This window comes from Elaeis guineensis, chromosome 1 (genome assembly GCF_000442705.2).
Source record: "Elaeis guineensis isolate ETL-2024a chromosome 1, EG11, whole genome shotgun sequence".
Lineage (NCBI taxonomy): Eukaryota > Viridiplantae > Streptophyta > Magnoliopsida > Arecales > Arecaceae > Elaeis > Elaeis guineensis.
Window position 1 is genome coordinate 149,809,901 of NC_025993.2, and position 55,432 is coordinate 149,865,332.

At 42.6% G+C, this 55,432-nt stretch overlaps 2 protein-coding genes across 6 annotated transcripts; one reads left to right on the forward strand and one right to left on the reverse strand.

Moving 5' to 3' along the window:
- The first annotated feature begins 9,314 nt into the window (after positions 1 to 9,314).
- Positions 9,315 to 11,912, forward strand: LOC105061031 (uncharacterized). Its single transcript, XM_073243621.1, has 2 exons — positions 9,315 to 11,355; positions 11,454 to 11,912. The coding sequence occupies exon 1, from the start codon at positions 9,390 to 9,392 to the stop codon at positions 11,307 to 11,309; it is 1,920 nt and encodes a 639-aa protein (XP_073099722.1). The 5' UTR covers positions 9,315 to 9,389; the 3' UTR covers positions 11,310 to 11,355; positions 11,454 to 11,912.
- A 20,783-nt stretch (positions 11,913 to 32,695) lies between these two features.
- On the reverse strand, positions 32,696 to 34,290 carry LOC105061030 (uncharacterized). Of its 5 annotated transcripts, none has more exons than XM_073250860.1 (2): positions 33,690 to 33,741; positions 32,696 to 33,599 (listed from the first exon to the last, which is right to left on the reverse strand). In XM_073250860.1, the coding sequence occupies exon 2, from the start codon at positions 33,568 to 33,570 to the stop codon at positions 32,908 to 32,910; it is 663 nt and encodes a 220-aa protein (XP_073106961.1). In that variant the 5' UTR covers positions 33,571 to 33,599; positions 33,690 to 33,741; the 3' UTR covers positions 32,696 to 32,907. The 5 variants fall into 5 exon arrangements, with proteins under 5 accessions (XP_073106961.1, XP_010943248.1, XP_010943251.1 ...); XM_010944946.4 differs by lacking the exon at positions 33,690 to 33,741 and adding an exon at positions 33,789 to 34,290 and having other exon boundaries at positions 32,697 to 33,610; XM_010944949.4 differs by lacking the exon at positions 33,690 to 33,741 and adding an exon at positions 33,789 to 34,289 and having other exon boundaries at positions 32,697 to 33,599.
- Positions 34,291 to 55,432: the final 21,142 nt, after the last annotated feature.

A 55,432-nucleotide genomic window follows, 5' to 3' on the forward strand; every position in this document is an offset into this window, starting at 1 on the left:
GACATGTCTGACCTGGAGGCCGACTACACGAAGTTCGTCGACAACCATAGTGCGTGGAAGAATAAGATGGCAGCTGCCGATGCTGAGAAAGTGGCTGCACTTGAACAACTTAAGTCGGTGGCAGAGCGGGAAGCCAAACTTCAGGTGGAGGTTTTCTGACTAACTGACGACTTGGCATCTTCGGGGGCCGAACTTAAGTCACTCACATGGCTATTTCGGCTCTTGAGTCACAGGTCAAGAGCAAGAAACATTCTATCCACTAGCTTCGATGAGAGTGAGATGGATGCATCAAAAAACTCAAAGCCAAACATAGACGTCATCAAAAAACTCGAAGCCGAACATGCCAGCCTGAAAAGGTTAGCACTGGCCAAAGAAGAATTATCCTCTGCTCTAGTCGATGCTGATTTGGCCAAGGCGGAAGCGGAGTCGGCAAGAGAAGCACTGGGTCGGGCAGTCAAGGATTTTCGAGGTTCAGAAGAATTCAAGGAAGGGATCCTTGAAAATGGCTTCGCTTCGTACTGCGTCAGGTATGAAGACGGTCGAGATGCGATCGAAAAATTATACCCAAGCCTCGACTTGAGCAGCATCGTCCCTCCAAGATCGAAAGATAGAGTTGCTGAAAAAGAAGCTGCTCCGACTCAAGAAGAAGCACCGATTGGATCCGAAATCATTTAAGTCAACGATGCTACACCCGAGCAAAAGAACAGAAATGATGACAAAGCTTAGTCAGTGTATTTTTTTTTGTTTCTATAATCTGATACTTGTAGTCAAACTTCGGTCTAATTTTGTAACTCTTTTTTTGATAGTGAATGAAAGTATTCTCCTTCTAAGTTTAGGCTCTTGTTTTACTTGTTCACAATGTTTGCAATATAGAATTATCACCGAACAATAATCGGTGACCCGATCATTCGATAGGACTTATAGAATGTCCATTAGTCGCGTAGTTATTTTAACGACTTAATAGAAATTAGGATAATGATTGTAGGTCGAATATCCCATGCCCGATATTTGGTCGGGCTTGTACATTGAATTATCTAATAATCGATGGTAGGCTGAATATCTCTCAACTGGCCATAGTCTAGTCGGTATAATTTCAATCCATCATTTTGGCATTTTTCATTTCTCTTAGTTGGGACAAAGTTGGCATATTAATCTTTCGACAATAGTCAGCTTTTACAAAAGAGAGCCAACATTGAGAACCGAAGTATAATCGGCGATTCGACTTTTGCGGTGAAAGCCTGTATAGTCGATATCGGTTAAGATTGCAGTCGGTATGTCAATTTTTGTATGAGAATCAAAATATAGTCATCACCAAAGTAGTTGATTCTTTGATTTTTATAGTGGAGGCTGAGATAAACTTCATGTCAAAGTACAGTAGATAGCTAGGCTTTGGCAATGGGAGCCGACATATAGCCAGTAATTGATAAAACTTGTTAAAGGCTTGTGATTCTAAAATTCTGATTGTATTTTAAATAATGTACATATCGATAATTTTATTGATAATACATCTTCAGATTGTCGATATTCCATGTTCGGAGAATCGTCGATCCTTCAAGAGTTTCTAACTGATATGCGCCCGATCTAAGAGTTTCGGATATTTTGTGAGGTCCTTCTCAGTTTTGAGATAATTTTCTTTGATTCAAGAGTTTTGAGACTTCTGCTTTTCTTAAGACCAAATCTTTTGATCGAAAGACCTTCGATTTGACTCTTGCATTGTAATATCAGGCTATCCTTTGTCGATATACAGCCATCCAAACTTAAGCTTGCTGTCGGAGTTTTGGAAGGAGATCTAAGTCGGCTCTCCAATGTTTGAAATTGCTCGGTTCACTATATTGCTCCACTCTGGTTGATGGCAATCAGATCTCAAGAGGTATCATTGCCTCTGTCTCATAAGCTAAGTTGAAGGAGGATTCTCCATTCGGTATGCGGGGAGTCGTTCGATACGTCCATAAGATCGGATATAATTCTTCTACCTAGAGATCTTTAACTTCATTCAGTCAGATTTTTAGCCTGTGTAGGATTGTCCGGTTGGTTACTTTCACCTCGTCATTTGACTGTGGATGGCCGACCGACATGAGTTTGTGCATAATATGAAATTTCGCATAAAATTCTCTAAAATTTTGATTGTCAAATTGTCTACCATTATCGGTGATGATGGTGCGTGACAAATCAAATCTGTAAATGATGAATTTCTGAATGAAGTCTTCTATTTTACTTTTAGTGATTTGCGCCAGAGGTTCAGTTTCTATCCATTTGGTAAAGTAGTCGATGGCGATCACTATGAATTTTCTTTGATCGGATGCTAGGAAAAAATGATCAAGTATGTCAATCCTCCATTGTACAAAGGGCCATGGTGCTACAATCGATGTCAACTGACAAGCCAGTTGATGTTGTATATTTGTATACTTTTGACATGGTTCACACTTTTGGACGAGTTCAGCTGTATCTTTTTTCATAGTAGGCCAATAATATTCTTATCGCAGAACTTTATAAGTCAGAGACTTGCCCCCCCAAGTAATTTTCGTAAATCCCTTCGTGTACTTCTCTGAGTGCATAGTCAACATCTGTAGGTCCCAAACACTTCATTATTACATATTGAGATGCCATCCATCGGAGTCGTTTAGCCTCCGAGGAATCTGCAGAAAGGGTTCCATCGGTCAGGTATTGAATGATCGGATCCATCCAGCTTGGTTCGATAGTGAGCTGTAATATCTCCTCGACTTTATCGATACTCGATCGATCGAGGAATTCAACAAATATCCGACCCAGCGAGTTGAAAGCGGTAGTAGCCAGTCGTGAAAGTATGTTGGCCCGAGCATTTTTGATTCTTAGAATATAAAAGATCTTGAAATACTTCAGGCTTGCCGTAAAATCTTTCACCTTCTAAAGGTACTTCATCATAATGGAATCGCGAGCCTCAAATTCATCCTTGATCAGTCCAGCGATCAGTTGTGAATCGGTGAAGACCTTTAAACTATAAATCTCAAGCTCCTTGGCTATTTTCAAGCCAGTCAAAAGTGCTTCATATTCGGCTTGATTATTTGATGCTTTAAAGTTGAACCAAAGGGCGTACTCAGTAACTATCCCTTCGAAATTTATGAGTATGAGGCCAGCTCCACTACCTTGTGCATTAGATGCTCCATCGATGTACAGCACCTAGGTCGACATTAAGTCGGATTTGGGAGTCGTAGCCTCTTTTATTATGTTGTTATCTGTATCTTTTGGCTTATTGTCGAATATCGTACATTCGGTGACAAAATCGGCTAGAACTTGCACCTTTGTGGATGGTCGTGGACGATATTAAATGTTGAACTCGTCAAACTTCACTGCCCACTTTGCCATCCGACCTGACGTGTCAGGTCGATGTAAGATTGCCTTCAGTGGCTGATCTGTCAGAACTACAATCAAATAGGTTTGGAAGTACGGACGAAGTCGTTGTGTCGATATGATTAGGGCGTAGATCATTTTCTCCATCTTTGAGTATCGAACTTTGGCATTATGAAGTACTTTACTGGTATAGTAGATTAGTCAATGGATTCGATTTTTATCCTCCTGGACGAGCATCGAACTAACTGCTTCTGCTGAAGTTATCAAGTAAAGATACAATGTCTCTCTGACCCTTGGTTTTGTGAGCAAAGATGGAGAAGCCAAGTATTATTTCAAGTCTTAGAAGGATTCTCGGCATTCATCTGACCATAAGAAATCCTTTGTCTGCCGCAAAGTTTTGAAGAATGGCAAGCATCTCTCGATCGACCTTGAGATAAATTGGCTGAGCGCGGCAATCTTTCCATTGGTTACTGTATCTCTTTCTTTGAACTCGGATAATTCATGTTGATAATGGCCTTGATTTTTTTTGGATTAGCCTCGATTCCTCATTGTGAAACAAGAAATTCGAAGAATTTTTTGGAGGTTATCTCAAACGCACACTTAGTTGGGTTTAATTTCATTTGATACCGTCGGAGTGTGTCGAAAGCTTCCTTCAGGTCCCAAACATGATCTGAAGTTTGGAGACTCTTCACCAGCATGTCATCCATATATACTTTCATGTTTCGTCCGATCTGTATTTTGAAGATTTTATTGATGAGCTGTTGATATGTAGCACCGATATTTTTTAGACCGAAAAGTATTACTTTGTAGCAGTATATGCCTTTGTCGGTCACAAAAGCTGTGTGCTCTTCATCTTTTGGTGCCATGCGGATTTAATTATATCCAGTGAAGACATCCATGAAACTCAGAAGTCGGTGGCCAAAAGTCTCATCAACCAATTGGTCAATCTTTGGCAACGAAAAGCTATCCTTCGGACAAGCTACATTCAGATCGGTATAGTTGATAAAGATCCTCCACTTTCCATTGACTTTTTTTACCATTACCATATTGGCAAGCCAGTCGGGATATATAGCTTCTCCAATGAAATTTGCTGCGAGGAGTTTGTCGACTTCTTCATCAATAACCTTTTGTCTTTCAAGAGCAAAAAATCGCTTCTTCTATCTCACCGGTTGAACATTTTGGTTGATGTTAAGTCGGTGAGTTATTATTTCTAAAGAAATCCTGGGCATATCGGTGGCCGACCAAGCAAAAATATCAGCATTGGTTCTCAGCAATTTTATTAGTTGTTTTGCTCTGAGTCAGATAATTGTAATCCAATTCGGACCGTTTTCTCGAGATCTTCTTCTTTTAATGGGATGAAAATTAGTTGTTCAGTGAGTTCACCCCTCTCTTAATTTTTTTTTTGGTCCAATTTGTCAACAGACAAAGAGTCTTCAGGTTTATTATTTTGGATGGAGATAAGGAAGCATCGTCGGACGAGTTGTTGATCTCCATGCATCTCTCCGACTCTATATCTTGTCAGAAATCAGACTAACAAATGATATGTCAAAATCACTGCTCTCAGAGCGTTAAGCTCAGATCATCCGAGTATGGCATTATAAGTCGAAGGTACTCGAACCATCGTGAACATTATGAAAATAATGCTCTGTTGTGGTTCGATCCCAGTAGTTAAAGGAAGAGAAATTTCTCCCTCCACTGTGACAGTATCTCCTGTGAAGTCGACTAGTGGTATCGAGACTCTTCTAAGTCAGTCAATCGACAGTTGTATTCGAGAGAAAGTCGAATAAAATAAAACTTCGATTGAACTTTCATTATCTACAAAGATTCTTTTTATATCATAGTTTACTATTGTTGCCAAAACAACAACAGCATCATCATGGTGAGTCTGAATTCTTCAAATATCTTCTTTCGAAAAAGTTATTATATTGTCGAATCATCATCGCTTTGCCGACTCATCTTCAGAAGTTGTCCTCCTGTCTAGTCGTTCGGAGATCATGTTGATCACCCCTGCAGTCTGTTGATTATTTACAGCTTCCTCAGTTTACAGTTGAGGTCGTCGATCAGCAGGAGGTTGAGTCAGTAGATCTCTCTGATATTTTTCGAGATAGCCTCATCGAATCAGGACTTCTATCTCTCCCTAAGCTGGATGCATTATTTGGTATCATGACCGTGATCACGATGGAACCGACAATACTTCCTCCGGTCGTGGTTCCTCGATAACACTTTCATCGGTGGGGGATTTCGTAGATACTCCGCTTCTTTTATCTTCATAAGGATCTGCGCATGAGAAGCCAAAAGAGGAGTATAGGAGTCATACCTGCCGTAACCCGACCTTGAACTCCATCGTCGGGGTGAAGCTCGCTTATTGGACGGTGGCTGACTTGATTCGATCGGAGCTCCTCCCTTTTCCTGTTTCTTTTTCTTCTGACTTTTGCCTTCTATCTGGCGCCGGTCAGAAGCTCCTTCGTCTGCATGCATATATATGTATGTATTTTTCAAAAATTCGGCATAAGTACGAGAGAAAGTTTTATTCAAAGAATATGTGAATTGAGATCCTCTCAGATCTCTTTTCATGATCGAGATAGCCATGTTTAATTAAAGTCTTTGACCTCAAGCGTGGCCGCATTAAAACGAGCCACGAAATTCTGAAGTGTTTCAGTCTCTCCTTGCTTAATCAAGAAGAAACTATCAGAAGTTTGTGGCGGCCTTTGACTGATGCTGAAGTAAGCCACGAAAGCTGCCCAAAAGAATATATGCTTCCTGACTGAAGCTCGGAGTACTAGGCTCGGGCAACCTTCCGAAGAGTTGTCGGAAAGCCGATGCATAAGAGGATGTCGGTCGGCCCCTGAATCGTCATGAAAGCCATATAGCTCTCAAGGTGGTCGATCGGATTGGTGGATCTGTCGTATGGCTCTATCTGAGGCATCTTGAACCGAGATGGGATCGGTTGGCTCAAGACATGCCGAGAAAATGGTTGGACAGTGTAGAAGTCGTAGTCGTTGGAGGACTTCCGACCTTCCACTTGAAGCCGAGCGAGTTGGCGATTGATCTCCTGGAATTTATGTTCATAATCATCGAAATGCCATTAGGAAACTCCGAAGGTAGAACCACCCGACGAGTTTGAAGGAGACACGACGGGCGTTCGCAGTCATTTCCCCTTTTTAATACTATTGAGATGGAAAGGAGAGGGGAAACACCGAGAACGATGAGTGGCACACCGAGAGTGCTGAAAATGTCGTTGTTCGTCTCGACAGGAAAGCCAAGATGGTCACTCCGGAGAAGGAGACGGTGATCGTCGTGGATGACAGTAGCTATGCTTGGATGGCACCGGTTGTGCCATCGGTTGCTCCGTCGGTGGCTGTTGCTGTTGGGTTTATTGTTGTTGGAGACTTTTGACTGCCTCTGTGAGGACATTCATCTGCTGGACGTTCATAGTGATCACAGGATGTGAAAAATTATGCTTTGCTACTGAAAGAGGGGGAGGAACGTCTTTCCGACAGGAAGAGTGTCTCGCCGACCCGGTTGCAGTAGAATGCTGAGCCTTGGTTTTCGCCATAATGAATACGATTGCTACCCTCCTACCTGGCGCGCCAATCTGTTGCGGCCAACTCCTCGTCGCCTGTCGTCGAAAACGAACACTTACAAAACAGCATCCACGCAGGCCGGATTTGTATCCGGCGGAGACCCTCCAATGCCTAAGTCAGAGAGGAAAGTCGGTGAACAAGAGTTGAATGTAAGCAGTAGCAGAGTTTTGGCTCAGAGTTGGCTTACCAGCCCTATTTCTCTTATCCTCTTTTATAGATGAGGTTTTCGTAACCGTCGGATGTGGTCCCATATTTTATGGTGCTAAATCATCGGGCCATAATCGCGTAGTGAATCGTTAATTTTCACTTATTGCATCGTGATATGCGGCCGGTAACCGTTCGTGACGATTATGATATATCTCAGTTGATTGGCCGACCATATATCGATAGAATCGATGAGCGACTGCCGGCTATTAGTTCTGTTATGCTGACGATCATGTCGTCTGTCGTTGATCGATAATTGCTAGTCAAATATCAGTTGGTCGGCTGATCTTAATTGGTCAGCCGACAGTAGATCGACGCAATCAGTTCGATCGATCAATGAAGAATCGAAACTATCTGTTCGATCGATGCATTGTCGGAGTCATGAAAATCAAAGTCAGAGTCGGTCGGTTTACCCCAATAATAAGTTATTTTCTCATGATCAACCAAACATGTCAGAATTCTATTTTCAAAAAATAACTTTTCAAAAATTAATTTTTTAAGAAGTTACTTTCTGAAAGAAAAAATCTTTTCCATAAATTAAACGAGTCTTATTTATTTTTTAATATCCCACCACAATCTCATAGTCCCCATCCATCCTTTATATTTAAACCCCATATTAATTTATTTTTTGTATCCTAATTAATTCAAATTTAATAAAAAATTATATATTTTTTTTATTTTTTTAATCTGAATTAGATATTTTTTTAGCTATTTTTTTATAATATTTTTTTTAATTTTTTATATCTTATTTTTTTTTTCACACATACCAAATATATATAACCACGATAATTTTTGATTAGCTATTATACCTTTAATATTTAATAATATCTAAAATTTTACTATAATATTTTATTATAATATTTTATTATAAATAATATTTAAAATATTATATATTATTTTTTATATATTTTATTATTTTTAAAAAATAATATTTTATTAATTTTTTTTACTATAATTTTTTATTTTTTATTATATTAAATTTATAAAGTAAAATTTTTGAATTAATCATGGCACATGGTCACTGTCTTGATAGCCAATTGTGGTCATAACATCTGCAGATCTGTTTTGTCCGGGAACTATTGGCTCAGAGAAAATTTTTGAGCATTTTTTTTGGATGCCCGGTCACCTGGTGCACGACCATGACGTAGACACGATCATGGTCTCAATGGTTTTTTTTTGGTACTTTTTTTTTTTGGGTACATATATTCAGTTGCCAAAAAAGACCGGAATACACTGGCATTGGTCATAGCGTTCAATTTATAGCATAACAAGTTAACCACATGCTCTGGGATCCGTCATACGTCCAAGCCCCAGTCCACATAATAATATAAAGATTAAGCATTTTTATTCTTACCTTTAAAGATATTTCCATTTGGCATAATGGAATTGGTTTGATAAGGATTTGTTGCTATACACGAGCGGATGGTAGATTATGACCTAGCCGATGGGTCTGGTAAGTTTTTCATGTACCCATAACAAATTTTTCAAAAACTTTTTTAAATTTTCTGTGTAAGAAATATATCGGAGAATATTTTTTAAGGGGAGAATGTAAAAACCATATCTCATTCCATTTTTTTTTTTTTTAAGAGATTTGGTTTGCAGTCTCCGATGGCTTAATAATTGGAGACTGTAATTGTAATCCGTAAAAAGGCAGGACTTGATTAGCACGATCAACAACTTCCAAGCGGCTACTGATGAGATGCGTGATAGGTTGTTTCTGTCAGTTTCCTGCAAGGAGCAGCTGGTCGCACAACATTCTCAGCGAAACGACGTCCGTAAAATTATGCAATTTTTAGGCCACAGAACACATTTATCTTTCCGATAGCATGCATATAAAGTTGCCCACTTTGCCTGTCTTCAAAAATGCTTTCCTAGGTTTATTTTATTCTTTCACATATGGCATCAATCCTAATCATCCTCTTCATTGGACGTGGGGTAGAATAAGTTGGTTTTATAAGATAAACTTAGGAAAGATATATCCTACTCCAGCTTGGAAAACTAGAAAAATTTCGTTGCTGTCTTCCACCTTGAACATGCCGCTACGCTGTAGAATATATGATCTTATCATTCATCCATCCTGATTCCATGGAATTTATCCAATCCCTGTTCGCCGGGCCGCGTTCGGTATAACGCACGGGCACTCCCAACTATTTTACGTTCCTTGCATAAATCCGCCATCCTTCTAGTCCTCCCCAACAACCATCCATATCCCTCCACTGTTCCACCCGCCTTCCTCAACAACTTTTATGTTCAACCCGAGGCGCCCCCACCGCTATGCTATCCCTTTCCTTTCCTTTCCTTACAAGCAATCCTGTCCGTCTATTCCATTTCATCAACCCTACTGCCCCCTCATTTTCCTCGCCCTTTTTTTTTTTTTTCTGGGTCCTCTATTCCACTCCATGCTCCTCCGCTTGCTTTCCCCTCCTCCTGGAGCTCCTTGGCCTTGAACCCATGACTCCCCTCTCTCCTCCGCCGCCGTCCTCCGCCCCTCCCGCCACCCCCGCTGAGATCCTGGACCTCATCCTCCAGCACCTCCTCCCTGTCCTCCTCGTCGCCGCCCTCTCCGTCAAGTCCTTCGTCGGCCGGTGGCGGCTCCTCCACTCCAAGCTCTCCCTCCTCCAGTCATCCCTCGCCGACGCCGCCAGCTCCCCCCATTGGCCGGCCAACCCCCTATTCGTCGATCTCCTCCCACCCCTACTATCCACTCTCCGCTCCCTCCAATCCCTCTCCGCCCGCTGCCTCGACCCCTCTCTCCCCGCCGGCAAGCTCCTCCTTCAGAGCGACCTCGACATCGCCGCCTCCGCCCTCTCGCTCCACCTCCACGACCTCGACCTCCTCCTCCGCTCCGGCCTCCTCCACCACCTCCCCAGCGCCGGCGCCATCGTCCTCCATCTCCCCGGCCCCTCTGCCTCCCGCGCCGACCTAGTCCTCTTCGTCCGCGACCTCTTCGCCCGCCTCCAGATCGGTTCCATCGACCTCAAGAACAAGGCCCTCGACTCCCTCCTCCAGCTCCTCGCTTCCGATCCGCCCAAACTCGCCCCCATCGTCGCCGCCGAGGGCGACCTCCCCTCCCTCGTCCGCCTCCTCGACCCGTCCGCCCACTCCCTCATCCGTGACCAGGCTGCCGCGGCCGTCTCCCTCCTCGCCACCGCCTCCGACGTCTCCCGCCGCGCCGTCTTCGAGGAGGGCGCACTCGGCCCCCTCCTCCGCCTCCTCGACTCCGGTTCCCTTAGCGTCCGCGAGCGCGCCGCCGCCGCGATTGAGGCCATCACCGCCGATCCGACCAACGCCTGGGCCGTCTCCGCCTACGGTGGCGTCCAGATCCTGATCGCCGCCTGCCGGTCGGGATCCGGATCCCCCGCCATCCAGGCCCTCGCCGCCGGGTCCCTCAAAAACATCTCCACCATCGATGACATCCGGAGCGCCATGGCTGAGGAGGGCGCTGTCCCGGTCTTGATCGATCTCCTCCTCTCCGGCACCCTCGACGCCCAGAAGAACGCGGCCCTCTGCGTCTGGTCCCTCGCCTCCACCGGTGGCGAGGAGATCCGGGCCTCCATCGTCCGGGAAGGGGCCCTACAGCGGCTCATCGAGCTGCTCCGCGAGGCATCGGATCCGGAAGCGATGGAGCACGCCCTGAGAGCGATCCACGCCCTCTCCACCTCCCCCGCCGCCGCCAAAGCCCTTTCCTCTTCGCCGGGATTCTTTGCCCAACTCACCGATCTGATCCGCCGCGGCAGCGCTGCCACCCAGCAGACGGCGGCGGCTGTTTTCTGCAACCTCTCTCCCGGCGACGACGTCAAGCGGTCCATGGCAGGGTGCATGGCGTCGCTCATCAAGATGCTGGAGTCCTCGAAGCCGGCGAGCGCTCAGGAGGTGGCCGCCCGGGTGTTGGTTTCGCTGCTGGCCGTCCGATCGAACCGGAAGGAGCTATCAAGGGACGAGAAGAGCGTGACGAGGTTGGTCCAGATGCTGGACCCAAGAAACGTAGAGGTCGGCAAGAAGTTCCCGGTGTCAGTGGTGCTGGCGCTCGCCGCCGGTGGCGGCGTAGGCTGCCGGCGAAGGATCACGGAGGCCGGCGCCTGCCAGCATCTCCAGAAGCTTGCAGACGCCGAGGTCGCCGGGGCTAAGAAGGCGTTGCAAAAGATCGCCGGGAGCCGGCTAAAGAGCTTCTTCTCCATGGCTTGGTGGGAGTGAACAGTAAGCACTATGTCCACAGTAACTAACCCGATCCGCCATTAAGGTAAGACTTGCTTCAGTTAAAGCTTGGGTTAATTTACTTATCTAATTTTAATAAGATGTTTGAATTAATTTAGTTTATTTATTGGGGATTGGACTCAGGCATTGATGGCGGGAAGGCTAACTGTTGGGGAGGTGAAGAAAAAATGATTAAATTAATAGAGAACAAAAGGAATATGAGAATGATAGGAGTTATGGTAAAGCAAAAGAGAAAGGAGTTTCCGTTGCAAATAGACTGTAATTTGGTATTGTTAGGTACAGTGACAAAAGAGAAGCCTGGATGCGGCGTTTTAGGAAGTATCCTTGTGCTATTTATTATTTTAATTTTTTGGCTGTGTTTTTTTGTCTTGATTTGTCATAAACCAGTGTTTATTTTGGGTTTCAGTTTCAACTGTGTCGTTTCCGTTGTAAACGAGTCTGTTGAAGGGATGGCAGGAGCCATGTAGGTTTTGTTTACTATTTCGCTTGTATGGCCGGTGCTGCAGAGTTTGGCCAAAGACTCGGTTTGTATTTATCTGCTTGTTTTCGTAACAAGACATCGTTGTGTTTGATCGACTCCAATCCTTGAATTGGTTTTTGTCCATGTAGTCTAATCTTTGTATATGATACTATAGTGTTATTTGTGTATGCTGCTTTTTCTATTGTCAACAATGCGGTTGGACCTAACCTTGCAATGAACTTTGAAAGGTACGACTGTGCAAGCCCCTTTCTCAAGTCTTCCTTTTCTGTGGAAGCCAATTTTAATTCTCCTAATGAAAGCACCATTTACATCAGTAGTGTTAGCGCTGGAAATATATGAACCTATTTCTAAGCTTGCATCCTACCAGTCATGCAACAAGGACACGCTGGATTCTTGGTCATCATTGGATCTAAGATTGGCCATATCTTTGTTAGACAAGTATCCGTTTCATGGACTGGAAATTCCGAGGCAGAACCTCTAGTCCCAGTCTCCCAGAGGCGGTTGAAGCATTTCCGAGTGGAAGAGAGGGTGAAGTGTGGGGTACGCAGATGCAGAGTGGCGGATGCCGAGGGGGCCCCAAAGGGGCGACAGCAGGCTAACATCACATGGCCAAGAAAGGGGGATTGGCTGCTGTGGGAGCTGGAGCTGGGGCCTTTGGAGATGAGTTAGAGGGGTGGTTGGTAGGGCATGTGGTCCCCACTTTTTTAGTTCCTATTCCTCCACTCCCACCGGCCTATCTCCTGGAATCGCCTTCTCTGTTTTTTTTTTTTTTTTAATGCTGAACTCTTAGATAGAAAAAGGTACCTTTCCCCACCAAATGTCCCGTGAAAGCAACTGCAGCGGCGAGCTGTAAAGCCACCTCCCAATTTACCTCTCGCATTATTGCTTTCGTCTCATCGCAACCTCTCCTCCTTCCCTCCATTTTTTCTAATCTCCCGCCATAGCTTGCCGGATTTACGAACGACAGTTACAGTGAACTAATTCTCAGGACAAGTTGGTTGGCAACCACCACTCGACTTTTTTTAAAGGATTCTTAGCTTTTCCGATGCCTCGTCAAAATAGTTTGGTTACGTTCGGAGGATGATAGTGACAGTGATAGAGATAGAGGGGGGCCATCGCCGTATAGACTTTGTGCCTGACTCGTGTTAGGTGAGGCATGTAGCTCCGCGGTTGTCCCATGTTGGAGACGAGTGACTATGCTGCAGCCCCCGTGATGCACGTCACATGCGCGGCGGAGAAGGATCGGATGGCCCATGAGTACTAATGCCTCGTTCTACGTTGTGACGTGCGTCGCATTTGACCCCAATTCCATGTGACATGCATCACGGCTGCCAAAGTTTGCAAGCAGTTGAAATCCATGCTGCATTCCTGCTAAAGTCATAGCAATAAGAGCAAAGATCAAAACATAGATATAGACAGAGATAAATACCATAACAAGTTTAAGACAGATTCCAAGACACTCCATCTTTGCCCTTTTTCCTGACTTATGATTTGCAAATAAATCCAGGGGATATTTCCTTTTCCCGTAATATGCCTAACTAATCTTCTACCATTTCTTGTCAAAAAAAATACGGAAGCTAGAAAGTTTTCCGATTTCAAATTTTTCAATGAGAGTTGCTTGTTTTGCCAGTATATCTCTTATTACTGGATCTTTTGGCATGCCTAAAAATAAATTTTGAAAAGATTTGCTCATCCTCTTCATATCCTTCAAAATCAACTCCGTATTGGAGAAATATTGGTTTTGGATGTTCATGACTTTTTTACTTAATATGAAGAACTATTATTAAGTAGATCTTAGAAAACTCAATTAAGTATCGATTTTCTTTTTTTCTGAAAAAGGAAGTTTCTATGTTTGACACTACATCATAAATTGAGCATAAAGCAACCTGGCTTTTTTCTTTCAACATATCGCTACTTGAATGGCTTGTATTATATTATTTTTTTATGTTTGTTTTACCTTTTCACTTATTTGGCATGATACATATTGCAGTTCTCAAGGGAGGTAAGTGCATGTATGGATACAATATTCTCGATATCAGAATACTTTGGGGTCATTTGGATGCCAAAAGATTTTAACCAGATCTTGTCGACAAGATTTTAAGTTCACGAATGCATTGAGCAATGTATTGGGCGAGGACGAGTGTTTTAGTGGAGTCCCGGCAACATCGTCTGTCCCAGTCTCCCAGATAAGGTATGTCACCCTATGTTACTCTAAAAATCAGGTTAACAAAGAATAATCCAGCGAATTGCTGACTGCTTTTCTCCGCCTATTTCGACTGAAAGTTTCGACCCATCATATTTCATCACCGGATAAGGTCTTCTGACATCCAAAATGTAAAAGATAATATTTAACGAGAATTAAAAGTGTGTATTTGACGATCGATGAGATGGCCTTTATCAAAGAAAATCAAATCTTGAAACGAAAAAAAAAAAATCTCAAATGTGCCGTTCTCTGTTAGTTTTCCTCATTAACACAACGTGTCAAAAATTCCTGAGTTAAATTGGATCGTTCAAAAACATATCTACAAATTGCTATAGATTATGCCTTATATAAACCAGCTGATCTTAAACCGAGTTGGCCAAGCTTTCCGTGCAATGTTACATCAGCCAACTTTACATGGATTGGCCCATCGGCATATTACAAGATCAATTTTCTTAATATATCATGTTCAAAGTTCATGTTCATCAACATAAAATAACAGAGATAAGTCCGTATTTATGCTCCATTTTCCCCTTAAGCATAGTGACAAAATGGTCGACGTAGAAATTTCTCCATATATCCGTGTCCCGTTAATTTAAGTTTTGGGGATCAGTTAAAGCCTTAAATGTGCATGGTCCAGGGCACAAACAGGCAGGATGAGTTGGAAAGTGGAATCATATCCATTCAAGCATTATATAGCTAAATTGAAGTCTAGTTAGCTAGATGGTGCGTTCATATTCAATGAATTGATGTGTTCAAAAATCTATGAGAAATGCCCAAGTAACTCAATGAAAAAGTCTGTCAAAAAGACACTCTGGTACAGCGGATTGTCTTTACGCTATTTAAATTGGCATGAAGAAGTGTGCCATTAAATCAAACAAAGTGATTCCTGCAAGGCACCTGAGTGACTTTTCTGGGCGATTTTCCTCAGTTATGGTACCATCGCTCCAAACCTACAGATGAACCTTGTATTCTTTGCTTAACTCAATAAAAGCTGGATGATTATTACCTCCCTTTCCATCATAAATAAATAAATAAAAATAAAAATAAAAACAAAACAAAACAAAATCTGTACATAAACTCGCATGGCCCAAACAAAAGACGACTGCTTTCAAGCACAACTCCAATGATTTTTTTTAAATATTATTTTTTAAAAATTAATGTCAAACCTACCTCTCATCCTAACTTATTTTCGAAAATATGACACTTTGGACTGATTCCGTCCGGATGTGAAAAAATTACATGTTGAATATATAATTTTGAATTTAAAATTACATACGATTTCAACTGGTGTGGCGTGTCATAATGTAAAAATTAAAATTTAATTTTAAATTTAAAATTGAACATGCAATTTCAACTTAAAATCACATGTTCAAATATAATTTCAAATAGGATCGACTCTCACAATATGCTTTTTCGGACTTGATGTCTGGCTGCTTCCTATGGTCCCCCACGATCGGTCTCCTCCCACCTATGGTTTCTTTGCCTGCGATCAGTCTCCTCCCCATCTGACAGCCATCAGTCCTCCCTCCTCGCAACCGGCCTCTGCCTCCTCGACCAGCCTTCTCCTCATCCCACGACTGGCTTCCATCTCCTCGATCTGTCTCTACTCCATCCCCTGACTGGCCTGCACCCCTCTCCGATCGGCCTTCTCCTCCTCCCATGACCAGTTCCGTTCCCCTCCCTTTTGTCGTAGCCACCTCCTCCCCACTCCTCCCACCCAACCCCTTCCCCCTTGAGCAGTGGCCCCCCACCTCCGACCGGCCACCTTGTTTCTCTCTTCCGATGTATTAACTACGGATAAGTTAATTAATTTTTTATTTATACTTTAATACTTAATGTATGAAAATATTTTTTTAAAAATTATATATTATTTATTGATTTAAATTATAATATAGCTTAAACTCAAATTACACTTTTAGCACTCAGATATTATCAAGTTAAATAGATGGTCTACGTTTATATTTTATGTGTCCTGATATTTTCTATTATATTTTGGAAAACATAGCTTGCCATGTGAAGTATGAGTCCTTGATAATGTTAGCTAAATGCCTAACATAGATGTCAAACACCAGGGCATTGAAAAGCATCTAATATGGCAACTATTTTAAGTACATGTTTCGTTATGCTTGTGTGTAAAAATACATATAGTTGGATTAATATTCATATAGGAGTTCCTAAAAAAAAAAATCCGATATTATGTTTCCATTTATGCACTATTTATGTCCTTTTTAGTCAAAATTTTTTTTTGATAGTCAACACTACAATAATTCATGCAATGCTCATAATTAAAATATATTAGTAAGTTGTTTAAATTATTATTGGATATACCACATTTCACTAGAAGTTAGATTTTTATTTTAGCACATTGAAGTAAGTAATTTTTTTAGTTTTAACAGATTAAGAATGGATATACGTATGCAGGTATGTATATATATATGTTTGCATGTATGTACATATATATGCAACTCTATTTATGTAAGTATATGTATGTATGTATGTATATATGTATGCAAGTGTGAATGTATGCATGCATGTATATATGCATGTAAACCCTCTAGAATGGGCATATAAGTTTATTTGCAATTTATATATATATTTTTTGATAGTGGAGCTAAGTTTATACTTTTTATTGTATATGCAGTGAAACTGTCATATCCTTATATTATATTAATGGTTCGATAATTAATAGACCTTATAATATTGAGTACAATGGACGGCCATAAAAGATCATTAGAATTAAATATAGAATAAAATATGAGGAGTTGGAGGATAAGTTTTATAAAATCTTTTGTATTGATAGAAGATGAAATAAAATAATAATAATATATGGATATCTGCAGTTGTGCACCCATCAATAATCAAGTATGAAGTAGTTCCGATTACCAATGATGATAATATGGAGATAATCTTTTCAATAGTAAATTTTCAGATATGTTTATCCGATATAGAGTTGTACCTAAATGTGCAACCCATAGAAAATATCGGAGATGTTCATGACCAGGATAATTTTGAAGTAGGTGACCGGGATTTAGGAATGACAATGTAGGTCAGGGAACAGATTTTTGCTTTAGTCCATACATTGTAGATAATGTTTCAGTGAATACAGATTCAAGACATACGGAGAAATAGTTTGGTACAGTAGACGGTGATGTGACATAGAATATCATCAAACAAGCATTAGTATATACAATTGCTGTTGATACGGTTCATACAGATAATAGGCTTTTTCAGAAAGATGATGTACCAAGTAAAGATGATATGGAAGAGGATACTCAGCAAGCTGGCACATCACATGATGTTGGAACCTCACATGATATTGGAAGCTCACATGATGTAGGAAATTTAAATGACATAGGAGTACTAATTTTTTTATGTTTAAAGCTCTTTTTGGAACATTTAATCAGTTTGATTGGACAGCTGCTAATATATTAATGTGTTCTTCATTGCAAGCACAGTGTAATACTTGAAAAAGAGGTGAAGAGGTATGTAAGGAGCTCTATGTTGCAGATAAGAAAGTATTGCAAACTACGGTAAAAACAATATTCAATCGATACGCATCGTGAATTCAAGATTGTTGAGTCAGAGCCAAAATTGTGGGTTGTTAAGTATAAAAATAGAGAGTTGGGATGTCAATGGATCTTTCGAGCAATTAAGTGGTATGATAATTTTGAAATAACACGATATGCTGATATACATATATATTTATCTGCTATGCTTTCTCAGAATTATTATGGGCTGACTCTAATTTTATTGCCAATGAAATACAAGATCTGGTGAAAGAAATACCTACAATTTTTATTGCTAGCATTGGTGTAGTATTAAAGAATAGATTCAACTATATACCTGGTTATATAAAGTTATGGGAAGCCAAGCACAAAGCAATGGCTATGGTATTTGGTGATTGGGATAAGTCATATGAATTGCTGTCGAAGTAATTGCATGTTGCAGAGGAATTCAATCCTGACTCTTAGATTAAATTCATCAGCACTCCTATAGGTCACCTAGCATGCACTACATTCGATCGTATTTTTTAGGCATTTGCACCTTTCATAGAAGGATTCAAACATGGCCGACCAGTGATTAGTATTGATGCTACATTCTTATATGCAAAGTATCGAGAGAAGATGATTATAATCGTTGTGGATGAAAATAATCAAATTTTTCTACTCACATTTGCCATAGTAGATGAGGAGTCTATGGATATCTGGGGTTGGTTCTTAGCTTGCATAAGAACTTATGTTACTACACATCAGAATATATGTCTGACCTCAGATCAGCATCCTAGTATTTTCTCTGTAGTAGAAAACCAACATCTTGGTTGGCAACCATCACATGCATTTCATGTATATTGCTTGCGTCATCTAGCAAATAATTTTAATACGTGATTTTGGAATTCAAAACTAAGGGATATGGTGAAGAAAATAGGTATGTAGATACAGATTAGAAAGTTTGAAAAATATATGAGAAAGATCGAAAAACTTAAACCGAAAGTGGTTTAGTGGTTAAATAAAATTTTTTTAGATAAATGGACTTAAGCACATAATGATGATCGACGATATGGAACAATGACTACTAATTTGTTGGAGTGTTTCAATGGAGTGCTTAAAAATGCTCGTTTTCTATCAATAATTGCATTGGCACAATTGACATTCTTTCATCTTATATCATATTTTGATGGTCGCCGTGCTCTGATAGTTGATGCATTAGAAAGAGGTGAAAGATTTACTCCATTTGTTACGGGAGTTACGGGTCGCGTAATCGCCAACCAATCCAAAGTTATGTCACACAGTATTATAAGCTTTGATAGGGCTAGCGGCGTATTCCAAGTGCAGACGGTGTCGCGTGGGACTTATATGAACAAAAACAACAATATGCAGGTGATCAGTATTGCTCATATTTATTAAATTTTGATTTAGTTATATCTAACAATTACATAGTTAATATTTTTATGATATATGGTGCAGATAGTGAGACTTTCGGAGCGTACATACACATGTCAGAAATGACAATGCTACCATTTATCTTGTTCATATGTTATGGCTACCTAGGCTTATATTGCAATAGATTTTTGACAATATGTTGACCGATGGTACACCCTAAATGATTACCATCATAGTTACACTCATCCATTTCATCCCATACCACATCATGAATATTGGTCACAAAGCCACAATGAGTGTATCATCATATCACTGCAAGAACAGTTACGATAGAAGGATAGACTATACTTCTCGAGACTACGAAATGAAATAAATTGAAGGGAATCCGGCAACCAACTTGCATGTCAAGTCTGTGGAGAGACAGACCATGACAGATGGACATGTCCAAGAATAAGAAATTGAGAATGATACCTATCCCGAAACAATATAATTTTAATATTATATCAAGTAAAACTGTACTAAAACTATTTCTTTAAGATAGGCACTTAAATACCAGACATAGATATGTTATATTATGTTGAGTTGTAATGAAAGTATTTCTTGTTTGATAAGCACTACATTGCAATGCAACCAATTAAAATTATTAAAATAAATTTATTTATAAAACATTTGTACTAATTATTGTTCAATTCTTGTAGTAGATCATATACATGGATCCAGGGCCAGTAGATGATTCTGTATTATATGACCAGACTACTCATCGATCATCGACAATATGGGATGGTAAGGTACGTATTTATATCATTAATATTTTCTTAAAAAAGTTTATTATATTCCATTAATTTTCATACATCATTTTTTACTTATTATTGTGAGGAGCTGAGGTTTCTCAACTGTCGTTGGAGGGAGCTAGCATTGTGTAGGTCGATGTAATTGGATGGATGCATTGTGCTATATCTACGCCAGATTGGATTTTATGGATTAAATCGAATCGGTTCATACAACTTGATTGGCACTGGATCACAGCATTGGTAAAAAGGTGGCGGCCAGAGACTCATGCATTTCATCTATCTCAGAGGGATGCATCATCACATCGCAGGATGTCTTTATCCAGCTCGGATTGTCTATGGATGGACTACCGTTGATACGCAATATATGACAAGATTGGCACCAGGTTTGTTTAGATTTATTAGGTGTTGTCCCACCTCCGGGTAGACTCTAGGGGTCGCGGCTTAGTATGATCTTGTTAGGAGAACAGTTTACTGAGTTATCCTTCAATGTCGATGAGTTTGCGATACAGTGTTATGCTAGGACATATATTCTGCAGCTCATAGATGGGTGTCTGTTCGGAGATAAATTTAATAATTTGGTACATATTATGTTTTTATCTTTACTTAAGAACTTTGAGACTGCGAGACACTATAGTTGGGGCAGTGCCGGCCTTGCATGGTTGTATAGAAAGATATGTAGGGCCAGTCGAAAAGATGCACATGAAATAGCCAGACCCCTGATATTATTGCAGTTATGGGCATGGGATAGGTTTTCTTTTATAGCATCACAGAGATTAGGTCGGTCTATTGTAGATCTTATTATGGATCTAGCTGATGGTGGTGTACTACCAACTAGCCCATTAGGTATGAGGTAAGCAGTAAAATTCTTTATGAACCGCGAGTGGTGCAGAACCACGTGCATCATCTGTGGTGATTGGTTCACGTGCGGAGTCGGAAGAAATTTTTTTTTTTTTTCATGCGCCGTGCCCCAGTCCCGTGCGTGTGCCAATCACTATGGGTGGTGTCCATGTTCTGCACTGCCCATGATGTACAAAAAAAATTCTCGATATAAGTAATAAGATTAAACAATCTTCATGAGTATATATAAATCGTGTCCAACGGACGTATATTATTATATTTACACATGAAGAGAATTTTTTTTTTAGATCTGGGATGTGTAGCTCAACCCATTGTGGCCCAACTAGTGTTAGGCTGAGAACCACCCAACCCCAAGGGAGCAAGTACAAGGTGGACCAAAAGTGATTCTGAAACTGGTCCCGCCGCGTGGTAGCGCTAAGTTAAATCTACGCAATTACGAGCAAAACCTAGATTCTCAATCCCTCATACGTGATTTGCCAAGCATACATGCATCACGCAACCAAGCCTGATTGGGCTCAAGAAAAGGTGGCCAAATTCCATTTCACTCGTATCATTCTGAACCAGCTAACTGGAGAAAGACATGCAATATCTAAATGAGAACGTAAACTTGGACTTTATCATGGCAGCATGTGATCATGCAAGGGACCACATGGGGCATTCATGCTTGCATCCAATCATAATCTGCTTGCTACGAGCATGTAGTGTTACAAAGGCTCCTAGGCTTCTAAAACAGTTGACATTGAAGACGATCAGTATGCCTGCATGTCACATAACCTTGTAAATGTTCATGGCAGCATGTGACCGGCCATGCTAGGATTTTTTTTTTGAAATAATGTATTTTAAAAAAAAAATTGAAAATACGGCGGCCAAAAAATTATTTACCAAACTACCGTGAATGAGCCGCGTCAGATAAATTCATAAGTTCAACCCACGAATTCACAGTCCATATGAAAAATTTATGAGTTGAACCCCCGAATTCATTGGCTACATGGCCTACATGCACATACCTTGATGCTCCACATGGCATTGGAGCACGAAATTAAAGTTTGAGTTTGTGTGTTGAAGATACGAAATCAGCCTAATTCTCATGCTTTCAACGCACGAATTCATTTTTTTTTTTTTTAAATCATGATCTGGGGTCACGTTCCCATCCTCCCTGGCCCCAACGCCAGTCCCCACCTCCCTGCCCTCTGACCGTATTGCTCCCCTCCCTCCGATAGAGGTGTCGGCTCGGATCGTGGCCGTCGGATCCCTCCCTTACCCTCCAGTGCTCCCCTCCCCTCTGACAAGTGTGGGCTTCTCTGGGCCCCTCCCCCTTCCACGGTCCCCCTGCCCGCCACCTCACTCCACCATTCCCCCCGGTCGCTGCCCCCCTCCATGGTCCTCCCCGCCTGCCACCCCCCTCCATGGTCCTCCCCGACTGCCAACCCCCTCCAACCGCCACCCCCCTCTAAGGTCCTCCCCACCCGCCACCCCCCTCCACGGTTCCCTCCTTCCCCTCCGGCTGTCGTTCATCCAGTGGTTGTGCCACCAAGACCCCCTCTCCCCTCGCCGGCTATACAGGTTTTTTTTTTATGTTATTGTTTAATTTTTTGAATTGTAAAAAAATAAAATAAATAATTATAAAATTTTTTTAAGTATGTAAAATTTTATAATATCATAATCTTTTGAATTATTATAAGTGAAAAAATAAAATTAATAATTATAAAATTTTTATAAGTATGTAAAATTTTATAATATTATAATTTTTTGAATTATCATAAGTAAAAAATAAAATTATTAATTATAATATTTTTAAAGTATGTAAAATTTTATAATATTATATTTTTTTGAATTGTTATAAGTGAAAAAAATAAAATTAGTAATTATAAATTTTTTTAAGTATTTAAAATTTTATAATATTGTAAAAAATTTGAATTGTTATAAGTGAAAATAAAATTAATAATTATAATTTTTTTAAGTATGTAAAATTTTATAATATTATAAAAAAATTATTGAGTTATATAATTTATTTAAGTGAATTATTATTAAATATTTTATTTTAATTACTGACTTTGAGCTATGTAGTTTACTTTATTTTGTATTTAATTGATAATTTTATGTAGAGTATGCTAAAATTATTGTATTTGTTATATATGTAGTGATGGAAGAAAATATCACGACCTTATGCTATATAAATGGTTCTATAATTTATGGACTAAATGGCATTGAATACGTTGGTCATCCTCATAAGGCAATTAGAATTAAACCTGGAATTAGATTTGAAGAGTTGGAGAATAAATTATGTAGAGTCTTTCATGTAGACAAAAATAAGAATAGACTCACGATAATATATAGATATCCACAGGTTGTACAGTCAATATTATTAAAATATGAACCTATTTCGATTATTGAAAATGAAGATATTAAAATAATTTTTTCAATGGCTAGTTTACACCCATGTTTATCGGGTGCAGAGTTGTATCTAGAAGTATAGCCTATTGAAGCTGAACAGAATGATTATGAAGTGGCCGATAGAGATATAAGAACAACTCAGGGTATTCAATAGATCGGTCCATCTAGAATAACTCGGGATACTGAACAGATCAGTCCATCTATAATAGTTCAGGGCACTGACCATGTACCAGGGACTCAAAGTTCCAGACATGCAGAGGATCAATTTTCTGTAGTAGATCCTGATGTGGTAAGTGTCACTATCAGAAAATCATCAATTTATATACCTGTCGATGATATAGTGCATATAGATAATCGGCTATTTGAGGAAGATGACATACGAAGTAGAGATGAGATGGACTTCTATCCTCAGAAAGCTGGTATTTCTACTAATATAGAGTGCGGACCTGTGGAAGAGCACTCAAGTTTAGGGATATTTGAAGCTCCTTCTGGAATATTTAGATCAATTGATTGGATGGCAGCTAATGTATCAAAATCTTCTGGATTGGAGGCACGGTGCATCAGCTGAAAAAAAGGTGCCGAGTTGTCAAAAGAACTTCATTTTGCAGATAAGACGGAACTGCAAACTACAGTAAAACAGTATCATATTGAGAGGCATTATGAATTTAGAGTTGTTGAGTCGGAGCCAAAGCTTTGAATGGTAAAATGCAAAAATAGATAATCAGAATGCAATTGGATTCTTCGAGCTGTTAAGCGATATGATTACTTTGAAATCACAACGTATATCGGTCCATATATATGTGTTTCGACTATGCTTTCTCAGAATCATTCTGGTCTTGATTTAAATTTTATTGTCAATAAAATTCGAGATGTTGTAAAAGAAATGCCCACAATTTCTATTGCTGGCATCGATGCAATTATTAAAAATAGAATCAACTATACGGTTAGTTATAGAAAATTATGGGAGGCAAAGCAAAAAGCAATGGCATTGATATATGGAGACTGGGATAAATGACCTATTGCCAAAATGGTTACGTGCTATACAGAAATTTAATCCCGGCTCTTGGGTGAAGTTCATCAGCACTTCCACCGGTTATCCTCCATTGGCTATATTTGATCATGCTTTTTGGGCATTTGCACCATCAATTGAAGACTTCAAACACTGTAAATCGATTATCAGTATCGATGCTACATTTATGTATGAAAAATATCGAGAGAAGCTGATGATTGCAGCAGTTGTTGATGGAAACAATCAAAATTTTCCACTTGCCTTTGCTATAGTGGACGAAGAGTCTACTGATACATGGGGCTGGTTCTTGGCTTGTCTTAGATGTTGTATTACATCATGTCGTGGTATATTATTTCAGATCAATATTCCGGTATATTGTCGGCTTTACAGAATGAACGTCTTGGCTAGCACCCTCCAGATGCACATCATGTTTATTGTTTGCGCCGCATAGCGAGTAACTTCAATACTCGATTCTGAGACTCCAGAGATTTAGTAAAAATAATCAGAATGCAAATATAACTTTGAAAGTTCAATAAATATTTGATGAAGATTGAAAAGGTGAATTCGGAAGCTATTCAATGGTTGAATGAAATTCTCGTAGAGAAATAGCCTTGTGCACATGATGGTGGTCGAAGATTTGGAATGATGACCACTAACTTATCTGAATGTTTTAATGGTGTACTGAAAAATACACACTTTCTATCAGTAACTTCATTGGTCCAACTAACATTTTTTCGACTTGCATCATATTTTGATGATCGACATGTCTGGACATATAGAGCATTAACTAGAGGTGAAAGATTTGTTCCATTTGCTAGAACTTGTGTGATTACCAACCAATCAAAAGCAACTTCTCATAATGTCACAAAGTTCGATGGAGCAAGTGGAGTATTTCAAGTCCAAACAGCATTCCGTGGACCGTATAACAATAAAGACAACAATACTCAGGTGATAGTAGATTTTAGTAGAATCAATATATTTAAGTTGTTATGTATTACAAATAAAAATTAATTTTTTGATCTAATAAGCTAATATGCTTGCAGATAGTATGATTACTGAGCGTATATGTATGTGTCAGAAATTACAGTGTTATCATTTATCATGTTCTCATGTGATGGCTGTCTGTGCACATGTGTCAATTAATTTTTGACGATATGTTGATCGGTGTTACATACTAGAGGAGTATTATCGTGGTTACAGCTATCAATTTCAACCCATTTCTCATGCAGATTATTGAGCACAACAAACAACTGATATCACCATTATACCACAGAAAAAACAATTGCGACCAAAGGGAAGACCACGATCTTCTAGACTAAGGAATAAAATGGATTGGACAGAAATCAGAAACAGAACTAGGTGCCGAAATTATAGCAAAGTTGGACATAGCAGATGGACATGTCCGAGAACCAGACAATGAACTTTTGTATTCTAACTTGTATTATTACCAAAAAAAAATTATGTTATTATCAATTGTAATGTGGTACTACTTTTATTCCGACTTGTTTCAAATATGTGTTTCTTTGATAGAATATCAAATATGTATTTATTTGATTCAATAATAAATTTTTTTTTTACAAATGTCTTCTATAGTATTGTGCACATGGAGCCAAGGTCAGTAGATCAGACGGTCTTATATGCTCAAACATCTCATCAGTCTTCCACCATTTGGGATGGACAGGTATGTATTTCGATCTTTCGCGTTCGTAAAGCGGTGGCGTCCAGAATCTTATACATTTCATCTGCCACCTGGTGAGTGCACTATCACACTGGAGGATGTCAATATTCAATTGGGTTTACCAATTGATGGTCTTCCAGTGATAGGTAGCACACGACAGGACTGGCGTCAGGTATGCTTTGATTTGCTAGGTGTTGTCCCATCTGCTGATAAACTCAAGGGTTACCAATTGAATCTTGCATGGTTGGGATAGCAGTTTTTCGAGCTACCACTAAATGCAAACATTTAGCCATACAGCGTTATGCTAGGGCATATATTCTGCAGCTAATTGGGAGTGTTTGTATGTAGATAAATCAAATAACATGATGCATATAATATTTTTGCCACAAATTGTCGATTTGAGGCTGCAGGACACTACAACTGGGGTAGTGCGGGCTTAGCATGGTTGTATAGAGAGCTTTATAGGGCAAGTAGGATAGACGCACATGATATTGCGAGACTTTTGATTTTACTCCAGGTATGAACCTGGGATAGGTTTCCATTTATAGCTCCTCATCGGTTACTTCAGCCTCCTATAGATCCTATTATGGATTTGGAAGGTGGAGATGCATTACCAGCTGGTCCTCTAGCCATGAGGTATATAATTGTATGTGCCATTATAATCTTCAAACTTTAAATTTTTATATTTGAAATACACTTATATGTACCATTATAATTTCATTATGTAGGTGAAGAGATACTTTTGAGGTGACGGAGGTTTCTACCCATATTTTACTGAGTTATCAGCTTCATCTTGATCGTCTCGGATTTGAGCAGGTATAAACATAACCGATTTATATTATTTAGATAATCTCTTGGAACGACAATGTTCATACTACTTATACTTAATTCTGTGGATGAAAAGATCATATGGCGGCCATATACTCCTCTGGTCCTAGCTGGTCTACCAAATTTTTGTTTTAGTGGACAGCATATATGGTGGTGTCGGATGACACTTCTATGCTTTTTTATTGTCAAGTGGCACTATCCGAATAGAGTGATGTGCCAGTTCAGATTACGACAGAGTATTCTGGAGGTTTGTTATATGGATTCCAAACTTCATCATATCGACCTTCGAGGGCGCACCGATCATGATTGGAGAAGAATTCATCAGCAGTGGGTTGCAATATGGCAGAGTCGGCAGGATTATATTATAGACGGTCCAATGACCGACAGTATGATGGACTATTATGATGACTATATGGAGTGGTATCATCACATTACGCATCGATTCATTTATCGTGGTGGAGCGATGATTGACTATCTGGTCAAGTTTCATATTTTATCTGTAATTTTCTATGACTAACACATGCTTATTTGCCTACTGCTGAGTATGTTGTTTGTGTCAGAGTGACAGTCTGACAAGGATTCATCGTTCGGCTCATCCAGACTCGTTAGCCACATCCAGACAGCTCATCCAGGATATTTGTACTTCAGGCCTCCATGCCGTCTGACAGCATGCTCGTATCTCCACCGATATCCACGATCATGACCATGGCACTATAGAGTCCACTCCTTCACCTTTCATCATCCCTCATCATCAGGAGCACTTGCATTGCATAGAGGAGGTACCAGACGATATTGTTCATCATCATTTTTTATTCCAGATCTTTCATCATTCAGTTCATATATGCCTTCGTCCGTGTATATGCATGATGATATGACCCAGTTTCAGTCCACAGAGTAGACTATAGTACATTTTAAGTATGCAGCGATCGAGTATGAGGGATCGAGTGAGGGTTCGATGGAGTATCGTACGGAGTCGCATGAGAGACCGACTCAGGGTTCGAGCGAGCATCATACCGAGGAGCACGACGGTCCGATCGAAGATCCAGACGAGCATTGTACTGAAAGATCGAGTGAGACTCCACATATGGATCGTCTAGTGCAACTTGCAAGGAAGAAGTGAAGACCATCTTGTGGAATATGATGTATATATTTTTATTTTTTCATGTTTGTAGGACATATGGATATGAAAGTCATGGGATATTTTATTATATTACATCGAAGTAATGAAAATCTTTCATTACATTAAAATTCTGCATCAATGAGTGTATTAGATTTTTAAAGTGCATGTCATTTTAATCAGACCATCAACTTACAACTAAAAAAATTATGCTCTTAATAATTTAATAAAAAAATTAAAAAAATATCAAATATTGAACTGTGACACGCAAGCCGTGCCGAACCAATCGATCACCTAAGAAATCCGATCGACTGCTGCAAACCAAGTCGATCGATCAAGTCCGGAACCACAAGTCGGTCAACGACGTGGCATGCAAGCCGTGCCAAACCGGTCGACCATTTGAAAAATTTGATCGACCGCTGCAAACTAGGTGATGGTCGAGTTCGGAACCGTAGGCCGATCGATGACATGGAATGCAAGCCGTGCTGAATCAAGCCGATCGATCGAGTCCGAAACCTCAGGCCGGTCGACCACGTGGCATGCAAGTCATGCCGAACCGATCGATTGTCGGAGAATTTCGATTGATCGTTGCAAATCGAGCCGACCGATCGAGTCTGGATCCTCAGGCCGGTCGACCATGTGGCACCAAGCCATGTCGAACTGATCGACCAGCTAAGAATTTCGATCGATCGCTGCAAATCAAGCCGATCGATCGAGTTCAGATTCTCAGGCCGATCAACCACGTGGCACCAAGTCGTGCCGAACCGATCAATCGATCACTACAAATCAAGTACGGATCCTCAAGCCGATCGCCCACATGGCACGCAAGCCGTGCCGAACCGATCAACCGACTGAGAATTTCAGTCGACCACTACAAACCGAGCCGACCGGTTGACTTCGGATCCTCAAGCCGATCGACCACGTGGCACGCAAGCCATGCTGAACTGATCGACCGTCTGAGAATTTTGATCGATCGCTGCTCATCGAGCCAACCGATCGACCCCAAAATGTTAGGCCGGTCGACCAAGAGACCACTTCCCTTTGCTTGCAGTCGACCGGCCTAACATCCCAGGGTCGATCGATTGACTCGATGGGCCGCAATCGATTGAAATTCTCAGGCGATCGATCGGTTCGGCATGGCTTGCGTGCCACATGGTCGACCGGCCTGAGATTTCGAACTCGATCGATCGGCTCGATTTGCAGCTGTTGACCAAATTTCTCAGTCGGTCGACCAATTTGGCACAGCTTGCGTGCCATGTGATCGACCGACTTGAGGTTCCAAACTCGATCAGTCAGCTCGATTTGTAGCGGTGGATCAGATTTCTCAATGATCAACCAGTTCAGCACGGCTTGCATGCCATGTGGTTGACTATCCTGAGATTCCGAACTCGATCGGTCAGTTCAGTTTGTAGTGATTGACCGAAATTCTCAGATGGCTTGCGTGCCACAATTCAATTTTTTCTAATTTGTTAATTTTTTGTTAAAATTGTAAATTTTTAACCAATTTTCAATATATTTCTTAAATTATAAATTTTTTTCTTAATTTTTTTATAATTATTCATTAGACACTAATTATTGATTAATCACTTTGCTGATAAAATCATATCTTAAATTTTGCATAATTTTGGCCAGGTTACAAGATTTGTCATCTAAAATGATAGCAACAAAAGAAAAGTATATATGCTTACATCAAATCGAAGTACATTTATTTAAACATAAATAAAGAAGATGACAGATCTTCGGGTCAAGCCTCACGTACTGCTGCTAATCGTTGAAGTTTAATCATCCGAAGTAGGATCTTGTGGTGGTGGAGAAAATTGACGATAAAAATGCTATACGAACTAATCAAACCATTCAAAACCCTCATCCAATTGGACACCCATCTGTGCAAATCCCTCATCCAGCCGAGAATCCATATATGCAAATCTCTCGCTAACAGATATCTCCAATGCATCTATGCGAGCAGATAATGCATGCTGATCGGATGACTGCTGATCGGACTGTGTAGCATTTGTGGGCTGTTCTCTGTCGGTAGGCTGATCACCTCCTTCACCGCCATGTTCTTCTTCATCTACTGTAGACGTATGCATCCAAACCCCATCATGAAATGTATACCCCATACGTCTCAGAGATACATGATTGTAAATATCACTATGTTTAACCTTGACAACTTCATCATCAGCCATGATGTAGACATCAAATGCCTCGAGTATAGCAATCAGAACAGCTCCATATGGCAAGATGGTTTTTGAACTTTGAAAATATTCATTCATATAAAACATCATTAAATAGGGCAAATTAACCCTATCACCTGAAAGAACCATTTTAAGGAGATAAACATCTAAATATGATACATATTCTCTATGACCTCCTCTAGACAGAAAATTAAACGTAAAAATATGATAGATTAATCTAGTTTCAAGTGGTAATAGATTTGCATCAGGTTTAGCGGTCGCACTTATATGGTCGTCAAAAATAGTTCTAACACTGGAAGTATAGTCTAATACTGGATGATTCTAAATAGTACTACTATTGAAAAATCTATCGCTATCTGATGGAATATCTAAAATTTGACCTAAAACTTCACAGTCAAATTCGATCAATTGTCCTTTAACATACGATGAAATGGAACAAGACTTACTATTAAAACTAAAATTATTATAAAAATAGTGAACCAGAGTAGGATACGTTAGCTTGTTGAGCGTAATCATAGATAGCCAATCCATCATTTCAAATAAAAATTTAATACGAAAATTACTAAAACTATTTAAATCAACTATTCTACCTCCTACAATTTTTCTTTCAGAAAAGTTTGATTGAAATTTTTTACTACACTCACTATCTAGAAACAAGGACTCTTCATACCTATGAGATAGTTGCTTTCCTTTCTCTACTCGAGCCCTCTTTCTTTTTGATAAAACTTTTTTTTTTTTGAAAGCCATAATTGATTTTAAAAAGGGGATCAGAATTTATTGACAAATGCAAGAAAATTTCTAAAAATCTCAATAAGGAGTAGGAAGGATGAGGAGTGGATTTTAAGATAGGAGGGTGGGGTGTGGATTTAAAGGGTATGAATTTGTGGGTTAAACCCACGAATTCAAGAGTACTTCATACAACGGGCAAAAAATTTGAATGAATTTATGGGTTCTCACGAATTCATGTAACGGATGAAAATTTTGAATGAATTTGTGGGTTGAACCCATGAATTCTTGAATTCGTGGGTTCAACCTACGAATTGATTGGAAATTCGAAACCAATTCGTGGGTTGAACCCACGAAAGCTTGAATTCATGGGTTCAACCCATGAATTTTACTTAAATTTTTTTTAAAAAAAATTATTGATAATGAATTCGTCGGTTCAAGCCACGAATTCATTTGGTTAATTCGTGCAATGCTGGATCACAGAATTCATGGGTTCAACCTATAAATTATCTATGTTGAACCCATGAATTTATCCTACGTGCCCCATCAATGGTAGTTTGGTTAATAATTTTTGAATCACGATATTTTTAAAATTTTTTATTAAAAATATATTATTCAAAAAAAAAATCCGCCGCGCTAGGTACACGTAGACCATGCATGTAGCGCTTGCAGCTGATCATCTGAAGGTTGTCAGGCTACGAACACTAAGGGCACGGTCTACCGGATTAAATGCGTTATGCTTTTAAGCCACCGCTTTGTCTAGTCTCATGGATGAGACCTCTAATTACAAATTTGTAGAGATTGTCGTTCAACAAAATTGAGACATTTGTAGGTCTAATAATGATAGGAAGCCAAACCTTTAGCCAGCACATTACATCCAATCCTAGAATTCGTATAGGTACAGAGTGGCTTGAAGCTAGAGTGCTATGCAGTAGTTTATTCAAATCTATCTAGGAAAATTAAATGGATCCCCAAAAAAAAATAAAAGTTGCAACATATCATGAAAATGGAGAATAGTTGAGGATCAGGCAACATAACATGCCCGCAATTGCTGCAATTCCAAGACATTGGTGGTATAAAAACTGCTCCCTCTCTCTCTCTCTCTCTCTAGCACACCCGTGACTTTGAGACTAAAATGACAGCAGCAACACCCATCATCATTTTTGGACAATGTATATATCGATGTACCTTACCTTTATTTCTGACTTGGAGTTTCTAAGTTTTCTGGAGAACTATGGAGTCAATGATGCATTCTATTGATTGTAAATAGTATACTTTTGTTCTCAAAAAAATCTCTGGATTTTCCTTATTTATTATTGATTTTGCTTGCATCTTGTCCCTCTTCATTCTTCTTTGCTCCCACTAGAGATTTTAAGTACTTAATTGTAAGATATTTAACTAAATCCATCTGATCAATCTGACCATTCGATTTTGTTAGAAAAGAATATTTTTTTATCAAGTAGCTATTGTAAAAAATGGGGCCTAAGCAATGTATCTCTAGGCTTCTCTTGATCTCATTTTAGATTTGAAATATACACTGGCTACTTCATAAATCGGGCTACATTCAGTAAAATGAGAGCACTTTTTTTCTTTCTAATGAAATAGCGGGAAAGCCATCTCTCTTTACGTTACGATGATGATATCTTTACAAGGCCATTGGAAGAAATCCTCAAACGTCTACTTCTTGTAAGCAATATTTGACAATATCTTGTGAGTAATACTTAATTATTATTACAGAGCATTTGATTCTACCCCTTATAAGCAGTTTTTAATTAAGAACACCTTGTGGGTAATCTTATTCTTTTGGGTAAAGCATGCAGGTAATATTTTAAAAAGACAAAATTACATAAGACAGGTTCGGATTGTATCATCCACGCGAAAGAATGATTTACTACTGGATAGTCTAATATCCGCTTTTGATCTATGATGGAAAACCTACGGTCTAATATCCGCTTTTGATCTATGATGGAAAACCTACAATCCGATCCCTGTATGTTATACATCCATATACTAATAATCTATTAATAATTAAACTGGATGTTGTGGACTCCGTTAAATTGTAGATCCTCCTCGTACACATGAAAACCGTAAGCATCCATAAATATAGCAGAGTTCCCGATGGTAGAACGGCCAGCAAAGACGTAAATGAGCCCTCGGAATACCCCTACCCCTCATTGAAAACGAAGTAAAGAGCAAGAAAACAAAGGAGAACACTTCGCACCGTTCGATGAATCATAAATAGCTTCGACTTTAATACAACTGGTGACTGATGGTGATATGCCATTAGTCTCGATTTTTTTAAAAAAAATAAATTAATAGCTTCGACTTCAATGCAAAAAAAAAAAAAAAAAGTACGCAGGATAGAGCGGGCAGCACCACGAAGCTAGTAGCCAAAAGTTAAAGCACGGAACGATCCATCAGTAGATGTCGAGCGTCTCAAGGATCAACTGGTTGCAAAGCGGGCACGATCCCCGGGTGATCCACAGCTCCCGCGCGCACACCCTGCAGAAGGTGTGCCCGCACGGGATGAACGCCGCCCCCTTCCGCCTCCCCATACACACGCAGCACCCCCACCACTCCCTCCCTTCCTCCTCCTCCTCCTCCTCCTCCTCTCTCTTCTTCTCCTCCTCCCCTTCCTTCATCAGCCTCATCAGCGACAACCCCTCCGAGAACGGCGTCATCGTCATGTCCCTCTCCGCCGCCCTCAGCTGCCGCTCCGCCGCCAGCGCCATCGCCAGGTTCATCTCATCCTCCTCCTCCTCGTCGATCGCCGACACCGCATCCCCCGCCGGCGCCTGGTCCAGGATGCACCCGAAGTCCTGATCGCTCTCCCTCCGGTACCGCGCCGCCGCAGCCGCCTCCCGCCAGTACCTCGGCCCCCCTCTCTCCGCTGCGGCGGCGGAGGCGGCGTCCTCTTGGGATGAGGCGGTGGAGGCATCGTAGGGGGAGCGGGAACGGCTGTGGGCGGCGCGGGAGCGTGCCCAGGGGCTGCCGCACCAGGCGACACCCTTGAATCGCAGCCGGTCTTTGAACCTCCTCCACCGCTGCCGGGCCCCCATCCCTCGTTCTCCTCCTTCCATGCGCCGCTCTCCTTCTTATCCTTGATCGCCTGTAGCCTACCTAGATTAGGTAACGGCATAAACCAACCAGGAACGAAAAAAAGGTGATGCAGTTTTATTGGTTTTATTTATGAAACTACCTAACCATCTCCCCATGGGGGTTTAGGGTCTCAGAGCCAACGGAGCAAAACGAATTGGGAACTGGAAAACAATAATACAAGTGGAGTTACAATGGGTACCTTGTTGATGTTGATGTCGTTAGTGGGTTCTAGGAATGGGAAACCGGCCAAAATCTTCTGCTTCGCAGGAGAAGACGAGGACGGAGAACGGCATGTCGGTATCCAGTGGAGTCTTTGGTATTCTATTGCCGATTATTGGTTCTTCGAGTTGGAGGAGAGCCGAAACCAGGAGGACACGGTTAAAAAATAGCAGAAAACGTGGTGGTATAGGTAAGGAAGGGGGTGGTGCGGTTTCTTCTTCTTGGTTTGGAAACGAGGCATGGGTGGTGTGTGCTGGACGCCACGAGTTCAAAAAGATGTTTTTTAAATAAATAAAACCCGGCAGTTGGCGCGAGGATTGAGGCATTGCCACGTGGCCGCCAGCTGTAGTGGTGAGAGGCGTCCGAAAGCAAAGGTGCTCCACTTTCCCGCTAGCATCCCGTGAACATCGCCCGCTTTCGTCGCCAGTTGGTTTACCGTTCCACGTGGCAGGGGTGGGAGTATCGTCAGGTGCCACACCGGCACCAGGTAATGGAACGGGTAATGCAGACCGGCTTGAAGAAATTATTGCCTACAGTGCTTGTGACACGCATGACCGTATAAACCGCTTATCATAACCACTGATTTCTATAATAATGTATTAGGATGTATACTTGATAAAGGAGTTTATAGTAATCAGCGACTGTTAATGATTATTTATATAGCTATATGGTGCATATAGCTATATAAATAATTTTTTTATTATATTATTCACTTTTTATTTTTATTGAGGTTGTAAGGTTCTCCATCACCGGCCTGGCAGGTATAACTAAATTTTCTCCGTATGTCTTTGGAGCTAAGGTACGAAGATGATGTTCATTGACCAGAGTTGAAATTTAAAATTAAAATGAAAATAGATGGTTCTCATTTTAATTATTTGATTGAAAAGAGTCTCAGATGAATGGAAATGATTCAATCTAGTTGAAATTGAATTTTTATCCCTTTTTAAGAATTTAAATTTTTATTCTAATTTTAATTATATATTAAATATTTCAAAAAATTTGACTATTCCAAATTTGATTTCAATCTATTTTGATTCTCATTCCAATTTTAATTTCAACTACAAACCGAACATCCCAAGTTTCCTAAAACCATCATTCCCGGAGAATGTTTTCTAAAATGATGGCCTGATGCAGTACTCGTCACAAGTTGGGCAGATTATCTGATATTTTCTTCTCTGATCATGATCCAGTTAATATGATATTCTTAAACTTGAAATTTCGCATTCGTTTTTTCATTACGTAGAGGTGCAAATGTTTTAAGGGAAAAACGGGACTGATCGCTACAGATCCATCTCCATCTCTAACTTGTCACTTGTAAATTGAGCAAAACTATGGTGAGAGTTAAGATTTGTCACCCGCGGTTGGGAGCTCCAGATGCTGCGTGCTAAAGCTGCCAAGCCCACTCAGACTGCCAAAGGACCGAGGACAAGTGTGATAAGAACCGGCAAGTCGCTTCAGACCACAATGGGCCAAGAGGAATAGCCCAGGAACTTAGTAACGAAACATTGAGGACAAGGGTGGGCCATGATACGAATGAGGAATAGTATGTCCACTGCTATATATACACCTAATCTATTCCCTCACCTAACTTGTCACATATTCTTGATACGCCCCATCACGTTTGGCTCCTAGATCGACAGAGAGAGAAGGGGGGGAGCTCATGCATGGCCCAGATCCTACTCAACCCTACCGGGTGCTCTTTAGTCCCAGTATCCCTCAATTAGAAGCCTACATAACTAATAGAGTTGATAATGCATGATGAGCTTGGCTCTAATATCACTTGTCGTGGGCTCACAAGCCAAAAGCTTAATCTGTTGAGAGAAGGACCAACCCAAGCTAATAAATCGATATGTCACCCTTTTAATTAGTTAATGTTGGGACTATGACAAAAGACAACCCCTCCAGCCTCTGAACTAACTTGTTGTTTTATGCTGATTTTAGATCACTCGTCGCCATCTTTAATATATCAACAATCTTTCATGACATAATAGTTGTAAGTTTAATTAATTGCCCTTTGCATGTCCAAAGATATTGGAAGCGTATCTTGAAAATTTTGGGTTGGTTTGAGTTGAATTCCAATCTAACTGTGAGCAAATAATGATGAATTGGAACTGCCTTCTTTGGGTCTATGGACATTTATGGCCTGATTAACGAAATATGATGGTAAATGGCTTGAATTGGAAACCTAAGGGCTTGAATAGGCTATCCAAGTATAGTAATGTTTCATTTGATTTCTGGTAAGATTTAGAGGTGGAATTTTGAATAATGTCGCAATACCAGATGCATTAAATAGTCCTAGTTTTAGCTTAAGGTCCATGAACTGCGTACAGGTTACTGAATTTGTCTATTTCATTATTTTCAAGGTCTTAAAAAAAAAAAAAGGCATAGAAACATATAAGAACTCTTGAATGCAAATTGAAAAGAAATGTAGTTTCAATTTTTTTAGAAATGTAAGATCTTTGATGTAAGAAGAAGAGTTGATCCATATCATCTTGACTTGATTCTGCTTATCTTTTTTTTTTTTAATAATATTGAATCGGATTCCTCTCTTGCTAGCATCGAATAGAAAATATTGAACAAAATCTTCAGATAAAATTTACTCGATTTAGATCGAAAAAATCATACGAATTTTGTGAAATCATGTGCTATGGCTCAAGTCCACTCGGATAGATTAGATATGGTCAAATTAGCTAGGATTCAACCTTGCAATGGGACTAGGCCGGGACCCAGCCAGAGCAAAAGGTTGACCATGCTTGGACTGGGGGATGTATTCGGTTGGGTGTCACTAAAATTCTATGGTTTCGGAGGGATTGTTCGCGCAACTTCAACAACATGAAAGAACCTCCATCTAGTAGGGCCGCCTACTATTCTGAAAAAGGGGACGTGAACAAGAAACAAGGTGGTGGCAGCTGTGACTCCGATGTTGGTCTAAATGCTGATCATCTGGACACTTTTACTGTATAACATAAACTACCCTAAATACCCTTTAGTCTTTAATGCAATTCACTTTATACTTCAAAGTAAATTGAAGTGTTATAATTATTAAATAACGCATTAAACATACACTCTCGTACTAATTAGGTTAATTGATTGAATTACAACAAAGACATATGCTAACTATGTTAGAGAAGATATATCTCAACCAAGTGTCCAATTGAACTCTTCCACATTGATTTCTTTTGATGGCATAGCATAAATTTTCGATCTACATTTGGAAAAAAAGAAATCTAAGATACATATATCAACATTGATATGACATTTGAAAAAGTAGTAGCTCTTAATGATTGAGCTGCCTTGCTTAACTTGATATATATCAATTAGTCGTTCTTAATGATTGAGCTGCCTTTGCATGATACAGAAAGCTCTATTAATCTAGGGAAATTAAATCAGCTACTAAAGAATCATTGTCTAAGCTAATTAAATCGGAACGTAATTTTGAAACAGCATGCTATAAATTTTGATATTACAAATTTTCTGAACTTCACTTGCACATATGGATGTGGCAGTATCTATAAAACCTGGTTTTCTATTATGTCAAGATTCTCGAAGACTTTTCCATTTGTTGGTTCTCTAGGGATCTGCAAAATATTAATGTGTATTGGTGAGAGCCATGATCATATCCATGAAAAAAAAGAGAGAACAATGAGTGCACGGAAGGCCAACTTTAAAGTTGCTGTATCACTGAAAGTTGCTGTATCACTGAAAGTTGCTGTATCGCTGACATGGTGTAAAAACCCAGTCAGCGCATGAAATTTCAGATGCCGTTTCAGGCGCACATAATCCAAATCGGATGCCTTTTATAAATGGTACTCAAAATGTCGATATAGAGATGCTTGTAATTATGTAAATGGCAAGGTCAGTAAATATGCACTAACCTAAAAGTCTATATGATGTTGACTACACCTCTATCCAATGATGATGAAAAATCCAAAACACCTTCATAGTGATTATTCCTGGTGATTCTGTTATTCATTTCCATCAAATTGATTTAATCATTTTGTAAGCTTGATTCTATCAATTTTTTTTTTTTAAATAACTCATTATATTACTTTATTTGGTCAATTCCAAGTCTCTATCTTTGGCTTTATGTCACATTACAATCAAAGTATATGTTTGGATTTAATCAGTTGCATCGATTACCAATTTATGGATTTGTAAGGTTTTGAGGTCCAATATTTTAGTTCCATGTGTTGTTGGAGAAACATTCATTATTTCTCAGAACTGATGGTAGCTAATTTGATGCAAACGTAATTTTGGTCTATTAACTTGAGCGATTTGGTAGGCAATTTCAGCCCTGAGACTCCTGACCTGATTTTTTTACAAAATTATCTTACCGTTGCTGCAAGATTATAGAAGGGCACAAAAAAAGCAGGAGTTCCTCGCCTACTCTCCACTGCTCGGACCAAGATGATCCCACTGCCACAAGTATTCCCCTTTTTCTTGTCATGGCTGTTCATTCTCACGAAATTAGCAAAAATTGCAGCACTAGCAGCCGCTCTCTCTCTCTGATACACGCGCAAATGAACCATGTAGTCCAAATGCATTTAGGCCAGCGACGAAGAGTCCGCACTCAATGCGCCTGGGGCTGCGGCCAGGGTGAAAGAGGGCCAGGGGCATTCTCGTCAGGTTGCCAGTTTTTACAAAGAAAAAAAAAGGGCACCGAATTTTTTTTTAAAAAAATTTAAATAATTTTTTATGACAAATATTTTCTTCAAAACAGCACTGTCTTTTTAATAACTTTATATGACTAACATTATGGTCTATAGTATTTTTTTTTTCTAATAGAATATTTTTTTATTTAGGTTGCTTAATTTAGTTTGCGGTAGAATTGTTTGAATGAAATCATGTCCGATCAGGCCCAGCCACAGAACGACAGCCCAGACCCACGCATGGAGCGCACGTGCGAAAACGCTGGCCCAGGCCCAGACAGTGTACTGGTGTGGCGTATGCGGTCTACCACATTTTCGCAATCTATAGTTGGGCATGTGGACCGAGCATCCATTTTCAGAGTATTTCTCATAGTCCACAATAGATCGATGTCCATTTCTCCGGCATTTCTCGTAGTCCATGCAAATTTTGGTAGACCGAAGGCGCAATCGAACGGTCCTCCTTTCTCCCAATTTTGATCCAACGGCTGAGGGCTTTTTTCGATTGATTTAGGCTTGATCCTGATTAATTTTTGAGTGATTTTGGGCCATGCGATGCAGATCCGACAGTGAATTTTCTTTCTTCGATTATACAGTGAATAGGAGTCCGATTTTGACACGGTTTGGACTTGGTTTCACCTGATGACGAGCTCTATTTAAAGAGAAGACTTGAGGGAAGGTTCTGCAGCCTGAGAGCAGTAAAAAAAATAAAAAAGAAGGTCTAAGAGAAGAGAAAAAATAAGAGAGATGTAAGATTCCTTTGAGAGAAAAATAAAAATATTTTTTTTTTGTAAAAGAGAGTCTGTGTGAGCCTTTTTCTTTTTCTTCTTCTTCTTCTTCAATTTTGTACTTCGTTATACCGTAGATTAATAGAAGAATATTGAGGAGGTCTTGCTCGTAGACATAGGCCAACAATCAGGCCAAACTACGTAAATCTGATGTATTTTTTTTTATTTTTATTGCTTGATTATCTTTCCTATTTTGCATTCTACGTTTATTCTAGTTATCTTTTCTTTACAAAACGATCTTGTTTCCGCTGTACTTATGTGCTGTGTGGATCAAGGTGTGCTCGATTATCCCACGACCTGTTCTTTCAGTTTGGTATCAGAGCGCAGGAGATTCTTTTATAGCCGGTTTGATTTGAAACAATGATGGACAAGGTGACAACAATAAAATATGAGATACCGAGGTTTGATGGATCAAACTTTACACTTAAGAAGATGAAGATGAGGCAGTATTGATCAAGAATGGTTGTGAAATTACTTTGCAAAGAAAAGAACGCAAACCTCAATAGATGATGGATGGGCGAATCTTTATTTGGCGTTGCATGATTCGGTATTGTTTAATATCGAGACCGAGACTACTGCAAAAGGGGTTTGGAAAAAATTGAAGAATCTTTATGAAGATAAGTCTTTGACAAATAAAATCTATTTAAGATGACAATTATACAATCTAAAGATCAAAGATGGGGCATCAGTTCAAGAGCACTTGAGTGTATTCAATTTTCTTGTGAGCAAGCTTGCGGTTCTAGATGTCAGAATTGATGATGAAGAGAAGGCCGGCATTCTACTTTGTTCTATATCGGAGTCTTGGGATAATTTTATCATGAACTTGAGTCACGTTGAAATTCTCAAGATGGAGTCTATTGTTGCATCATTGCTTACAGAAGAGATGAGACGAAAATCTAATCAAGGAAGCTCTTCAGGAGAGACCATGGTAGCACAGGGTAGGCCTTTTGAAAGGGAACGTGGTAATCGAGAGAAAATAAAATCTAAATTCAAGGATAAGAAGAAGGTGAAATACCAAAATTGTGAAAAAATAGGACACGTAGAGAAAGATTATTGAGCCAAAGGAGTTGATACAAAATCTGAATCAAAAAACTTCTAAGACAATATAGTAGAAAGTGAAACTGGTTCGGCTACTTCAGATGACGGGGATGCGCTAACGGCATTGAAAAGATCCAAACTCACACGTTATTGGATTTTGGATTTGGAAGCATCTTTTCATATGACTCTTTTTAAAGACTAGTTTCATACATACAAATTATTGGATAGAGGAGTTATCTATTTGGATAACAATACAACTTGTCCTGTGATTGGAGTGGGAGATGTTCGGATCAAAATATTTGATGGTATAGTTCAGACGGTTTCTAATGTACGGCATGTTCCTGCACTGCGCAAGAGCCTACTGTCACTTGAAAAATTTTGTAAGCAAGACTTAAAGTTTATCGGAGAGAAAGATCAATTGAAGGTGTCCAAAGAGTGTTTGGTGGTGATAAAGGGAGTACAAATAGGTGGTCTTTATAATTAAGTGGGTGAGACTCAGGTGGAAGAGGCGGTAGTAGCAAGTTCAAAGATGGTGTCTCCGATGGTTTGACATTGATGTTTGAGACATATGAGCGAGCGTGGGCTATAATTATTATCAAATAAGGAGCTTCTTCCAGGAGATCAAGTCAGCGTCACTGGAATTTTGTGAAGATTACATCTATGGTAAACAAAGAAGCATCTCTTTCTCTTTATCACGGTAGTGAAGTAAGAAATTTCTTGAGTTAATCTATTTAGATACTTAGGAGTCACCTAATAGATCATTGGGTGGGTGTTTCTACTTCGTCTCCTTTATTGATGATTATTCTTGAAAGGCTTGGATATATATTCTGAAGCAGAAATCTGATGTTTTTGAAACCTTCAAGAAATTCAAGGCTCTGGTAGAAAATAAAAAAAAATTGAAAATTAAATACCTACATTCTGATAATGGAGGAGAATATTGCTTCAAGGAGTTTGATGAGTTTTATGGTGAGCATGAAATTCGGTGATAGCTTACGATTTTTGGGACACCACAGCAAAATAGTGTGGCAGAGAGGTTTAATAAAATACTCATAGAAAAGATCTATAATATGATGAGCACTGCAAAACTTGACAGGAGATTTTGGACAGAGGCTGCATGCATGGCTTGTTACTTGATCAATCGAACCCCGACAAAATTTCTTGGGTTAGAAATTCTAGAAAAACTTTGAAGTGGCAAGCCAGTAAATTATTTTCATCTCCGTGTCTTTGGTTGTGATGCATATATGTGGATTCCAAAAGAAAAAGAGAACAAAATTGGACAGAAACTCTCGGAGGTGCATCTTTCTTAGCTATGCTAAAAGAGTAAAAATGTATCGGTTGTGGGACCCTACTACCCACAAGATCGTTATTAGTCGAGATATTTTTAATGAAGAATCTTTTCAAGGCACCAAGGAAAAGTAAGATGATGAAGCCATTACTTTTGTTGAGTTCTGTTGGTGCAAAAATCTGCTTGCGCCGGAGAAGCTGGAGTCGGGGAAGCCGAGATCGCCGCCGGGACCTGCAAGAGAAGTCTAAACCGGAGGTGGGGTTGCTCCGGCAAGACCCTCCGACGCTCAAGTCAGTTCTCTGCCTCAACAAGAATGGAGTGCTTGAACGGAGAATTTAGCAGAGTTTTGAGATGAGAAATGAGCTTAGAGAATAACGTATCTGAGTCCCCCTTTTATAGGCGGAGGGGGCAACGGATTGATGGCGACACCTGTAACCGTCTGGTAGTGGGCCGCCCGTGGTCAGGGGAATTTATTGCGAGAGGTAGTGGAGTGGAATCGTGGCCATCACCGCAGCTCGCCACGTGGAATCAGTTGCAGGGAGTGGAGCAGCGCCCGTTGTCGTGACTTGCCAGCGGATGGGAGAATCGCCCGGTATCCGTCGCAGGAGGTGGAGCAGGTTCGTGGCCGTTATCGTGGCCTGCCAGGGGGTAGTGGAGCTGTGCGGAATCCGCCGCAGAAAGTGGAGCAGGGCGGCGACGGTTACTGCGGCTTGTCAGGGAATGATGGAGCTGTGCGGAACCCGTCACAGGAAGTGGAGCAGGGTCGTGGCCGTTTTGGTGGCTTGCCAGGGGGCGCGGATCTGTTGATTGAAGCTCGAAGATGGTCGGAGCCCGGCCTCTGTAGAGGTCCGGGAGAGGTCTTCCTGGCGGCTGGGGCCGTGGGCGGAGTCTGACTTCCGTGGGAGTCCGGGGGGAGCTGCTCTGTAGCTGATATCGGAGGCGGAGCCCGGCTCCCGCAGGAGTCCGGGCGGAGCTGCTCTGTAGCTGATGTCGGAGGCGGAGTCCGGCTCCCGTAGGAGTCTGGGCGGAGCCCTCTTGGAGCTGAAGTTGCGGGCGGAACCCGGTTCCCGTAGGAGTCCGGGCGGAGTCCTCTGCAATCAAAGTTAGAGGTGAAGTCCGGCTCCCGTAGGAGTCCGGACGGAGCTTACCAGCAATCAAAGTTAGAGGTGAAGTCCGGCTCCCGTAGGAATCCGGACAGAGCTTACCAGCAGTTGATACTGAGGGCGGGGCCTGGCTCCCGTAGGAGTCCGGGCGGAGCTGTGCTGCAGTCGATGTCGGAGCCTGGCTCCCGTAGGAGTCCGGGTGGAGCTGTGCTGCAGCTGATGTTGCGGCGGAGCCCGGCTCCCATAGGAGTCCGGGCGGAGCTGTTCTGATGTCGGCGGCGGAGCCCGGCTCCCGTAGGAGTCCGGGCGGAGCTGTTCTGATGTTGCGACGGAGCCCGGCTCCCGTAGGAGTCTGGGCGGAGCTGTTCTGATGTTGCGGCGGAGCCCGACTCCCGTAGGAGTCCGGGCAGAGCTGTTCTGATGTTGCGGCGGAGCCCGGCTCCCGTAGGAGTCCGGGCGGAGCTGTTCTGATGTCGGCGGCGGAGTCCGGCTCCCGTAGGAGTCCGGGCGGAGCTGTTCTGATGTTGCGGCAGAGCCTGGCTCCCGTAGGAGTCCGGGCGCAGCTGTTCTGATGTTGCGGCGGAGCCCGGCTCCCGTAGGAGTCCGGGCGGAGCTGTTCTGATGTCGGCGGTGGAGCCCGGCTCCCGTAGGAGTCCGGGCGGAGCTGTTTTGATGTTGCGGCGGAGCCCGACTCCCGTAGGAGTCCGGGCGAAGCTGTTCTGATGTTGCGGCGGAGAGCCGCATGAGAAGGGACCTCCTTCAGGCGGAGGAACACCGTCATGCCGAGGTTGCTCGCCTCCAAGCGAAGACGGTCGAAGTAGCCGCCCTCCAGGAGGCCCTGGAGAGAGCGAGGCAAGCCCGAGAAGAGGAGAGACAAGCCCGGGAAGAGGAGAGACGAATCTTGGAGGAGTCGGCGAGGAAGGCGGAGGCCGAGGTCGCCCATTTGGTCGAGCAAACTCCGGTTCTGGTCTCGGAGGCCAGGGCCCTTGCGGTGGAGGAGTTCAAGGCTTCCGCGGAGATGAGGGAACTGAACGTCCAGTTCGGCCAGGAGGCGTTCACTAAGGGGTTCGAGCTCTGCCAAGAAAAGGTGGCCAGCAGATACCCCGACCTCGATCTCGGCTTTCTTGAGGAGTCTGAAGACGAGGCCGGCCCTTCGTCCGTCACCACCGCAGTCGCACCCCCCGCACCGAGTTCTCCACCTCCTGCCCCTGAGGTCTGAGACCTCTGATCTTGCGCCCTTGTTTTGTCGCCATATTTCCTTTCTGTTTGTCTTCAAAATTATTCAATCAATAAAGTCGAATTTCTTGTTGTGGATGGCCTCTCCTTCCCTCTCCTCCTCCTTTCTGCTTTTCTTCTTGTAATGAGTCGATCTTTGACGCTTGCACCTTCCAATGGCAGTGCCCTGCTGAAGCACTTTCCTTGCCCCTGGGGGTCCCGCTGAAATCAACTATCCAGCGGCTGAAAAAGGAGGTCCTCCACCTGACGAAGAAGTTGAAGAAGTCGGAAGGCGAGCTCCGCAAGTCGAGAGAATGCCATTCCGAAGCTGCCACTGAGGCCGCCCACTTTAGGAGTCTCCAAGTGAAGGCAATCATGGATTACAGCCGGAGGAAGGCGAACTTCACAAAGGAGCTCGAGGAATGCAAGAAGAGCACCAGCGATCGAATTTGGGCTCAAAAAGCCAGGATCAGCGCCCTTAAGGTGGAACTATCAGCTGCGAAGAGGAAGATCGGCCATCTGGAAGGAAGCTCATCCCGGCTCTTGGCCCGGGTTGAGGATGAACAGAAGTGGTCGCAGAAGGTCTCCGACCTCCAGAAGCAGCTTCAAGACGCCGAGATGAGCCACGACGTGCAGCGGGCCAGCTGGCGCCGGCAAGTGGAAGAGTACAAAAGGAGATTCCGGAAGGCGGCTGACGAGGTCGTTCGTCTCCAGAGGCAGCTGGTTAATAGGGCGCAGCTTACTTCCGCCCAAGATACCGAAGAGCTCCAAGCCCTGAGAGGCACTGTCGAAGGGATTTCTGTCTCCCTTGGGGAGAAGACAGCCGAGCTGCAACAAGTGAAAATCCAACTGGCGCTTGAGCGGAAGGCTGTCGCGGACGCAGAGGCGGAGTCCGAAGTTTTGCGGAAGTGGCGTCGAGAAGTGGAGGCTGAGAGCCGGCAACTTCGTCAGGCGCTCCAGGATACGCTGCGGAAGAAGGAAGAACTAGAAGAAGCAATGGAGAACCTGAGGCAGTCCTGGTTGAGGGATGGAGGTGATAACCCTAGGTCGGAGGGAGCAGGGCCTCCTTAGAGCTCTTTTGTCTTTATGTCTTATCATGTAGTTACTTTCTTTTTGTCGTTTTGTCTTTCTTTCCTTGGCCGTCCTGGCTTTGTAGTATGTATATCGGAAATGGAAAAAAGAGCGTTTTGCGTTACCTTGTCCACGCGTAGCACTGATATTGTCGTCTGTTGAACCTTTCTTGTCGTTTGGCTTGCTTGACGTAGATGTCATCGTGGGGGGGGGGCTTTTTCCTTTCATCCGACCTTGTTACGCGGCCGAGTTTCGTCACCATTATTAACCCTCGCTGCAGAAGTGGCGGATGGAGCCCGGCTTCCGTAGGAGTCCGGGCGAAGTCTTTCTTGGCGTAGGAACCCGGCTCCCGTAGGAGTCCGGGTGAAATCTTTCTTGACGGCGGAACCTGACTCCCGTAGGAGTCCGGGTGAAGTCTTCCTTGGCGGCGGAACCCGGCTCCTGTAGGAGTCCGGGTGAAATCTTCCTTGGCGGCGGAATTCGGCTCCCGTAGGAGTCCGGGCGAAGTCTTCCTTGGCGGCGGAACCCGGCTCCCGTAGGAGTCCGGGTGAAGTCTTCCTTGGTGGCGGAACCCGGCTCCCGTAGGAGTCCGGGCGAAGTCTTCCTTGGCGGCGGAACCCGACTCCCGTAGGAGTCCGGGTGAAGTCTTTCTTGGCGGCGGAACCCGGCTCCCGTAGGAGTTCGGACCTTTCATTTTGCTCGAGCCGGCGCGAGGTTCTCCTCTCGTTACCAGCCTGGCTTGTGGGGACGCGTTAGGGCGCTGTAAGGCCTCTCCCCCCTCCGGTCTAAAAGAACCGGGCCTTCAACTTTGCTCATGTCAGGACGAGGTTCTCCTCCTATTCCTGACATGGCTGTGGGGGCACATTAGGGCGTTGCAAGGCCTCTCCCCCCATCCGGTCTAAAAGAATCGGGCCTTTGACTTTGCTCAAGTTAGGGCGAGGTTTTCCTCCTATCCCTAACAGGGTTGTGGGGGCACATTAGGGCGTTGTAAGGCCTCTCCCCCCATCCGGTCTAAAAGAACCGGACCTTTGACTTTGCTCAAGTTAGGGCGAGGTTTTCCTCCTGTCCCTAACAGGGCTGTGGGGGCACATTAGGGCGTTGTAAGGCCTCTCCCCCGATCCGGTCTAAAAGAACCGGGCCTTTGACTTTGCTCATGCCAGGACGAGGTTCTCCTCCTGTTCCTGGCATGGCCGCATTTTTGGAGGGATCATATCCAGTCATAATACATCCACGCTAGGTGGGAGGGACACGTTAGGCAGAAAGAAAAGTAGATTCAAGGCGAAATAGTAAGTGATACATTTACAGTTTTTCCGCTCCTCCTTGAGGCCCTCCGGTGATGGAGTCGATGGTCCCGATGGGAGGTCGGTCCCCGGGTTGGTCCTCCCTTTTCTGCGGTTCAGGCGGTGGGAGAGCTCTTGGCCGGTCTCCTCTACCCTCAGGCCTGCGGCGGATGAATCTGTCGAGTCGACCTCGCCGAATGAGCTCCTCGATCTCGTCCTGGAGCTGGATGCATTCCTCCGTGTCGTGGCCGTAGTCGCGGTGGTAGAGATAGAACTTGTTGGGGTTGCGCTTCCCGGGGTGTGTGCGCATCCTCTCCGGCCTAGGGAGCTGCTCCCTGACCTCCATCAGTACCTGGGCCTTCGAGGCGTTGAGGGGGGCGTAGTTGCGGAATTTCTCTGGTGGGGAACCCCGTCGGAACCTGCTGTCCGGGCTTCTCTGCCTGCGTGCCCGGGGTGGAGTATGGGCGCGCTTATGTCCAGGAGGGGATCGGGAGCGAGGCCGGGCTTCCTTTGGCCTCTTCTCAACTGTGGGCTTACTCGAATCTCCCGTCTGACGCTCCCTTGCTGTCTCTTCGTCCTTCATTTTGAAGGCTTCTTCCGTTCGGGCGTATCCTTCAGCCCGAGCCAGTAAATCAGCAAAATCCCTGGGGTACTTCTTCTCCAGGGAGTACAAAAGATCATTCTTCTGAAGGCCACCTTTCAGGGCGGCCATGGCAACTGACTGGTCCAAGTTCCGGACCTCCAACGCCGTGATGTTGAAGCGGTTGACGTAGGTCCGTATGGACTCCCCTTCCCTCTGCTTGATGTTGATGAGGGACTCCGAACCCTTCCGGGGACGCCGGCTGCTGACAAAATGGGCTACAAATTGGTGGCTCATTTGATCGAAAGAAAAGATGGTACCCGACTTCAGAGCCGAGTACCAGTTCCTCGCTGCTCCCTTCAAAGTAGACGGGAAAGCCCGGCACAAGATGGCGTCAGGAGCGCCGTGAAGCAGCATCATCGTTCGGAAGGCCTCCAGATGATCAACCGGGTCCGTCGTCCCGTCGTAGCTTTCGAACTGGGGAAGCTTGAAGTTCGGCGGGATCGATTCTTGCATAATCATTTGGGAGAAGGGAGGGTCAGTGCAAATATCCTCACCGTAAGCGGGGGGCGCGTGGCGGAGTTCTTCAATCCGCCGGTTCATCTCCTGGAGCTTTCGGTCCAGAAAATCCTCTCCACTTCGAGTCTCGAGGGTCCTTTGGCAGAACGGGGGCAGGGATCTTCCAGGGGTGGAGTCGTGATCCGATTGAGGGCTTTCTACCCTCGGATTTGTTTTCCCGGGAAGGACGGGGCGGCTGGCCCAGGTGGCCCGCCCTGCCGCCGGGTTCTGGCATTCCGGAGATGCCCCCTCCGGATGCGCCGACGCTTGTGGTTGCTGCTGCTGCATTGCTGTACGGCTTCGACGAGGCCTTTGACCTGCTGCGCCAGTAAGTCAAACTGCTCCGCGCCGACCGCCGCCGCCGGAGGGGGAGGAGGAGGAGGCTGAGAAACGGGAGGGGAGGCCGGAGCCTGAGATCTGGGGCGGAGGTCGTGGACCGTCGAGTGGATGCCTTGCGCGGAGGCATCGAGTGTCGATCTCGCGGGGGAAGATTAGGAGTGGGTGACGGGGAAACGGCCGGAGGCGGCTCTGTTGAACACTCTTTTAAGAACAAGGGTGCTGCGAAGACACAACCCCTTCCTCTAGCGCCAATCCTGTTGGTGCAAAAATCTGCTTGCGTCGGAGAAGCTGAAGTCGGGGAAGCCGCGATCGCCGCGGGACCTGCAAGAGAAGTCTAAATCGGAGGTGGGGTTGCTCCGGCAAGACCCTCCGACGCTCAAGTCAGTTCTCTGCCTCAACAAGAATGGAGTGCTCGAACGGAGAATTTAGCAGAGTTTTGAGATGAGAAATGAGCTTAGAGAATAACGTATCTGAGTCCCCCTTTTATAGGCGGAGGGGGCAACGGATTGATGGCGACACCTGTAACCGTCTGGTAGTGGGCCGCCCGTGGTCAGGAGAATTTATTGCGAGAGGTAGTGGAGTGGAATCGTGGCCATCACCGCAGCTCGCCACGTGGAATCAGTTGCAGGGAGTGGAGCAGCGCCCGTTGTCGTGACTTGCCAGCGGATGGAAGAATCGCCCGGTATCCGTCGCAGGAGGTGGAGCAGGTTCGTGGCCGTTATCGTGGCCTGCCAGGGGGTAGTGGAGCTGTGCGAAATCTGCCGCAGAAAGTGGAGCAGGGCGGCGACGGTTACTGCGGCTTGTCAGGGAATGATGGAGCTGTGCGGAACCCGTCACAGGAAGTGGAGCAGGGTCGTGGCCGTTTTGGTGGCTTGCCAGGGGGCGCGGATCTATTGATTGAAGCTCGGAGACGGTCGGAGCCCGGCCTCTGTAGAGGTCCGGGAGAGGTCTTCCTGGCGGCTGGGGCCGTGGGCGGAGTCTGACTTCCGTGGGAGTCCGGGCGGAGCTGCTCTGTAGCTGATGTCGGAGGCGGAGCCCGGCTCCCGCAGGAGTCCGGGCGGAGCTGCTCTGTAGCTGATGTCGGAGGCGGAGTCCGGCTCCCGTAGGAGTCTGGGCGGAGCCCTCTCGGAGCTGAAGTTGTGGGCGGAACCCGGCTCCCGTAGGAGTCCGGGCGGAGTCCTCTGCAATCAAAGTTAGAGGTGAAGTCCGGCTCCCGTAGGAGTCCGGACGGAGCTTACCAGCAATCAAAGTTAGAGGTGAAGTCCGACTCCCGTAGGAATCCGGACAGAGCTTACCAGCAGTTGATACTGAGGGCAGGGCCTGGCTCCCGTAGGAGTCCGGGCGGAGCTGTGCTGCAGTCGATGTCGGAGCCTGGCTCCCGTAGGAGTCCGGGTGGAGCTGTGCTGCAGCTGATGTCGGCGGCGGAGCCCGGCTCCCGTAGGAGTCCGGGCGGAGCTGTTCTGATGTTGCGGCGGAGCCCGGTTCCCGTAGGAGTCCGGGCAGAGCTGTTCTGATGTCGGCGGCGGAGCCCGGCTCCCGTAGGAGTCCGGGCGGAGCTGTTCTGATGTTGCGGCGGAGCCCGGCTCCCGTAGGAGTCCGGGCGGAGCTGTTCTGATGTCGGCGGCGGAGTCCGGCTCCCGTAGGAGTCCGGGCGGAGCTGTTCTGATGTTGCGGCAGAGTCCGGCTCCCGTAGGAGTCCGGGCGCAGCTGTTCTGATGTTGCGGCGGAGCCCGGCTCCCGTAGGAGTCCGGGCGGAGCTGTTCTGATGTCGGTGGTGGAGCCCGGCTCCCGTAGGAGTCCGGGCGGAGCTGTTTTGATGTTGCGGCGGAGCCCGGCTCCCGTAGGAGTCCGGGCGAAGCTGTTCTGATGTTGCGACAGAGCCCGGCTCCCGTAAGAGTCCGGGCGGAGCTGTTCTGATGTTGCGGTGGAGCCCGGCTCCCGTAGGAGTCCGGGCGGAGCTGTTCTGATGTCGGCGGTGGAGCCCGGCTCCCGTAGGAGTCCGGGCGGAGCTGTGCTGTTGCCGATTCTGTCGAGAGTTTCGGCTGTGGGTATTTTATACCCAACAAGTTCTTTGATGCAGGTGACGAGATGCAAGCAGAGCAAGCATAAGAGAACGATGAGGTAGTTGATGATGAATCAGGTGCAGAGTCTCCACAATCTCCACAATCTCATGAGGATGCTCTCTCATTGAAAGAGCCGCCAATAGAGTCTGAGCGGCTTAGGAGGGTCATTAGACCTCCTGCCAGATATGATGACTATGTCACTTCTTTCATTCCTTCTGCTAATCATATTTGTGCTTATGTTGTTTTGACGGAGGAGGACAAGCCAACTTTATACAGAGAGGCACGTGAGTCCACCAATACTGAAAAGTGACATTGTGCTATGGAGGAGGAGATGGAGTCACTTCGAAAGAATAATAAGACATGAGAACTTGTAGTTCTATCAGAGGAGAGGAGTCCGATCGATGTCAGTGGGTCTATAAAGTGAAGAAGGATACAGATAAAAATGTGGAGAGGTTCAAAGCATGTTTGGTGGTGAAGGATTATGCTTAGAAGTCAGGAATTGATTTTGATGAGATCTTCTCACCAATGGTTTGTCTTACTACTATTTGGGTTGTTTTAGCGATCACGGCAATCATGGATTTGGAGCTTGAGCAGATGTATGTAAAGACAGCTTTCTTGCATGGTGACTTGGAGGAGGAGATTTATATGGCGCAACCTGAAAGTTTTGTTAAAAAATGTAAGAAAGAGTTGGTTTGTCAGCTGAACAAATCATTGTACGGTCTCAAACAGACGTCGAGATGTTGGTACAAGCGATTTGATTCCTTTATTATGAGTTTGGGATTTGATCGATTGAAGGCAGATCATTGTGCATATTTCTGCAGTTATGATGATAGAAGTTTCTATATCTTATTATTATATGTCGATGATATGGTGGTCACAGGGAATAGTAGGAGTTGGATATCAGATCTGAAAGCTCAGTTGGTTGAAGAGTTCGAGATGAAAGACTTAGGAGTCGTGAACCAAATACTCGGGATGAAGGTGCTATGGGAGAAGAAGGATAGGAAGGTCTGGCTTTTACAAAAGGGATATGCGAAGAAAGTTCTGCGGTGCTTCAATATGCAGAATGCAAAGCCGGTGTCTATCCCATTTCCTATTCAGTTGAAATTGTCAGCAGAGCAATCACCTAATATGAAAGCAGAAAAGGCTGACATGGCTCGGGTACCATATTCATTAGTAGTAGGGAGTCTTATGTTTGCCATGGTATGCACAAGACCAGATATTACACAAGCAGTGGGAGTTGTGAGCCGATATATGACAAATCCAGATAGCGACCATTGGACAGCAGTAAAGTGGATCCTCCGATATCTAGAGGGGACTACTGATCATTCACTTTGTTATGGTTCAGCAGGTTTGGAGTGCATTGGGTATGTTGATTCTGATTTTGCAAGTGATCGAGACAAGAGGAGATCTACCACAGGCTATGTGTTCTCCATAGGCGGCAGTGCTATTAGCTGAGAATCTAAGCTTCAGTCAGTGGTGGCATTATCAATTATAGAGGCAGAGTATATTGCAGTGGCATACACATACAAAGAAGCTATCTACTTCAAGAAGTTTCTTGGAGACTTCAAGGTGAAGCAAGATATGATGAGGGTGAATTATGATAGTCAAAGCGTGTTGCACTTGATGAAAAATTCGATATTTCACTCTCAGACGAAGCATATTGACATTCACTATCACTTTGTGAGAGATGTGGTTGATGATGGTCTAGTCACATTGCTAAAAATTCATACAAATGCAAATCCAGTAAATGTATTGACAAAGTCAGTAACTTGGGAGAAGTTCAATTAGAGCAAAGTTTCTCTCGATCTTGGAGCTACGTGAGGAGTGGGAGGTTGGCAAGGCCTCCAGGGACGACGTTCTCGTGAGTTCGGCACATGTCTTCAAGTGGGAGAATTGTTTGAATGAAGCCCATGTCCGACCAGGCCCAACCACAGAACGGCAGTCCAGGTCCACGCACAAAGCACGCGCGCGAAAACGCCAGTCCAGGCCCAGGCGGTGTGCGGGCGCGGCATATGCGGTCTATCACATTTTCATGGTCTGCAGTTGGGCACGTAGATCGAGCACCCATCTCTAGGGCGTTTCTCACGGTCCACGGTGGATCAGTGCCCGTTTCTCTGGCGTTTCTCGAGATCCACGTAAATTCTGATGGATCGGAGGTGCAATCGAATGGTCCTCTTTTCTTCCGATTTCGATCCAATGGCCAAGGGCTTTTTTCGATTGATTTAGGCCTGATCTTGATCATTTTTTGGATGATTTTGGGCCATGCGATGCAGATCCGATGGTGGATTTTCTTTTTTCAATTCTACAGCGAATAGGAGTCCGATTTTGACATGATTTGGATATGGTTTCACGTGATGACGAGCTCTATTTAAAGGGAGGACTTGGGAGAAGGTTCTGTAGCCTGAGAGCAGTGAAAAAAATAAAAAAGAGGGTCCAAGAAAAGAGGAAAAATAAGAGAGACGTGAGATTCTTTTGAGAGAAAAATAGAAGTATTTTTCTTTTGTAAAAGAGAATCTGTGTGAGCCTTTTTCTTTTTCTTTTTCTTCTCTAATTTTGTACTTCGTTGTGCTGTGGATTAATAGAAGAACATTGAGGAGGTCTTGCCCGTAGATATAGGCCAACAATCAGGCCGAACTACGTAAATCTGGTGTGCTTTCTTTTCTCTTATTTTTATTGCTTGATTATCTCTCCTATTTTGCATTCTACGTTTGTCCTAGTTATCTTTTCTTTATAAAATGATCTTGTTTCCACTGTACTTGTGTGCTGTATGGATCGAGATGTGCTCGATTATCCCACAACTTGTTCTTTCAAGAATTGGAATAGATAGGAATAAGAATGAAAATGGCCATATCTCCCAATGTGTTTGATTTATGATCAGAATTAAAATCAGAATGAAATTTGTATAAAAAGGAGAATAAAGATCAAATTTTGGGGCATTGAAATATTTTCATTCTCCTCAAAATCAGAATAGAAATAAGATTTTCTATAACCAAACCGCTGGAGTGGGAGTGACTTATTCTCATTTTTATTTTGGAGTCCAACTTTCTCCAATCAAACATACCTTAAATTCAATAATAGCTACTATGCTCAGAAAAATCCTCTCTCCAGAACTTTGACTAACATGTAGACAATAATTAAGCCTCAATAAATTTCTCCTACCTCCGGACCGGAGGTTTCTATAAACCACCATGTCATTATAATAACCCCCTTTAGAATTGTTATTTATTAATAATTCAAAAATAACGGCTATCATTTGCCTAGTCTAAACTTTAATTGACATTTAGGATGAAATATCAAATGCTCAAACAACAGTTCTAGATCATTATCAGAAAATAAAATAAAAATAAAAATAAAAAAATCCCAATAGTTCTTCATGACTGGAAGCAGCCCCTCTAAGCCACAGCTTAACAATTCAAAGCAAACTTTAACTCGTCAAAGACTGGAATTCTGTTCTTACCAAAAAACAAAAAAAACAGACTGGAATTCTGTTCTGGAATTCTGTTCTTACCAAAAAAAAAAAGACTGGAATTCTGTTGCTATTCGGAAATTTGTTGGGTTATACTGCTAAAGCTTAGCGTTATGTTTCCTTTCTTCCATCAGCAATCTTGTATCATCTTGCTTTTCTTTTCTTACCTCGTGCACACGTACCGTGTAACTTTTATAGAACGAATTATCCATGAAATTTTCTCTAACATGGTTGCCACCGAGGATAACTTGGGATCATCCTTCCGGTGAATGCTTGGAAGAGATCCTTCTTTCATTTGATTTCATTCTTTTTCTGCCCCTTATTTCCTTGCCATCGGCCGAAAAATCTAATTTATTTCCATGAATAGGCTATGCCTACATCGAAACAGGTTCCTAATAATTATAAACGGGTTATGATTCCAGGATTCTTTCTCAAAATAATAAAAAAAAGTTCAAAAAACAGTTGCACCACGGACAATATCCAACTTACTCATCCTATTGACCGTCAGGAAGCCTTTGAAACTGTTAGAATGGTCGCCAAAATAACTTCAAATAATGCAGTTTGTGCAATTATACAACCACAGATGTTGTAACCAAAACTATGGATATGATGGCAAATTCAGATGACAAGATCATATGCAGTGCTAAACACTAGCATCAGAATGGTGACATCTGGTTCCCGGAGTCACGGCTCTATACGACTAGGAACTTTTCCACCGTCCAGGGCTTCAATGGTGGGTCCTCACTTGCTAGGCCAAGGATCCTCGCTAGTAGAAAAGAGCTAGTAACATCACTCTACAATTATAGTCTTGGAGGCATCATGACATTCTCCAGCATTTGGGATAGAATGCAACTTATTCAGCCGACAGGCTTCTGAACTTTTGCTGCAGTCTTATCAAGTTGCTTGCTTGAATAGCGTCGCTCTTAGCCAAGACTTCCAAGTAGAAAATACAAATTATGAAGAAAGAAGGAAAGAAAGCAAAATCTATTCTTGGATACAAGCGAGGAGCAAAACTCGAGTGATGGTCCCTTCAGCTGTCTCATGAAAGGCCCTATCAAATTCATACGAAATTATAACTTGGGTTAAGGAAGTTCTTTTCAAAAAATAATTAATGGAATGTTCAGGAGAAGGCTTATCGATTGGTTAGAAGCACAGTGATGTGTGTCCCAGTATCATAATGGGCTTCAGATGAAGCAGATACACCTTTGAATGAAATATTTGGCCCTGGTACCAGCTGATGCAAGGTCTTGTTAGTATTATGACGGCGTTGATCTTTATAATTACTTGAGCTGGGAGGACTGCCATATTTTTCTTTTTCCTGTTTACTCTTGAAGTTTGAACAAGGTATTATAAACATCATCTAACGCCAGATAAACATCATCATCGAGTGGTTTAACTCATGATGGGAACTTTATGGATGATCGATAGATTTTCCAAGAATACATTTTATGATCTCATCTGCCATTTGAAGTTATTCTCTTTTCCTCTTGTGCCTCTTTATTTTCCCATTTAATTAAAACAACAATTTTTTTTTTCCAAACTTAGATCGGTCCTATCAAATAGTAGACTCTTCCAATTATCCGCATGTATTAAATTTAGTGCTTTTATCATATTTTAGATAACAATACTCTTGTTTGGTACATGTGTATAATGATACCCTTTTTTATCTCCTTCCAAGAGCTTAAAAGTTACAACCTAAAGGATTTGTATATAACGTGGATAAATATGTATATAAAATATGTGATAGCTAAGGATAGAATTTGTAACGAAAGATGGTTGAGTGGATTTGTGAGTTATGGACCATGATAGAGGGGGATGTAACCAAAATTTAATTTGCAAGTGCCTTTTCAGTCATTGCCTTGCCAATGTCGCAAGGTGTACGGTCGTAATCTTATTGTATAAAACCCAACCACCTGACATGCCATCATATGAAGCTATGCAGCTCACTTTTTTTTCACAAAAATTTATAACACATATTTCATACCCTGCACAAAGCTTTCCATAGTCATCATCTAACAAATGATTAAAAGAAAGAACTACATAAATTAAAACACATTTATATAATCTTTTCCAGAAAATAATTAATGAGAGAATCATATCCATCTGATAACGAGCTAAACTAATAGATAAATCATATTTGTACATGAGCTTATTTACTTGAAAGAAGCATTGGATACATGATGTATTTTAGT

What these genes read in the sequence shown, in the direction of transcription:
- LOC105061030 (XM_073250860.1), bottom strand. Translation starts at nt 33,570, where the DNA reads ATGGAAGGAGGAGAACGAGGGATGGGGGCCCGGCAGCGGTGGAGGAGG.
- LOC105061031 (XM_073243621.1), top strand. Translation starts at nt 9,390, where the DNA reads ATGCTATCCCTTTCCTTTCCTTTCCTTACAAGCAATCCTGTCCGTCTA.